The sequence below is a fragment of the Saccopteryx leptura genome, chromosome 2, assembly GCF_036850995.1.
Source record: "Saccopteryx leptura isolate mSacLep1 chromosome 2, mSacLep1_pri_phased_curated, whole genome shotgun sequence".
Taxonomy (NCBI): domain Eukaryota; kingdom Metazoa; phylum Chordata; class Mammalia; order Chiroptera; family Emballonuridae; genus Saccopteryx; species Saccopteryx leptura.
Window position 1 is genome coordinate 94,305,294 of NC_089504.1, and position 72,089 is coordinate 94,377,382.

Consider the following 72,089-nt stretch of genomic DNA (forward strand, 5'->3'; position numbering starts at 1 on the left):
GGGAGGAAGGGAGGAAGAGGGAGGTAAGGAGGGGGAGGGAGGAAGAGAAGGAGAGGGAGAGGGAGGAAGAGAGACATGTAGGGAGGGAGAGGGAGAGAGGCTGAGAAGAGGGAGGGAGAGAGGGAGAGGGAGGGAGGGAGAGAAAGAGGGAGAGAAGGACTGGGAAAGGCTACTAGGCGTCACACCTGTATCCTCCTCATTCAAGGATCAGAACAGAGACATGGATCCTCAGTGTCACTGTACAGAACTTTATTCTTCACATCCTGTGACTGCTTGACTGCTTAACTGGAGCGTAATGTTAAAAGTCTATGAAAGTGGGTGAGGAGCTCTGTGAACACACTTCCCAGTGAAATGAAGTGAACTGAGGAAAACAATATAGAAAGTATAAGCTCTCTGGAAATTGTGCTTCTCTCCCTTTTCCTCTCCCTCTTCTCTCTACTCCTCTGGCAGCTGGTGGTTTGGTTGGGCTGTTGGTCACCAGTTTTTACCATAAGCAGGCCTGATAGGGTTCACAAGGCACACTCACAATCACTCTGTCTCCCTTCACCTCCGTGAACCTGCTCCACAGCTGTGTTCTTTCTCTGCCTCTGGGTCTAGTGCTTCGCTGATCCCTCTGCAATAATACAGGTGCCCTGGTCACTTCCAGATGCAGAATGGTTTTAATTCTGTGGTCAACAGTGTCCAGTCACCTGCAGTTCCCCTAAGCCAGGACCTGCTTCAGAGACCACGGCCAGTGGGACAGGGCACAGTGCTGTGGTCTGGTCTCTCTTTCCTGGCCTGACATTTCTCCTCCTCCTGGTTGCCAGCTGGGATGTCTGCCCCTGTGAGGGTTTGAAGAACTGGGGACTCAGGGAAGGTGGACGGAGAGAAGGAGGTGGGACCCTAAGGGTCTCAGGTGCTTGGTACCCGCATGGAAGGCATCTGGCTCTCTGGGCCTGGTGATGTTTACACTGATACCACGTAGGGAGTAATTTTCTGAGTTCCCCCCCACAGTGAGTGCCTCTCCCCTTGGCCCTGGACAAGCCCTAATCCTGCATCCAGGCTCACACTATCCCTCCAGCTGTGCTTCTGTGGAAGTCTCTTTGCCCTTGAGACAAACGTTGTGGGTGAAATCTAAGCCCATACCAGGTCTCTCCCACGTCGGATCAAGCAGAAATACTCAGACTGAATGGTGTCAGCAGAACGCTCCAATAAGCTACGATTTGGGCAGAACTTTGCCCAAGATGAGTGTACAATTTTAAGCATAATGAATAAGAAATAAGCCTTTGTTATATTAAAATACTGGTGTTTTTAGTGTTAACTTGTTATCATAGCATTGCTGATGCTGTATTAACTAATTCACGAAAAAGGTGAGGAAGAGCAGGGGCAAAGAACAAGAAAGCACAATGCATATAAAAAATACAATAAGATGGGATGCTACTCTTCTCTGTTGACTTGAGGTAAGAAGTCCGTAATGCTGCTCCTTCACGCTGCCCTTGGGGATGGGAGTCACAGTTGGGGAGCAGGAAGAACCAAAGGAATCCTCTTGATAAATTCTCCTTAATTGCCTCTCTACTTGTTTTATATTTTGTATGAGTGAAGGGTCCATCAGGGAAGGGCCCAAGAATCACCTGATCAGTTCTTAGATATTAACTTGAACATTTTTTTTTCTTTGAAATCATTTTGTGATCTGATTATCTTTTGAATCTGCACTTCTGTTAAAATTTCTAACTTAACATCTTATTACAGTAATCAAGAACAATTAAAGGTATGAGAAATTTAAATATTCTTTCATACTGGTTTAACTAATATTTGGTAAGCCATTATAGGGTATTGAGGGAAGCCTCAAGTTTGAAGAGACAACAGTACATGAAACTGGGTAGCCAACAAAGATCAAGTGCACATTCCTGAAGGAGGGGCATGGAACGTTTATAAAAGTTGTCTGCTTACTAAGCTACAAAGAAAATTGTGATGAGTTACAAATAGCAAAAACCTAACAATACATTCACTGAATATGATGCAGTAAAATTAAAAATAATTTTAGAAAATGATTTCTACTCCCTCATCCATATTGATGTGGAGAAAATGGAAGCCTCGTGCATTGTTGTTATGGATGCAGAATGGCACAGCCATGGTAGAAGCAGTATGGAGTTTCCTCAAAAAATTAAATATAGACCTGCCTATGACCCAGTGATTCCACTTAGGAATTTATCCAAAGAAACCAAAACACCAATTTTAAAAGAATGTATGCATTCATATATTCATTGCAGCATAGTTTGCAATAGCCAAGATCTGGAAGCAGCTCAAGTGTTCAACAGTAGATGGGTGGATAAAAAAACTGTGGTACATTTACACAATGGAATACTATTCAGTTGTAAAAAAGAAGGAAATCTTACTCTTTGCGACAGCATGGATGGACCCGGAGAGCATTATGCTAAGTGAAATACGCCAGGCAGAGAAAGACAAGTATCATATGATTTCACTCGTATGTGGAATCTAAGGGGAATCTAGTGAACAAACTGAATTAACATGGCAAAATGGAAACAGACTTATAGAGAACAGGCATCTGTAGGGGGGTGGGTGTTGCTAGGTGTACTTGAGATGCCTACAGATACTTGTGTGGTTTCCTGATGGCCTCGATCCTAGCTCAGGGCCAGGGTTGAATGAGAAGCCCACTGTTGCCTATCTCCCAGAGTGAAGCATGCTGGGAGCCTCAGTGCTGATCCACGGCCAGAAGCCCATTTCCACAGGTTTTCACTGCCCTCATGTTGCAGAAAGACCTTAGCTTTACGCAGGAGAAACCAGAGGCTTCTGAGCACTTTATCCAGGCTGCCTCCTGTGGGTTCCAGCCAGACCCAGTGTTGCCAGGATCACCTCCAACAGGTGTCAGTGGGTCCCACGGCTGCCTGAGCGGCTGCAGCCGTTCTCCGCTTCCTCCCGCACCTCCCGCACCTACTTCCCCGTCGCACTGTCCATCGCTGTCCGGTTCCTTTGTCGAGGCTTAACTCTGCCCTTCTCTTACAGATGACACAGCTAATTCTGCAACACATGGAATCAAGGTAAAGCCTTTCTTTGAAAAAGCGTGGAGCCACGTGGTTTCCCTGGCCGGGCAGTCAGTGGACTTGGAGACTGGGGGGCCCAGGGCTCAGCTGGCTGCTGCTTGAACAAATGATAAAACTATGATGAAAGGACATGGAGGTTCCAGGAGAAAAACAACATTCTGGGCCCCGCTGGCTTTGCAAACTGAGAAGCATATTTGAAGGTCAAATGTAGTGTACACTTGAGGGAGGAGAGAACAGCAGACTCAGCACACATTGTATTACAAATACTAACTTCTGTTGAGCATAAAAGAAACTTCAGAAGTTGGCCTGAGACCAATACCATCTCTTTGTTATAATGAGTTTCAGCTCTTGTCAGAACGAATACTCCAATATCTGGTGAAAATCACCACCGAGAGCGCCTCCATTTATTCCATGTCTGTATCACCCTATTACAACACCCATTTGGGGGCTGTTTTCTTTCAGATGCTGTTCATTAAAAGCAAATGCCCGATAGTTTTATCTTCTCTAGAGGAAGAGGGGCTTGGTCTTGTATTCTAACGTGTAGTTTCTTGGTTTTCCTGAATTAAACTGACTCACAGGAATGGATTAAAGAGATTAAATTTCAAAAGGATAATAAAGGCCCTAGAGGCTTGTGTGGGGTGTCTGTATGAGCAGATGAGGTTGTGGGATCCCACTCAGGACACACATCTGTCTTGTGGGTCATCTTTAAGAGTCAGAGGGGACCTGGCGCTCCTATGGCCACAGCTGAGAGAGCAGGATCTCCTCCCCGTCTTGTCTGAGCTCAGCTGGTTCCTGCATTCTTTTTCTTTTTAATATTTTATTTATTGAATTTTAGAGAGAGGGGAGAGAGAGAGAGAGAGAGAGAGAGAGAGAGAAGGGGGAGGAGCAGGAAGCATCAACTCCCATATGTGCCTTGACCAGGCAAGCCCAAGGTTTGCGAACCGGCAACCTCAGTGTTCCAGGTCGACGCTTTATCCCACTGCGCCACCACAGGTCAGGCCTGGTTCCTGCATTCTGTGGGGGAACCTTCGCTGCAGCAGAACTGGTTGCCAGTCACAGGACTCCGAGCACGCGGGGCGAGGGAGGATGGGGTTCCGCGTTCACGGGAGCCTCTTTGTCCTCTTCCTTCCCAAGGTGCGGTCAGGTGGCAAAGCAACTGACGACTTTGTACTTCTGCCTTTTAGGCGGAAAGGGCTCATCTTGAACATTTCCTCTGGGGTGGCCCTCTGCCCCTGGCCTCTGTACTCTCTACTCGGCTTCCAAGGTGAGTGACAGCACGTGGCTCGAGTCTCCTTCTCCCTCTGGTTTCTCCCAGTTGGCATTTTCCTTTGGTCATCTGGCCAGTCGGTGGACAGGCTTCCAGGAGGCACTCTTCTATGGACGGGTCAGAGCCAGTTAGACAAAAGCTAACGGGGTCCTGCAGCGGCACCACAGGGCAGGCGCAGCCCCGCCTCCAGCCCTCACTCCCCTCCCCGCCTGGGCGCCCTGCTGCCTTCCGGCCAGCAAGTAACACACAGTTTCCTTCCTGCCCTGGAGGCCCCACAGGTGTCCCCAGGCCCTGGTCTTCACAGCAAACTCTCGGGGGAGGGGTGCTCTCTCTACACAGGGGACGGGTCCTCCTGGGTCGGGTCATTTATGTGCAGTGGCCCGAAGTGTATTTATCCCAAACTGTATGTTCCCACTGACTGAAGGGGATCTTCCAGTCCAAGAAATGAAGTCCTAGCTTTCTTTCATCAAGACAAGCCTCTGCATTTTAAGATAAAGCGGTAGCCCCCTCTTGGTGCCCGTTGCAATCTTAGTGGTTGGTTCTGCTGGAGAAGCCAGCGCTGGGTCCTGAAGTGTTTGTTCTCCTTCCTGTCCAGGCTTTTGTGTGCACGTTCTCCAAGGCTCTGCGCGCAGAATACCAAGCGAGAGGGATCACCGTCCAGGTGAGGTGAATAGTTCTGAGCCCCCCCCCCTCAATAGGAACCCCAGATCCGCGCGGAGCCGGGGCCACTGCCCCCTGCAGGACTGGAGGCTGTGTGCAGACCGGGCAGGTGGTCTGAATGAAACTGTGGGAGTTCCTGCGGCCATTGTGGTGGCAGCTGTGCTATCACGGTTCTGTCTGCTGCCACTCTGGCTCAGGCCCTGGGTGCAGGGGCAGGAAATGGGGCACGGGGGTGAGTGCCCAGGAACGCTGTCGACCCTCTTGCTACCTGATGCTGCATCAGAGATTGGGGTCTTGTTGACCGTCTTCGACTCTCCGATGCAGGTACAGGAGGAGGCTCAGGAGGAAGGGATGGTGGAGAGGGAGCAAGACAGCACTGGGCTCTCGTCCCTGCTGGGGCAGTGGGGGTGCTGCCCTTGCAGCTGCTCGTCTGTGAGGGGCCACAGAGACCCTCACACCCTGGTTCCTGAGCAGTCGGGGGGAGGGGCTCTGCTTCCCCTTTCACCAACCGCGGCAGACCCGCTGTGGAGGCCTCCTCGTCCTAACTGTAATCAGATCGGGTTGTCACTGCTTCTGTAGGCTGAGCAATGTGACACCCTGAGATGTCAGCGATATGCACATGGTTGGCTCAGCAGCAGAGTTAAGTGGTTTCTAGAACCTGGAATTAAAAGTTTACAGGGATTTTTCTTGTTGATGTTGTTTGGGAAGAGGTTGTACGACACACCATTAGAAATGGGAAAGGCACACTCACAGTGATATCTTTAAAATTGTTGATGTGCATTCTGATTTTCAATTAAAATACTCAGGCAAGACCATCGCAGGTGACTGTTCTTATCAATTAAGCAGCTATAGGACAAAGCTTAGTCAAAGGCAGATGTGAGTTATTGGTGAGACCTTTGCAAATAACATTGACTTCCCCCCACAGTGAGTAACTGTAATAGCCATGTCGCTAGACCACAGTGCTGTTCTTTGCTCCCCTGAACTAAAGTCTCACCTACCAGATATTTTTCCTCCCTATCCACTTTCCAACTCCCAGCCGAAGACAGATTCCTTTTGCAGAGGTGCTACCCCATATAAGCTGTTCGCTGCAGTAAAAAATAACCCTTAAAATCTCACTGACGTAACACCATGGAGATTTATTTCTCACTCATGATGCGTGTTCACTATGAGCTGCCAGAGGGGACTTGCTCACTGTAGTGACGCAGGGACCCAGGCTGATGGAGCAGCTGCCATCTCGGATACTGTCAGGTGACGTACCAGAGAAAAAGTGGTAGGAGATATAGAGGATCTTGCTTTGCTAATTAAGGGCTCTGGCTCAGAAAAGACACATGTCACTTTTGCTCATGCTCACTGGCCAGATCTGGTCACATGGTCCCATCCAAACGCAAGGGTCCAGGAAGTGCGATTCTGTCACGTGTCTAGAGGAAACAGGAACTAGAAATATTTGGTGGGCAACACTAATGATTACCAGAGCTACTTGGTTACTTGCCATGTGACAGTCTCAGCATCATCTTGATCTTGGTACTTGTGGTCCAGAGATGCTGTGGCTGCCAAGTTCGTGGCTCCGAGGGGCAGCAGGGTTGGGAGGAGGCGGATAGGGAAGGGAGTCCTTCCTGATGCAGAAGCCATGGAGCTGCTCTCCCAGCAAGTTTGGGAAGGTGAGAAGACTCCCTGACCTTTCAACACCACTGCCCTCTCCCAACACTTATGTAATTAGAGCTCAATAAGTATCTGTTAAATGGACAAGGACATATGTATTGTAGACTTGAGTTTATCATCTGTGTGATCCTGGAAAACCTGTTTAAAGTCCATGAGCCCCAGTTCCCCCATCTGTAGAAAGGGGTTTACAATACCTGCTCACTTCTCTAGGTTATTATAAAGATCTATGAATAAACAAGTATGCAAGTTTCACCGCTATTTATTGAGTTTCTATGTTCTACAATAAGGTGTTTTGTCAATCAGATTTCACTGTAGAAATGAAAATACTTATTTCTTGACTTCGAAACTGGGGTTGGAAATAGATGTTTCTATAGAGATCTTTGTAGAAAAGTGTTATGCAAATTAATGACAGCATTCAATTGGATTGATTGATTCATAATTAGACTCAATTATGAACAATGTCATATCAAGTGTTATTTGAAGAAAATGATATGATGAAAATTGCAAATGTGATGTAAAGAAAAATAAAACCAAGAAAACAAGCGTGGACCTTTTTCCTCTCTGAGGATGCCAGGGTCTCTGTGTCTGGGAATCAAGTAAGGAGACCCATCGTGGAGCCTCATGCCAGGCCCCCAGCTGGTGATGCCATGGGTGGGAACATGGTGTCGGACTGGGAGGGTGCAATGTGTGGCTGTTTATTTTCTTACCACAACAGAAAAGATCATGAGCTTTGTGCCATTCCTGGCTCCTAACTGAAGTGTGAAAGTGGGGACCCAGGTGTGTTAAATTGCCCCAACTTTGGCTATACACGTTAGAAAGAAACTTCTGAGGTAAGGTTGCCAGATAAAATACAGGCCTTCCAATTAAATTTGCATTTCAAATAAATAACAAATACATGTTTCAATGTGCGTATATCCTGTGGACTACATGGGACATAATTATAATAAATTTGTAGGTGTTGCTTTTCTGGATTCAATTTAACTGAGTCTGAGTCCTGCATTTTTATTTTCAAAGGCTGGCAGCCATGTTCGGAGAGATGGCTCATGTCCTCATTACCCTGTGTGCGCTTGGCCACCTGGTGGCATGTGGCTAAGGCCTCGTCCTGAGTCGGTGGCAAAGTGAAACGTGGAGCCTGGTCCAGGCTCTGGGCCAGTTTTCCGCCTTGTCAGCGCCCCCTTATCATTGTGGACCCTGAAGCTTTCCACAGGAAGAACAGAGCTGGGGAATGAAGGGGTGCTGATGTGGGGGCTCACTTCTCAGGCCGGGCGGACTTCCTGTGTTACGCCTTTATCTCCCATTGTAGGTGCTGACCCCATATGTGGTCTCAACCCCGATGACAAAGCATTTCAGTTCCAGCCTGATAACCAAGACTGCCGATGAGTTTGTGAAAGAGTCGCTACATTATGTCAGGATCGGAGAGGAAACCTGTGGCTGCCTTCTCCATGAAATCTGGGTAATTGATAACTTCGCCTTTCTGGGAGCAAGTGAGGACAGGGGTGCAGACTGTTGGTGGCCTGGGTGCTTGGCCCATAGGCAACCCCCAAGTGGCAAATCTCACCCCATCTGCCTCACCTGTCCCCTCAGAAGGTCAGGTTGCTCCCAGAGCTCCTGGTAAGAGCAGACCAAGAAACCGGGAGCTTCTCTGTGTGGCTGCTGGCATCTTTGATCTTTTCTGTGTTAGTAAATACTTAACTGTCTGGCTATCCAGGAAAAAAGTAAAACAAACACCTGATAAGCAGCATTTACTGACTCTCATTATTTAAGTCTCCCCTCCCCCCACCACTATGGTCGATTTTCAGCTTCCCGCGTGTTGACACTGTGCGTGAACCTAGAAGTGCGCACAGGTGGCTCTTGTGAGCAGTGCAAGCTGGTTCCTGCTTACCACAGACTCCATCAAATATGGAAATAAGGTTCAATGGCACCCGGAGTTCTTACCATGCCCAGGCTGCTTTTGGACACAAATAGAAACATGAAACAATGAAACGGTAGATGGGAATACTGCTTGCTACTAGTGAAAATAAACACAGTTTCAGTGTGGTTTTACTTCTAGCATCACCTGGAATTTTAGGCAGATCTGATTTTTGCTGCTGTCTCATTTTCATGGACCCTTGGTAGAAAGAACACGGAGACACTGGGAGAGGGACACCAGGAAGAGGACGTGCTCACCGGGAGGGAGGGCGAGGGTGGCGCTTTTCCACGGACACTTCTCTCCAGTTTGAAGTTCCTCAGGGCTGATCCTACAAGTGACTGCTTTTGTTTCTGGGAAAACCTGTTTACTAGGAAACGATCACAAACCCCTTAAATTCTAGCAATGACATTCATGCACGTATAACTACACTTCTGTCAACAACAGACCGCACATAGGTTGGTGGCCCCATAGATGACCATGGAGCAAAGTTCCTATCGCCTGGTGACTCATCGCCATATGGCGTTGCAGTGCACGGTATCACTCACATGTCTGTGGAGACGTAGGTGTGCACAGAGCTACTGCACTGCCGGTTGTATACAAGCACAGCACGTGCAGTTATCTGTAGTGCGTATCTCTTGAGATGATAATAAGTACTGTGTTACTGGTTTATGTATTTACTGTTCTGTACTCTTTCTATTTATGGAAAGTCTGCCGTAAACAGTGTGCCCAGTGGTGACAGCCTCATACATCTTGTCTCTTGAGTGAGTGCTTGATTGAACCATGTGTTGTCTTGTTCACCGTGGCCCCTAAGGGTACAGAGCCCACTGTTAATGTTGCCAGTAGGAAGCCATGTTGAGTGATTGACCCGACCATGAATGAGCAGTGATTAAGGACCACGGAGGTGGAAGATCAGTGATGGGTATTGTGACCTTGGCACACCAGGACAATGCGTTATCCACTGAACCACCTGGCCAGGGCTTTAAAATATTTAAATGTACTTTTTCTATGTTCAGATATGTTTAGGTACATAAATACTTACCACTGTGTTTAAAAGCCTGCAGTATTCAGTGCAGTAACATGCTGTGCAGGCTTGTTGCCTAGGAGCAATAGGCTGTCCCACACAGCCTAGGGGTGTAGTGGGAGACACCATCTAGGTGTGTGTAAGTGCACTCTAGGATGTGCACACAATGACAAAGAGATCTAATGAAGCATTTCTTAGAAAGTATCCCCCTTGTTAAGTGACACATGACTGTGCTAAAAGATTTTGGGACTTCAGTAGTCAGAAAATATATTTTTTAAAATGATGACTATAAACAGATCTTTTAGTGGTAACTTCCTTGGTCTTTTGTCTACCTTGACACTCACATTGTTGTCTATGTAAGGCAAGCTTTCTGATCCCATTGTGCATTATCTACAGCGATGCATTTAAGAAGCTACTCCTGACTCGTTACACCACCTACCTCAAGCAGAATGCCAACGTTGGATAGTCCAGGGGGCCGAGGGGCCATCCAGCATCATCCCAGTCACCGAGTTCTGCACAGGCCACAGAGGACCAAGGAGCAGACTGTCACTAATTGCCCCCCGAAGCTGGAGGGCCATGGCACAGATACAGCACCCAGAATACAACTTTTGTGCCATTTTGCTCATGTTAAAATCAAGGACAGGAGACTGGCATTAAAAATTTCCTGAGCAGACAAAGCCAGTTTACTCATACAAAACTCCATGAGCTTATTCTGATGGGATTCAGGGTAGGCCACCCAAAATATGTCACTTTGACACATTACTTATTTTGAATTAAACTTACTTAAGAAACAGCAAAAACATTCTGATCCTCCTTTGTTCCCCTGTATAACAGGAAAAACTGTTGTGACCATCTTTGGAAAATACAAGAGCCACACTAATTAATCTTACTATAAGTATTTGTCCTAGCATATACCAATTATGGGGAATTACTAGCATTACTTAGCATTTCAAGTACTGATGGAGCAACTTACAAAAGTGTAGACATTGTTTCTAAACCTTCACATCAAACCTTAGTAAATTTGCCTTTGGGGAAGAACTACAACCAGCAGCTTAAGTGAGAAAAGACATATACCTTAGTTTATACAGCCTGGAGCAGATTTTAGAAATAACTTTTAGCTTATGTGTATAGGGGTTTTCCCAATATATTAATGTTGGGTTGATTTGAATGGTTGATTGTCTATAAGCTTTCTTAATTTTTTAAAGTAAGAGAGAATTTCTTCAAAATAAAGGCTGCAAGATGTTGGACTCACTTATGAAACAAGGGTAGAAAAACTTTGTATTTTAAGATTTTTATACCCATCACCTCTAGCACTAGATAATAGCTAACATTTGTTGAGCACTAATAATGTATCAGGGAATATATAAATCTTTATAAGATCTTAGGAAGTAGAAACTATTATTATTATTATCTTCATTATACAGATGAGGAAACTGAGGCACAGAAAAACTAATTTGCACAGGTTCACCTGAACTGGGATTTGAACATAGATCATCTTACAGCATACGTAGACCAAAGCACTGTAGTACGGCCCTACCTGTCTTGGATAAGGGACATTAATTGGACTTAATGGAAGTGGGTGAATCCTATTCCCCCCAACTCCGTGTATTTCCCTTTCACATGTTATAAGAGAGGAACTGGGCTTTGCAGCCAGGACCACCTGTCTCCACTCAACACTGACCACTTTCCCAATTTACCATTGTCAGAATCATTTGAGAACGGGGAGGCTTGCCAGATTTCACTGAACTCTTGTTTCCGTTGAGGAGTGCCAGGCTCTTGTTTCTTCCTGGAGTTTCTTCTTTCTGTTTGGAGGGTGTGAGACCCCAAAGAACAGAATTGGCAGCCGATCATTTTGGTAGAAGCATTCACTCTGTGTTCTTCCAGCCTTCCATCTGTGCCGCCTCCCAGCATGCTGAAGGCCAGAGGGTCCCTCTGACAACACTTGGAAAAGGGAAATAAGGTGATTATGGGCTGCTGCCCTGAGAAATGTTGGGGGCTGTTGCTGGGGCTGCTTCCTGGTGAGTCATTCATTTCTGGTTCTTGTGGGATGGGAACCAGAATGCCCTACTTCAAAAAGACTCCTTCAGCCGAGAAGCTGAAGATAATCGTTCCAGGGTCAGCCTTGTTTTAATCATCTATGTCTGCTTCTGATGCCAAAAATAAAAATGATGATTATCCTCACTGTAGCTTATCCACCGTGCTTAGAGCTCAGCCTGGCTTGCCTTGCTAGGCTCTCTGATGATCTGGGAGAGAGACTGTAGGATCTTTCTAGCTGATCTTGCAGGAATTTTAGAACAGAATTCAATTTGGGAAAAGAGATCCCTCAAAAAACTTTAGTTTTTTTAAACATTGATATATAATTGATGTATAACATTATATTAGTTTCAGGTGTATAACATAATGGTTAGATGTAAGTGCATATTGCAATGTAACCACCACAAGTCTAGTTAATATCCATCACCACACGTGGTTGCAATTTTTTATTCCTTTTTTTTTTAACAGAGACAGAGAGAGAGTCAGAGAGAGAGGGATAGACAGGGACAGACAGACAGGAACAGAGAGATGAGAAGCATCAATCATTAGTTTTTCGTTGCACGTTGCAACACCTTAATTGTTCATTGATTGCTTTCTCATATGTGCCTAGACCGTGGGACTTCAGCAGACTGAGTAACCCCTTGTTCGAGCCAGTGACCTTGGGCTCAAGCTGGTGAGCTTTTGCTCAAACCAGATGAGACCTTGCTCAAGCTGGCGACCTTGGGGTCTCAAACCTGGGTCTTCCACATCCCAGTTCGACACTTTATCCACTGCGCCACTGCCCAGTCAGGCCAATTTTTTATTCTTGTGATGAAAACTTTAAAGATCTACTCTCAGCAATTTTCAAATATACAACAAAGTATTATTACCCACAGTCAGTATGCTGCATGTTACATCCCCAGGACTTATTATTTTATACTGATGTTTGTATCTTTTGAGCACCTTCACCCTTTTCTCCGTCATATCCCCCGGCCCCCTCCACCTCTGGGAACAACCAACCTGTTCTCCATCTTATCATTGTTTTTAGGTTCCACATATAGGTAAGATCACACAGTATTTGTCTTTGTTCTGACTTACTTATTTGTCTTAGCATAATGCCCTCAAAGTCCATCTCTCAATTTTTGGAGGTACCTTTGAATGTGTGTGTGTGTATGTGCGCGGGGTGGGGGGCTCATCAAGGAAGAAAGGAAAGGAGGAGAGAAGAGGAATGGAAGAGGAATGGAATAGTTTGAGTTTCACATACTCTGACGGGAGCACTGACAGTGGTCCAGGGCACTTAGCCTTTTTGGATTCTGGTTACTTCATCAGTAAAATTAAAAAGTTTGACTACACGGTGTGTAATTTTCTATTCAGCTCTTATAGTCTATTCATTTTAAGTAAGTTTTGGAAATAAACTTTCTTAATCTGTAAAAAATAATTTATTGATTATAAACATAAATGCAGTAGGACATATAATACCTGTCAAAGAAAGAGCAGAAAAATAAATATCACCTTTTGTCCAACCATCCAATATTAACCATTCTTCATTGGCTGCAAATTTTCTTTCTTTTTTTTTTTGTTTTTTTTTATTTTTTATTCATTTTAGAAAGGAGAGAGAGAGAGAGAGAGAAGGGGGGAGGAGCAGGAAGCATCAACTCCCATATGTGCCTTGACCAGGCAAGCCCAGGGTTTCGAACCGGCGACCTCAGCATTTCCAGGTCGACGCTTTATCCACTGCGCCACCACAGGTCAGGCCATTTTTTATTTCTTTTTTTTTTTTTTTTTTTTTTTTTTAATTTTCTTAAAAATTTTTTTTTTTTTTTACAGAGACAGAGAGAGTCAGAGAGAGGGATAGATAGGGACACACAGACAGGAATGGAGAGAGATGAGAAGCATCAATTATCAGTTTTTCATTGCAACAGCTTAGTTGTTCATTGATTGCTTTCTCATATGTGCCTTGACCATGGGCCTTCAGCAGACCGAGTGACCCCTTGTTCAAGCCAGCGACCTTGGGTCCAAGCTGGTAAACTTTGCTCAAACCAGATGAGCCCGTGCTCAAGCTGGTGACCTCGAGGTCTCGAACCTGGGTCCTCCACATCCCAGTCCGATGCTTTATCCACTGCGCCACTGCTTAGTCAGGCGGCTGCAAATTTTCTTTTATAAATTTTCTGTGTATGAGCATGTGTGCCTCAATGCAGATTTTATGTTATATATTTTCCTGTTATCTTAGAGCATGAGACAGCCTTCTGTTCATAAGTATTTAAAAGATGACTTATAATGGTTAGTTAATACTTAGTCGTATGACTGAATGTAATTTATTTTACCATCCCTTTTGCTTTGCATTTGGGTATTTTCTGATTTTTAAAATCCTATAAATAACATACAACAGTCTCCATCACTGCATGTGCATCATTTTGTAGTTGTTTTGAGTATTTCTATAGTGGTCTTACTAATTCATATACTATACAATTCACTCACTTAAAGAGTCCACTTTATTTTTATTATATCCATGAAGCTGTGCAATCACTGCCACAATCAATTTTAGAACAATTTTAGAGCATTTCATCACCCCACGTGGGAACCTTATATCCAATGGCATCACGCCCCATTCTACCTCCCCCTCCTGAGCCTCAGGCAACCACTAACTGACTTTATGTCTCAATGGAGTTACCTGTTCTGGACCTTTAATATAACTGGAAACATGTAAGATGTGGATTTTTGTTATTGGCTTCTTTTCACTTAGCATAACGTTTTTAAGGTTCATCCATATTGAAGTATAAGTACTTCCTTCTTTTGTCTTGCTGAATAATATTCTATTGTTTGGCTAGGCCACCTTTATCAGTTCATTTGTTCATGGAGGTTTAGGTTGTTTCCATTTATTTTGGTTGTTATGATCAATGCTGCTATGAACATTCATGTCCAAGTTGGTGCGCACATATATTTTCACTTCTCTTGGGTGTACACTTAGGAGTGGTGTTTCTCGGTTGTATGGTAACTCTATGTCTAAACTGCCAAGATGTTTTCCAAAGTGGCTACACCATTTTGATGTTACTCCCAGCAGTGTCTGAGGGCTCCGACTTCTTTCCAACTTGTTTTTGTCTGTCTTTTTTTTATTTTTTTATTTTTTTTTATTTTAGAAAGGAGAGAGAGAGGGAGAGACAGAGAGAGAGAGAGGAGAGAAAGACCGAGAGAGAGAGAGAAGGGGGGAGGAGCAGGAAGCATCAACTCCCATATGTGCCTTGACCAAGCAAGCCCAGGGTTTCAAACTGGCAACCTCAGCATTTCCAGGTCGACGCTTTATCCACTGTGCCACCACAGGTTAGGCTTGTCTGTCTTTTTGATCACAACATCCTAGTGGACATGAAGTGCTATTGTATTGTGGTGTGGACTTCCGGTTCTCCGGTTCATGGCCACCAATGTGCAGCATGTTTTCAGGCACCTGTTGGCTGTGTCTCTATCTTCTTTGGAGAAATGAATACTCAGATTGTCTGCCCATTTTTAAAGGAGGTTGTCAGTTTTTGTTGATGTGTGTACATCTTTACATTTCTGATTTTCTCCTTGAAGTAGGATTTCTGGATGAAAATATCTAAACCATTTTTTAGAGTTCCTAGTACTTATTACCACATTGTTTCTAGAAAAGTTGCATAAATTTATACCTCCATCTTTACAGTAGATCTCAACCAAGGGTATGATTTCAGCCCTGAGGGGACACTTTGTAATGTCTGAAGACATTTCTGGTTATCCCACGTCAGGACAAGGAGGATGCAATTGGCATCTTTTGTAGGTAGACGCCACCAGGCTTCTGAACATCCCGCACTGCACAGCGTGGCTCCTGCCTCCGCCTCAAATGGCGTCATCTGGCCCCAAACGTCAGTAATGCTGATGCTGAGATACTTTGATCTTTCTTTTATGAGGATTTCTGTCTCAGTATACCACTGTTTTCACCCATCAATTAATTCTTGGTTTTAGAATTAGGTTAAATCCTGCCTGTTCAAATCATTACACTTTTAAATTATTCCCCTTTGGATCAGTATGTCTTCCATTAATTAATAAAAACTGGACTTTGAGACATTCAATTCACTCCCACTAGTATTTGTTGCGACCTACTATGTGTTACTTATTGCTAGGCCCAGAGAGGTTTATGGAAAACCAACAAGACATTAACCATCACTAAAGATGTAATGATAATAATTATTTACTACTATTTTTGATACCTAACATGTGTTATACACAAGTACCTTTTCACCCATCACGGCACACTGTGAAGTACGTATTGTAGTTAGGTTTAAGTTCACGTGTGAACTCATAATTGTGTAATAGGCACTTTGATGATGGCTTAAGAAAGACTGACATTTATTTCTCTTTGGCATTGAAGTCTGCAGACAGGCGGTGCAGAGCGGGAACAGCAGCTCCGCTCAGGGATGCTCTGAAGCACCCAGGTTCCTGCCCGCTGGCCCTGCACTCCTAGGGTCTCCAAGACGGTGGCTGGGTCTCCAGCCATCACCTCCACGCTGGGCAGCAGGTGGAAGAGAAGGGTGGCAAAAGGGGAATGAAGGCTGCATGTGGTCCCATTTCAAGGAAGATTTCTAGTGCTATCACAGGAAACATGCTTTTAATCTCATAGGCAGAGAGAACTTAGTCACACAGCCACACTCGTTGTGAGGGAGGCTGGATTCTGCAACACCGTATGCATATCTCAAGACTTCAATTACTTGAAAAAAGGGGGAACAGATATGGGGAGACAACAGTAGTCTGTGCACATTTCCCCCTCCTCTTACAGATAAGACACACAAGTTCAGGGACATGAAATTGTCATAATTTCCATGGTTTAAAAACGCCAGACCCGGGATTTGACCCTAGATCTGTCTGATAAAAAAATAATTCATGTGTGTTTTTTTTTTGTTTGTTATTGTTCTATCATATCACCTTTCACTTAAACTTTTAATGAGGTGCCAATGCCTAAATCAATTATAAAACAAGGCAGATATTTTTAAAGTGTTGGAATATCTGGGAAAGAGCAGTAACCCCGGTCCTGGCTGTGGTTTTAAAAGTTCTCATGTGCCAACCTCACGCTAGAGCTGTGGCTCCACCCTCTGCAGAGAGTGCGCAGGAATCTGAGTGTCAGAGTCCTGACTGGGGGTGGGGGTGGGGGCATGGGGCTGGGTCGCTCATCAGAAAGGTTGGTTAAACAACAGCAGCAACAACAAAAGGTTGGTTCAGTCTGGGAATAATAGAGGATAACACATACCTCAAACATTTTTACTTACCAAATTATTATATATAGAAAATATCAAACACACACAAAGCAATCAGACAAGTATATACTGTACCATCACAATACTATGCCACAGTTATCAACATTTGCCATTCTTACTTTGTCTCTAACTTCTTCTTCTCATCTTCTACCGAAGTCTTAAAATTCCATTTTCTTTAGGCAAAATTCTTTACATTATACTGGTCTTAACTGTATAATTTGAACAAATGGAGATGGTGTGTGATCCATAATCCTATCAAGATATCAAGCATTTCCTGAGCTCTATCACTATAGATTAGTTGTGCCTGTGGTAGAATTTTATATAAATGAAACCATACAGTATGGGTTCTTTTAATGTTTCTTTTCACTCAGTATCTGTGGGATTCACTCATGTTGTTGCATTCATTACTTTTTGCTGTTGAGTATTATTTCATGGAGGAATATCTCTCAACTTGTTTATTCATTCTCCTTTTGATGGACAGTTGGTTTTCCAGTTCGGGTTATCATGACAAAAGCTGCTATGAATGTCTTTGCCTAAGGATTTTTGTGTACATATGTTTTCATTTCTCTTAGGTTTATACCCAGGAGTGAATTTACTGGGTCAAAGGGTAGGTGTATTAAACATTTTATTTTAACTTAAAACATAAAGGAATAAGAAATAAGAACTTAAAGACATTTAAAAGCAATTTGAATCTTTTTGGATTTTCAAAATCTTCCCCAACAATTTCTTACAGTTTTCTTGTCCACATCTAATTCTGCTATAATTATTTTTATCAATTTGCCTTTATTGATTCTTTCCAAAGCATTCGCTTTATCTTTTATAATAATAACTTTCTAAATCATACCAAGATTGTATTGATTTATATAATTTTTAGTTCAATCATGTAAATGTAACAACTATAACTGACATAAACAGGTTTGGGAATACCACACTGCCTCTTCATGAGCACAGAACTCAACTGGTGGGAAGAAATGGAAGAGTACGTAGCAGAGATGGGGATCTTCATACTTGGTAGTAGATTTTTATGAGCACACTTACCGGTTTGCTATCAGCTCGTTTTGCAGAGAGAACTAAGAAGGCCAGTTTGCTCTGGTTACTATTACTGGAGTACTCATCAGTACTCCCACATTTAACAGCTTAGTGCAACTATTTTATTATGTTCATGGCTTCTGCAGGTGGTGGATGTGGACCGGGTATAGTGGAAAAGGCTTATGTCTGCTTCAAGATGCAGGGATCCTCAGCGGGGAAGGCTTGATGGATGGAGGTGACCATGGCTGAGGACTGGAATTGTTTGAAGGTCTCTTTATTTCACATTTGGAAATTGATGTGAGCTACTGGCTGGGACCTCACTTGGGGCTGTCAACCGAAGCTTTTCCATGTGTTTTGGACTTCTTATAGAGAGAAATCTCCTTACTTGGCAACTCAGAGCTTCTGCAGGGAGTGTCTCAGTGAATATGTAGAAAACTCATTGTTCTTTTATTGGTTTGTTTGTTTGATCCAGTGTAGAGTTACTTCTGTTCATTACAAATAAATGATATTGAATATCTTTTTATAAACTTTTTTTTTTTTTTTGCCATCCATATATCTTCTTTGGTGAAGTATCTGTCCCAGTCTTTTACCAATTTTTTAATTGGATATTTTACTTTCTTATTATAGAGCCTGAAGAGTTTTCTATGTATTCTGCATATAAACACTTTGATTTTTGCTGATATGATTTGCAATTTTATCCTTTTAACAGGTCTTTTGCTGAACAGACATTTTAGTTTTGGTGAACCTCAAATGATCAAAAATTTTTTTTACAGGTTGTGCCTTTGGCGTGATATCTGATATATATATTTTGCCTAATCATAGGTCCTATGAAAGTTTTAGATTATGATCTATGATTCATTTTTAGTTAATTTTTAAAAATATTTTTTAAATTTTATTTATTCATTTTTAGAGAGAGAAAGAGTGGAGAGAGAGAGAGAAGGTGAGGAGGAGCAGGAAGCATCAACTCCCGTATGTGCCTTGACCAGGTAAGCCCAGAGTTTTGAACCGGCAACCTCAGCATTTCAGGTCAATGCTTTATCCACTGCGCCACCACAGGTCAGGCTAGTTAATTTTTGTATAATGTGTAAAGTTTAGGTTGAAGTTCATGCTTTTGTTTATGAATTTCCAATTGTCCAAATACCATCTGATGAAAAAACAATCCCTTTTCCACTGAGTTGCTGTTATATCTTTGTCAAAAGTCAGTCTGTCATCCTGGTGTGGGTCATTACTGAACCTTCTATTCTGTTCCATCGATTCATGTCTATTCCCCCACCAAAGCACATTATTTTACTGCTGTTGCTATAGTAAGTTTAAAATCAGGTAATTCTTTAAAAACACCATTTTAGTGATCTCATTACTTTGCCTTTCCATATGAATATTAGCTATATAGCTTGTCTATGTCTGCAAAGAATCCTGCTAGGATTTTTCATAGGAATTGTGTAAAACCTATAGGTCAGTTTGAGAAGTATTGACATTTTTACTATGTTGTGTCTTAACCATCTGTGAAGGTGATGTCTCTCCATTTAGATCTTTGATTTCTTTCATTAAAGTTTTGTAGTTTTTAGCATACAGACTCTGTCTTATTTTCTCTGTTTTCTCTCCTTCTTTCTCTTCCCTCCCCAATTGTACTGTGTTTTTAATTTCATTTTTCAATTGTCCATTGCTAGTATACAAAGCATAATTAACTTTTCTGTGCTGACCTTGTATCCTATCGCTTCGCTAAAATCACTTATTAGTAGTAAGATTTTTTTTTAGATTCTTTGAAATTTTCTATATAGGCAGTTATGTCATCTGCAAAAAAAAAAAAAAAAAAAAGGCAGTTTTATTTCTTTTTTTCCAGTCTGTATGCCTTTTATTTCCTTTTCTTGCCTTATGGCATTGGCTTAGAATACCAATATTATGCTGAATAGTAATGATGAGAGCAGAAATCTGTGCCTTATTCCCAGTCTTAGGTCTTTACCATTCAGTAAAATGTTAACTGTAGGTGTATCACATCACTTTTAGTGGCTGTATAATATTCTGGTATATTTAGCCAATGCCTCTATTGGGCATTTTGCTTGTTTTTATTTTTTCCTATTATAAACAATGTTTCAATAAATGTTCTTTTATAGCAAAAGCTTTACACACACCATAACTGCATATGGCCAAATGCCCACACTCTCTTCTTCCCTCCTTTTGCTCTGGATGGAAGGTCCCCACTCTCATGTGAGGCCACTGGTCCTCTGGCTTACATCCCATCTTGCATGTAATTATCTCCTCTCTTTTTTTCACCGCCAGTTTCTCTTCCACTCCTGGATTATTCTCATCAGCATACAAACAAGCTCTAGTATGTGCCATTGAAAAAATTTCTTCCTCGTCTCTTTGTCATTCTCCATCTTTTGTGTCCTCCCTCTGTCCCCTTTCACAGAGCTTCTCCATGAAAGAGTTTTCTTTGTCACTGTCTCCATCTCCTCACTTCACATGCTATCTTCAACCCACTCCAATCAGCCTCTGTTCTCACCTGTTCACTCAGACCGTGATTGTTAAGGTCAGCAATGATTCTATGTTGCCAATCTAGAGGTCACTGTTTGACTCTTATTTTGGTCACTCACTGACTCTTCTTAGAATCCCTTCTTCATATGACTTCATGACTCCATGCCCTAGTGTCTTTCTATCTCACTGGCTGCTGCAGAACACACCTGCTAGTTCCCCCTCCACCAGCCATGGCATCAGGGTTGTGTTAATCCTGTAAAATGGACTTGGAAGTTTTCATTTGTTTATATTCTACAAAACAGTTTACACAAGAAAGACATTTTCTAGTTCCTCAAAGATTTTAAAAAACTTATCTCTAAAACTATGAGACCAGTATATTTTTTGGAGATGATTCTTTTCTTTTTTGTTTTCTTTGTGAGAGGAGAGGAGATAGTGAAACAGACTTCTGCATGCACCTGGCAACCCCTGTCTGGGGCCGATGGTCAAATCAAACAAGCTATCCTTAGTGCCTAAGGCTGACAGGCCAACTGAGTTATCCTCAGTGCCCAAGGCCAATGCTCGAATCAAACAAAACGGCAGGAGGGAAAAAGGGAAAGAAGAGGAAGGGGTGGGGGGAGAGAAGCTGATGGTTGCTTCTTTTGTGTGTCCTGATTGGGAATCAAATCTGGGATGTCCATATGCTTGGCCAATGCTCTATCTACTGAGCCACCAGCCAGAGCCTGGAGATGATTCTTAGTTGAGACAGTCAGCTTAATTCAGACCTATTAACTCATCAACATTTTTCTCTTTTCCATTGGCCTGATTCTTCCCTACTTGTTAAATAATAACCTAAAGTATGAACCGCTAGCTTAGCCAGTTTTATTTATTTATTTTCCACTTAACAGACCCTATTCTTTTCATTCTAATTTATTTTATTTCAGTCAGGTCTAAAGGATATTGTTCTATAAGATGAATGAGGATATTTGCAATGCTAACCAGTGACTCCCACCCAGCCAGTAGGATTAAGGGAAATAAAAGAAAGTGCAAGATCTCCAGGATCTTCCATGCTCCTCTTCCATCTGGTATAGGTTGCAGAATGGTTCAAAATGACCCTGGGACTCTACTCTGCTTTACTTGGACAATGACCTCTCTGGCCCCTCACTCTTCCCAGCATGAGGCTCAGTCTCCTGTAGGATCCTTGGCCTCTTCTCCGGTGGGATGGGCTGTGACTGCCCCTAGGTGTTGGGTGGTTGGTTTTCCCTGATAACTCTTAAACTGCTGGCACCCAAATCTAGACTTGTGTCCACGTGGTTTGCACATTTCTTTTCTGGCCTGGTTCCTCTGGCGCTTTCCTTACAACAGAGAACAATGGGATTTGGAAACCTACCTCTCGAATGCAAATGCACATTATGTCTCCAGTACAGAGTCCTGGCCCCGGAACCCATCTCATAGAATAATGTTGATTTTTCCTATCGAGTTTTGCTAGTGGAACGAGTTCTCTCTTTCCACTGCCTAAATTCTACCCTAAGTGTTAGAACCAAGAACGGAACCATGGTGCCTCCCCACGTTTCATATGGGTTAGGAAATTCTAACCCCCAGGACCTGAGAATGTGACTGTGTTTGGAGATGAGATCTTTAAAGGGGTGATTAAGTGAAAATGAGGCCATTAGGGTAAGTCCCAATCTAATCTGACTGGTATCCTCCAAGAAGAGGAAATTGGACAAGACAGAGAGACACCAGGGTGCTCAACACAGGGAAAGGCCATGTGAAGAAACAGGGAAAAGGAAGCCATCTGCAGGCCAAGAAGAGAGGCCCCAGAAGAAACCAAACCTGCTCACACCTTGATCTTGGACTCCTAGCCTCTTGAACTGTGACAAATATTCTGTTGCTTAAGCCGCCCTGTCTGTGGTATTTTGTATGGAAGCTAAGCAGACTAAGATACCCAGTAAGTAAATCCTGTTCTTTAGCCCACGATATGGGATGTGTGCAATTTATTTTAAGCCTAGTGACTGACAAGTAGGTGGTGATAGTAATGAACCTGATTGGTATGATCCGAACCTGACCTCTTGACTACTCCCACAGTAGCAAAATAAAAGAACAGTAATGCATATCAAGAGATGTCAATAGACGAGGTCAACAGTGTGAAAGTAACAGGAGTAGCTGAGGGAGAGGGAGCTGCTACACTGACAGCATCAGATTTTAGGGCAGCCAGTCCCAAAGATCTCATTGTATTGCATTTATAGATAAGAAAACTAAAGCTCAAGGAAGATAAGTAGACTGCCTAAGTTCTACCGTGTTAGAACCAAGAACAGAACCATCACAACACTGTTGTGAATTTGAAGCTGCTTTCCTGAACACCTCCAGAACGATAACACAAGGCATGCCGGGAAGTTTTCTGTAGCTGAGAGAGATCTGTAAAGATCCAGCTAGTACTCCACCTGGTGGTCAATGGGCACATGTTCAGCAAGACTAAACTGATGGTGGCAACATCAAGTAGATGAGGAAGGATGTTTTGTTTCCCAGAAGACTTATGGTCATGAATCATGAGACTAGTGGTAGGAGTGTCAGTTACTGACTAAGGCATGAGTTAATTCCTAAAGAGGAGAAAAAGCTTTTTTTAGGGGCAGCCATCTGGATGGGAGTGGGAGATCACCAAGTGTTGTTTAAGCCAGCCAGGCTGTGGTATTTTGTTGTGATCACTCTAGCAAATGAGGCTCCCCAAACTTCCTTGAGCTCTATCCCAAACCCTAGAAACCATTGATCTGACTTCTATCATTGTAGATTAATGTCCATTCTCTAAAAATTAATATAAATGGAATCATAGAGTATATATGTACTCCTTTTTGGTCTGGCTTTTTCCATGCAACATAATTATTCTAAAATTTATTCATATTGTTGTGCATATAGATCATTTCTTTTACTGCTGAGTAGTATTCCATGGGTTGGCTGTACAACAACGTATTTATTCATTCATCTGTGGATGGACATTTGGATGTTTTCAGTTTGGGGCTATTACAAATGAAGCTATTATGAACATTCATGTTCAGTCTCTGTATAAACATATATTTTCATTTCTCTTGGGCAAATACCTAGGAGTAGAGTGGCTGGGTCATATGATAGGTATATGTTTATATATAAGGAACTGACAAACTGTTTTCTAAAGCAGTTATTCCATTTTATTTCCCACCAACAGTATGTGAGAGTCCCAGCTGCATTATTTTTGTGAGATCTGAGGTTTCTTTTTCTTTTTAAGTGATAGGAGGGGAGATAGTGAGCTGGACTCCCGCATGTGCCCTGAGAGTCATTTTTAGCTCCTGAGGCTGATGCTCAGACCAAAGAGCTATCCTCAGTACCTGAGGCCATCACTCAAACCAGTTGAGCCACTGGCTGCAGGAAGGTAAGATAGAGAGAAGAAGGAGGGGGAGGGAGAGAGAAGTAGATGGTCACTTCTCCTGTGTGCCCTGATCAGGAATCAAACCTGGGACATCCACACGCTGGGCTGATGCTCTATCCACTGAGCCACTGGCCAGGGCCTATTTAATCTCTTATAGTTAGTTTCTTACCTGCAGAATGAAGACAAAAGGATGTAGCACTTGGGGTTCTTGTGAAATAACACAGGCAGGTGAGATCTCTGGTATCTGGCTCATGTGAGGCACCCAACGAACATTATCTTCTCCCCCCCCCCCTTACTACCTGCTCTGTAGTTAGACATTTTATGCACTTGGCTTTTTTTCCCTTAAGGCAGAAACTGAGCCCCTCTGCCCCAACTTTATTACCTGAATAGGACTTTGTGTACACAGCATATGCTGTATAAAGACTTGCTGGGTAGAGAAATATATCTGAGGAAACTTCTAGACCTTTCTCTCTGGGTTAGTACATTTTGGATAACATCTTTTGGGAGGTCGTTAGAATCCTCTGCTCTTCAGGAACCCGACTCTGGTGACTCTGACCCTACTCCAGAGGTTTTGTCCTCTTGCTGAGTTTTTTACCCCCTTCTATTCAATCAACAAGTACTTATTATGTATCTAATGTATACCAGCAGTGTGCAAGGCACTGGCGATCCATGGATCCGTCCTGGAGCCAATGGGCCAACTGAGGAGACAGAGAACCAATTCCCCGTAGAAACAAAGGTAGAACTGCGGCTGTGACAAGCACGACAAGGGAGAGGTGTCAGCATCAGTTAGTCTGCTGGAGATTTAAAGGAGGTGAAAAATGGGTCTGGGCTTATGTGAGTCAAGTGAGGCGCCTCGGGTGCAAGATTTAAGGAGTATTCATTATCAAGTTCATGGCCTTAGTGGCCTTGGCTCTAGGTGTTTCCAATAAGAGTCAGCCACTGTTAATGCACAGAAGAGCTTGCTCATATTTTGCTGTGAGCAAAAAAGTTATGGAAAGAATGGGATTTAAGAAAAGTAGTTCTTGATGAATTGGAATCTTCTATCTTGGGTGAGCACATACCACAGTGAGCCCCCAGTGAGCACATACCAAGGGCAAGAAGCCTAGGGTTCAGGTCTGGTTCAGAGAGGCTGGGAGCGCCAGTCTGTCCCCTCACCTTCCCGGCTGTTTGAGAATACACCCGCCTGCTCCACTAGGGGGCGCCGGAGGACTGGCCCACCCTGCTCCCAGCTGTCAATGCTAACACTGGCCCCAGGATGCCATCTGCGTCCAGGAAAGGGTGTCTGGCCCAGAGGCTCACAGAACTTTCGTGAGGTGTAGCCGAGCCCCACCTTGCACAGGCCCGAAGCTCTGCTCTGCTTCAGGGTTCCTTCCTAGTTCCTGGAACTCAGCATCCAAGAAAGGGGTGTGGCCTTCAGTCCTCCCACCTTCCACCTCTTTTAGCCCAAGTGACCGCACTGTTTGGCTCATGGCCCTCTGGAAAGGCACAAGCACTTTAATGCAAACTCACACTCTTTCCTGGTACCTGGGTATGGTCCATTCAGTGACCCGGTGGCCTGGCTCTAGAAGATGAGCAGGGTATTTCGAGTTCTCTTTCAGGACCCTGGGGATGGGCAGTGAGGAGCCTGAGGCTGCTGGCAGTTGCGTGAGTGTGTGAATGTGGATGGGGAGAATGCTTTGACCTGGGGAGAGAATGCTTTGACCTGGGGCACAGCTTCCCACAGCAGAAGTCAAGAGCACAGCAGAGCTGAGTCAGGTGCAGGAAGGCCACTTACAGGAGGACCACGATGGGGCACAGGGCCCAGCGACATAAACGCCCCACAGAGGCTAGGCCTGCGTCGTGGACCAGAGGAAGGACTGATTCTGTGCTGGGATTTCACCAGGCTGCATTTTGAAAACCCACAGTGCACACCCCGCGCCATTCTTGAGCCTCATGGAGGTGGGTGGGATCCAATGCCTTACAACCAAAGGATCGTGGGAGAGCTGCCCTGGGCTGTGTTGGAGGCCATTAGAAGAAACAGAGTTTTGTTTAAAATCCCTTTGAAACCGGGTAGTTACTAGCCTGCTGTGTCCATGTGTGTAGGGAGTGGTCACGACTGGATCACATCACACACGTTTCTTCATATAATCTTTATAACAACTTTGTGATGAAAGCTGTGCAACTTTAAAATTTCCCCCTCCCTTTGCAGAGAACAGATTCCCAGTACCTTGCCAGAGTTCCAGAGCCCGACCTTAAACCTAAGGTTTTAATTCGCCGTTTGGAATGTTCTCCTTCCCAGCCTCAGACCCACCAGATGCTCACACCCCAGTCTTTAGTTGCAATGCAGTCGAGCCACATTGTAGTTTAACTTCCACACCTCGGGGAAGCAGAGGTGGTGAGTGAGCAGCCCCAGAGGGAGCTCCCGCCCCCCATGTCGCACCCTCAGCCGCCACATGAGGGCACTGTGCCTCTGTGCTAGTGCTCCAGACGCAAGACCTCACAGTTCACTCAATTCCACTTCCTCAGTGTGATAGTGAAGCATTAGAATGAGTTTGATTCATTAGTGCATCTTCCAGAAGTTAAAAACAATAACAACAGGGGGCTAGATAAAGAGGACCCCCCTCCCCCCAGTTAAAGTGGGGAAGCGCAGCATCTTGCATCTCTTGTGAACATGGCTTCTACTCCTGTGGATTCAGCTGGGGCCTGTCTGGCCAGGGTCCACCACAGGTCTAGCTCTAGCCACTTAATAGGATACCAGGCACAGACCTGGGCTGAACAGGGTTTCAAAGTATCACTTCCTTGGGACAGCTAGTCATTGTGTGGTCATCTGGGCAGGAAAAGACTTTCCTGGTTGTTAGGGAGAGTTTGGTCCCCAGAGAAGCAGTGTCTGAGGTCAGTGGTCACTGAAGGGGCTGCAGCCTCTACCCAGGCCTGGTGGGCATTCCCCAGAGGTTGGCAAAGGACACATTCTCCCCAGCCTGCTCTGCACTGGGCTTGCTGGGAGAGACACTAGTTTAGGTCACTGGTTGGTTTTGCAGCTTATCTTTTCAATGAGTGATGTTGTTTATATTTTAATTTTAAAGAATTTTTCAATGACAGTTGACATTTGATATTACATTAGTTTTCATTGTACAGTGGTCATAGATATAATTTACAAAGAGATCCCCTGATAAGTCTAGGACCTCCCACTCCCCCATCCCAACACACACACTCACACACACACACACACACACACACACACACACACACAATTCTGGTGTCCTGAACCAATCCTAACAGAATGCTATCCCTGTCACTCTGAAGGAGACGTTGGCTGTGACCTTCCTGGTCTCCCCGGGATGGGCCGGCGGTGCCCCACGCTGGAAGGCACCCTGCCAGGGGCTGCTTTCAACTCCTAGGAAACTGACACAGTTCTGGCTGAGGTGGGACAGAGCTCCGAGGGGCTGGCTTCCTCTCTGCTAGCTGGGGGGCCGGAGGCGGGAAGGGTGACCTGAAGGCCTTATCAGCATGTGTCCCTCAGTCCAGCCCCCGGAAGCCCCCTCTGTGCGTGTCTGCCACTGACAGCTGGAGGGAGGGCTGGGTTCACGCTCCTCACTCTTCTCCAGCTGCTGGGAACTTTGCTGACCGCAAACATTTAGCCTGTGACTTTGCAGCACAGGCTGTGAATATGGACTCGTTTTCTTTCCGAAAAGTTTTGTTTTATTATAAAGTTAATACACTTTTACTTTTTTAACTTTGGATTCTAGAAATGTGGAAGGATCTTACAAAGAGTTCCCACACACCCTTCTTGCAGAGCTGCTCAAAAATAGCATTTGTGAGTGAGGCGCAGGCACGACTCCCCTTCAGTGCTCAGGGCTTCAGTCTGCATATAAAATCAGGCCTCGGCTGACGGTTGGTCAGGAAGTCACTCTGGACACTGTGTCATGTTCAGGCTGCGCTCATGTCTCCCTCATCATTGCCCCAACGATGTCCTTTTTGGGAGCGCACATTGGGCTCCTGGTTGGGTCCTCAGTCTCTAACCTGGAGCCACTCCCTATCTGGCTTGTCTTCATGACCTAGATATTTCTGAAGAGTCGAAGCCAGCTACTCTCCAGGAATCCCCCAACTCTGGGCTTGTCGGACCTTCTTTCAGGATTAGTCTGGGCAGAATCCCACAGGACATCCTGTCAGGAGGCACTAATGCCCTTTTGTGCTGTTACTGAAGTGACTTTTGTACCTTGGTTACATGGTGTCTGCCAGGTTTCTCCAAGGTCGGGTTACAGTTTTCCCGTTCAAGTTCAGTCAGTATCTTGTGAATATCCTATTTCTCATACACCTGGTACATTTAGATAACTTCATAAGTAGAGTCAAGGAGGGGGGAAAAACACCACTCACAGTGAACACTTCCTCTCCCAACTTTCACTGGCGTCTCTGTGCCCTTTTGCTGCAAATACTCTCAGGCCAGAGACCATGGCTCCGGCACTATCCCCTCTCCTCCTGCCATTCCCCTGGGGGCATAGTAGGCACTGCCTGAAGCACAGGTGTGATTCTAATCAATGTTTAGGTCAGGCCCTGGGAGGATGGGGATGTTTTGAGTAGATGAAACCTTTTAGCTCCTTAGAACTCAGCCCCCTGAAGCCTTCCTTCATGTGAAGAAGAAGAGAATGAAGGCAGCCTCTCAGAAAACATGGGCCCTCATACTTGAGGGCTACAGAAGGGCCTTGGCCAACCTTGTGTCCATGAATGCCACCAGGGAGCTTGGAACTTCCTGCCCGCCCTCCTGGAGGGACCGGAGAGGAAAGAGGACAAGGTGGCCAATAGCAGGTGAGCACTGAGCTGGTTAGTGCCATGGGAGATGGGAGCACAGTCCCATGGGAAAAGTTAGGGAAACTTGCTGCTCAGAATTGGCCCACCCAAGGTGCAAGGCAGCCAGGGGACTGACACGTAACGCTTGAGAGTCACTGACTCGGGGATATTAGAGAGGATGGCTGAGGTGTGGTAACTCCCCACCTTCCTGCCTGCTGCCGGTACGTGGCAGAGTGACCTCTGAGGCTCTTGGGGACAGAGTGAGTTCTGAGGGGCAGGCATGTGGATGAGACACTGTGACATACACCGTTCATCATCAAGTCCAGTGAGCTGTGCATTCGAAGTGCATCCCTGTTCGCTCATTTCTCTCTAGTTCAAGTGCTGCCAGGGCCACCGTCCTGGCCCGAGCTGCTGTTCTGGTCCAAGCCACTGTCCTGGCCCACCTTGCTAAGCAGCAGCCTCCTATTGAACCTCACTCTCTGACAGTGCATTCGCCACACACTAGCCTAAATGAGTTTTTAAAAGCGTGATTCAGACTAGCCATTCCACTGCTTGTAACCCTCCGCCAGCTTCCACGGGATCAGGGTGGCGTAATTGCTTTCCTTGTCTGTTAGTCCTGCGCAGTCATGCCACATTGGACCGTTCTTTTGAGGCAAGAAGTTTGGGAGTGTTTGGATACTATTAGAAGATGCCAGTACCAATCCCGAGCTATGTAGTGACACGCATGTTTATTTAGTATTGTATCCTGTTCCCCTGCCACCCTGACCTGACTCAGTCACCTCCATCAAGCACTGGCCTCCTTTATGTCCCTGGGACCTGCTAAGCCGGCCCCACTTCGGGACCTGTGCACCTACTTCCCATTCTGCCTGGAATGTTCCTGCCTCTAATTATGCACAGCTGCTGCTGCTTGGCACTCAGGTCTCAGGTCAGAGGTCAGAGAACTGGGCACAGAGGCCCCTGGAAGAGCTGGTGTTATGGAGACAGGCCAGGAAGTCAGGCTGTGTGGAGTCAGTATATAGAGACATGAGAGGGAAGTCACTGGTGCTCAGGCCTGTGGAGCCCACAGTGAGCCCCAGGTGGCCACTGGGCTGCAGAGCACAGCTGGCAGAGGGCGACCGGGAGCCCTCTTGGCTCTGGCAGGGCAGGGGGTGGTGGTGCTGTGGGTGATTAACTCAAGTACTGGTGAAATTTATAGGAGTCAGGATAATAGAAGGACTGTGAGTCAGACCTCATAGGGTTACGAGCACTGGTACTGAAGTGGAAATGGTCATTCAGGAAGGAGTGCAGAGACCTTGATGCAGGCAAGGATGATTTTGGATCATCCTTAGCCAAACTGGTCAGGTTAGCAGGAAATTCACTAGTTCCCATGGAATGAACTTCAGCCAGATTAATTTTGAGGGTATCATGAGTTAGGGGCATTCTCCAGGTATTTGGAAACAGTAAGAGTAGGTCCTGCGGGCTCCTTAATGCGGGGAAGTAGGCTGATTATTCAGGGAGCAGCAGAGGGCCCCCCAGTTAGAAATGTAAGGAGTGCGGTAGCTTCTCCTCTGATTCGGGTCCGGGTCTGAGTGAAAACAATGAGGAACGAGGGAAAGGACAGAAGAGCCACCCCAAAGCACAGCCTTGATTTCCCAGCCATGTTCCAAGTCAGTGAACTAAGCTTCCAGTCGGCTAGTGTGTTCCTGCATGTTGGGGGACAGCCCCCGGTTCTAATGCTCTGTTCTCTTTTTGCTAAAATGTTTTCCCGTCTTGGTGTGGTCACCTCTGGTCCCTGGTGCTTCTTCTGTAACAGACCCTGGAAGCTGTAAGCGAGAGCGTGGCACCTTATTTGTTTCTCTGATTCTCACTCACAATGCCCTTTCCTGATCTGCTTGGTAATTTTTCACTCCATCACTTGTCGCTTATTTATTTATTCTTCTTTTCCAAGAAAGAGAAGGAAAGATAGACAGCCTCCCGCATGCTCCCAGAACCGAGACCCACCTGGCAAGCCCTGTCTGGGGCCAAAGCTCTGCCTCTCTGTGGCCATACTCGCAAATGAGCTATTTTTAGTGCCTAGGTGGAGTGCCTCAGTGCCCCGGGCCAATGCACTCAACCAATTGAGCCGTGGCTGTGGGAGAGGAAAAGAGAGGGAGAGAGAGAGAATGGGGAGGGGTGGAGAAGCGGATGGTTGCTTCTCTTCTGTGCCCTGACCAGGAATTGAACCCAGGACGTTCATGTGCCACAACAATGCTCTACCAACTTGTCTCTTATTTGTAGGGATTATTTGTGTCTTCGAATGAGGCATGTCTTCAGGGAGCATCTGACCTTTCTTCTGCTCCTGAGGCCTCTGTCCTTCTAGAACACTTTTAACTAAGTGCACAGCTTGAGGTTTTGTATGTTTGGCTGTAAACACCAGTGAGAGTCAGCTTGTTGGTGCAACAACAGGAAGATTCTCCCTCCCCTGCTCATACCCAGCCGGCTTTTCTCTGCCGGAGGTGGGGCAGCCTTGGTCACACTGTGATATTGGAGTTCCACCTGGAAGAAGGGGCCTGAGGTGCCGTCTTTATTCCCAAGAGCTCCGCAAGGCTTTAAAATGAGTTCAAATGTGCCAAGTTCAGCAAAACCCCAGGGAAAAGAGCTTCAGATCACGGCTATCTCTTTGGGTTTGTGGTTTCATTTAGATTTGGTGTGATAAGGATCAATTCTTTGAAGTTTTTAAAAGGTGAAAAAAATTGATCAGTTTCTGGCTGTTTTCAGTGGGAGGTGGGGTTGGACACTATCCAGCCATCGCACCAGAAGTCTTAGCAACTCCTCACTGAAACCTTCGTGCCGGCCACCTTTTTCCCTGGGTCTTGTGCCTTATCAGGCATATGGGCAGTGGTTATGAACAAAAACTGGGTTGCCTTGAGTGGATTTTGCCTCCCACTCTCACTGTCTTGCTGCTTTCGGGGTATTCCCGAGCTGAGTAACTCCGGAGTCCTCAGCAGTTTGGGTCAAACATGAGTGGCTGGCATGCAGGGTGTTGGTGGCTGCGGAGAAACAGCTTGCTTTTCCTCATTCCCTCATCCTAAGAGGCTTCCTGAGGCTTGTTTGGGAGCAGAGGGACTTATACTCTAGGGATCTGAGACAAAGCTCAAGAAAGGCAGTGTTCCTTTCCTGGAGGCATGAGACAATGTCTAACAGACCTTTATATCCAAGGTGTTCCACAAAGACCTCCAATCCACAAAGATGGAGCATTTCCTCTCTATCCAGCTTGAAACCAGATTTAAAGTACTTGCCCAGCCCAGCCCCAGAAAGGAGGATTTTATTTTATTGTTACTGTTTGGGTGCCTATCGCAATCATTCCTAGAGCCACTGGACTAGCGTGGGTCTTTTACAGTTTGTGTGTGTCTGTGTGTGCACATGGATGTGTCTGCTACAGATAATGAAAAACTCAGAATTCCCCTGTCCTAGGATGGGGGGCATGGTGTGGTGTGTAGAGGGTATTATATTGAGTGGGACACTGGAAATCATGTCACACACTAAATAAAAAAAATCAACATGGTACTGGCATAAATACAGATACTTGGGTCAAGGAAACAGAATAGAGAGCCCAGAAGAAAAAAACACCATGTGCCTATATGATAAATTAATCTACAACAAAGGAGGCAAGGATAGACAATGGGATGAAAACAGTCTCTTTAGTAAATGGTGCTGGGAAAACTGGACAGGCTGGTGCAAAAAATGAAACTAGACTATCTACTTATATACCACACACAAAAATAAATGCAAACTGGACTAAAGACTTAAATGTAAGAATTAAAACCATAAAACTCCTAGGAGAGACTGAGGCATGCAGACACTGGCCTGGGCATAGACACGTAGCCAGTGCTTGGCTGCAGTGAGGGAGTCTGAGCCCCAAGTGTTGGGTGGGCGCTGACTCTGAGCTGGTTTGGCCTCGGTGGTTAGGTGCTGGCGGGGGCGCTGTGGAGCAGGAAGGAGGCTGGGCCTGGGTTTTGCATGGGGTAGGAGGCCAAAGGCCTGCTCCCCTGCTGGGGGTGACTGTGGAGCTAAAGATGGACATCCTTGGTGACATTTTTCTCTTCTGCTTCTGATGCAGAATTTGATGCTGTGGTTGGTTGTTTAGAGGATACTATGATGGACTTGGAATTTCATTTATTACAAAGAAATTTCACAGAGAAGTACTACGAGTAGTTTAAAGACACAGAAGAGAATAAACTCACCTACACACTTGTTTTTTTCTTTCTTTCAACATGTAGAAGCATTTATTTTATGCAAAAAAACTTAAATATGAATATGTGTACACAAGAAGTGCACACATCACCTATGCTGAATGATGCCAAGAAATAATATATTGTGCAACAGTTTTCTTCTAAAATAAACATAAAAACAGAGCCCAGACAGACGTACTAAGCAAAGCACTTGTTTCCCAATAACACAAAGACTGAAAATTGATAGCAATCCTAGACACCTCTAACTTTTCTTACAAAGCTGCTGAAGTTCAACTATTTTAAAAAATTAACTTTTTAATATTAATAATAAAAATCTGGTGACAAACATTATAAAACCAAAAAAAGAAAAAAGAATTCCCCTGTCCCTTTTGACTGCTCACTATAGTCCCTGGTTAGGCAAATTCTTTAGACTGTGGTGAATGCTAAACAAAATTTAGGACTCGGAAGTGCTCTACTACTTACTGAGTGATTTTAAAAATAATTTATTTTAGTTGAAAGTAACCCTACATATGTCACTGAATTGTTGTAGGCATCTAATTAGATAGAGGGTGTGCAAGAGCTCTGAAGCTAGCCCCGTGCCCTGACTGGCTGACTGCATTTCTGCCGGTACTTACATCTGCTGAGTGGGGATGGCTTTGTGTTTCTGGACACAAGTCAGCCCAACTCACTGTAAGGCCTTGTAGTGCGACCTGGGTATGACATCTTCAAACTATGTGAGGTTTGACAGTACAACTTCTCATAATGGTAATCAGACTTCAAAAAAAAATAATAGAGAATAAAAAGCTAATAATTCATTGCATTTTTCCATTTTCATACTATTTGAATATTAACTCAGTTGAATCTCAAATTAGTCATAAGTAGGCAAAATAAGTGAATCTCCATTTTGTGAAGGAGGAATGTGAAGTTCAGCAGAAAGCAGGGTTTCTGGGAAAGTGATCAGCTGGGCCTGTCAGTCAAGACTTAGGCCAATGGTAGTCAACCTGGTCCCTACTGCCCACTAGTGGGTGTTCCAGCTTTCATGGTGGGCGGTAGCGGAGCAACCAAAGTATAAATAAAAAGATAGGTTTTTATAAATAAAAAGAGAGAGACGTAAGTTGTTTTATAAAGATTTATTCTGCCAAACTTAGCAAAAATCCGACATAAAGTACTTGGTAAGTAATTATTATATGCTTTAATTTGCTGTAACTCTGCTTTATAAATTTTATAAAGTAAAGTTACTTCCCTACTTTATAAATCACCATTACTGTGGAACCAGTGGGCGGTTAGAAAATTTTACTACTAACAGAGATACAAAAGTGGGTGGTAGGTATAAAAAGGTTGACTACCCCCGACTTAGGCATTGCCCAAGAGACACTGTTGGCGTTCCAGTGACAATGGCGTCTTGGGTTAGCCTGGCAATCCAGTGTCTTGTTAGAAATAAGGGTATCAAGAATTCTTTGATGGAAGAATGTGGTCATTTTCTTCTGTTGTGTTAGCTGTAACAGCTGACTGGCCCTTTCACAGCTGTCCCTTAGAATCCATCTTCAGGTCTTCTGAGATGATGTGGTTGAGAATGCCCTCAAGGTGGAATTTGGCATGCTGGGTAATCATGTTCAAATAAATGATCCCATTTCCCTGTTCATATTGACTACCGGAAAAGCCAATTTTTTATTTTTATTTTTTATTTTTGTATTTTTCTGAAGCTGGAAACGAGGAGAGACAGTCAGACAGACTCCCGCATGCGCCCGACCGGGATCCACCTGGCACGCCCACCAGGGGCGACGCTCTGCCCACCAGGGGCGATGCTCTGCCCCTCCGGGCGTCGCTCTGCCGCAACCAGAGCCACTCTAGCGCCTGGGGCAGAGGCCAAGGAGCCATCCCCAGCGCCCGGGCCATCTTTGCTCCAATGGAGCCTTGGCTGCGAGAGGGGAAGAGAGAGACAGAGAGGAAGGGGGGGGGTGGAGAAGCAAATGGGCGCTTCTCCTATGTGCCCTGGCCGGGAATCAAACCTGGGTCCCCCGCACGCCAGGCCGATGCTCTACCGCTGAGTCAACCGGCCAGGGCCCGGAAAAGCCAATTTTAAGGTAAACCTATCTAGAGTTTAGGACTTGATACATGATACTACATGCTTTAAATTTTTTTTTTTTTATGTATTGATTTTTAGAAAGAGAGAGAGAGAGACGTCAATTTTGTTCCACTTATTTATGTATTCTTTGGTTAAGTCTCGTATGTTCCCTAACTGGGGATCGCACCCACAACCTTGGTGTATAGGGATGATGCTCTAACCAACTGAGCTACCTGGCCAGGGCAGTACATTGCTCTTTTCCATTTTGTCTCCACTCTGGCTTTTCCTTGTCTTTCCTGCACTCTTCTAATGTGTGTTGGTTATAGTATTGTACTTTATGCTCCCTAATAAACCACCCCAAAGTCTTTTAGAAACAAGTTCCCAAACAACAACAAAAAGAAATGAATGAATGAATAAATAAATAGGATTAGAATGCATGGTAAAAGCTGTAGATGTTAAAAGAACTTGAGAACCAAATTCTATTATGGACTTAAACAGGTAGGTCATTGTATGCTTAATGGAAGCAGTGATATTTGAGGTCAAATGAATTCAGAATAAACATGGCAGTGATGCCAAGTGAATAAACCAATCTGAATAAAAGAACGAAACTGGAAGTGGGTGTGGCATTTGCTTAGAGTTAAAGGCACGTATGAATAAATACAGGAGACAAAAGTGGGGCCAGTTGGCTCTGGCCGGTTGGCTCAGCAGTAGAGCGTCAGCTTGGCGTGCAGGAGTCCCGGGTTTGATTCCCGACCAGAGCACACAGGAGAGGAGCCCATTTGCTTCTCCACCCTCCCCCTCTCCTTCCTCTCTCTCTCTTCCCCTCCCGCAGCGAGGCTCCATTGGAGCGGAGATGGCCCGGGCGCTGGGGATGGCTCTGTGGCCTCTGCCTCAGGCACTAGAATGGCTCTGGACGCAACAGAGCGACGCCCCAGAGGGGCAAAGCATTGCGCCCTGGTGGGCATGCCGGGTAGATCCCGGTTGGGCACATGCAGGAGTCTGTCTGACTGCCTCCCCGTTTCCAGCTTTGGAAAAATGAAAAAAAAAAAAAAAAAAAAAGTGGGGCCAGTTGATGGATAAGAGCTAAATAGAGAACCTGATTTTGATTAAAAAAATGAAGAAGGCTTCTTATTAGACACGGTGGATTAGTCTCACATGTGTATATCCTCTGTCCCTCCAAAGAAACTCACTAGGATGACAATAAAGAAAATACAAGGGTCCAACCCATAAGGGCCAACATTTCAGTAGAAGAGAGATTTGGGGAAGTCTAGGAAAGACAGAGAGTTGCTGGAGCGCAGAGCAGGGCCCAAAATGTTGATACTAAGTGTTGGCAGAGGGGAGACAGGTGAGAAGAGAGCTGGCTTGTCACTCAGAACCTGTCAGGTCTCAAAGGTTCTAGGTACCATGGAAGGTGGAACCAAAAGCCAAGGGTTGATATAGGTCTAAAAGAAGTTGCCTATTTACGCCAGCAACTACTGCTTCTTCCTAAGGAGACCAGAGGCTTATCTGTGAGCCCTTCTGCCAGATCGGCGCTGGGCCAGAGGACACCAGGCCCTGCGGAGAAAAGAAAGGCCAGATATAGAACTGAAAATGGGAAAGTCTTCATATGGAGTGGGGGGAGCTCCAGCTTTCTCACTAAACATCTTTGCTGACAGAACATTAGAAGACAAACACATCTCTGGTCCTATTACAGGCAGAAGAGCCTTGTTGCCCCTGCTGCCTAGGGGAGTGGGGCGTGTCTTTCATTTGACCTCTGACCCATTGCAGGTTTTCCTTTTCCAGGGACTAAGTGCATAATAAAAACCAGAAGCCCCCAAGGAATGACCCTTCCCTGTGACTGAATGTCAAGACTAGCAGGTCTAGACGAATTTAAGGGAAGGTTTCCTAGCACTGCCTTAATACACAGCCTACAGATTGTACTTAATCCAAGTGACTCCCAAAACCAGGTCTTCTGCTGGTCCCAATGATGGCTCTGTCCCTTAGCAAAGCAACCTAAGGCCTTAAGGAGGGTGGGGCTGGGGGGGGGGTAGAGAAATGACAACTCCCTCCTTGAACTCAAGAAGCCTCGCTGCTTTCACTGCCATTGGTGCAGAGGGAGGAATTCAGGGATGAGAACCCTTTCAATAAAAACAACCTAGGAGGCTCCAGCGTAAGCTTCTAGTGGAAGATACACAAGCCTGTGGGAGGCTTTCACTTTTCAAAAACCTGTCTGCACGCTGTTACCCTGCTTGCCCCGGGAGTTCAGAAGTTACTTCCTTTTCTGTCCTTTTGCTTATTTGTGCTTTGGTGTAAGGTACGTTCGAGTGTGGCTCATTTCTTTTTACAATAGGCTGCTTTTCGTGTTGCTACTAACCAATTTCAAAGACAGCATCAGATTTTGATACCAGTGTGTTTTTTTCCCTGCTATGAAATTGAAATTTGTTCTTGGGCAAAAATAACAAGACATGGGTGGTTCCAAGTGGCAGAGACAGGAGGGTGTGTGGGGCGTGTGTCTAAGGTAAGGATGGGACCGGAGGGACAGCATGGCCTCAGATGCCACCATAGGATGAAAGAAAGAGGAAGAAAAAAGGAAAAAGAAAAGTTTTGCTGTCAGATGACTGTTTTGTGGCAAGGCAAACATTTTCACATCCCATAGCTGCTTGCCACTCCCCTGGGCCGCCCGTGCCTCTGCCACAGAATGCTGTTACTTGGGGTGGAGAGACAGCCCAGGTGTCCAGACTGGCGTCGCACCGCTGGAAGACCCCTGTCCCTAATTCACATAACGTCAGCCTGCTAGGAATTCTGAGTTTTTAGCAGAAGACAGATTCAGATGCAGGGTTTTGAAGCCTTTTCTGGATGGCGTGAGCGCGCTCCTGGTAATTGACCACCCGGTAACTGACCACACACCGGGGACCCCGAAATTCAGTTCTGGGAGCCTACTCCGGCACCTCCGGGGGCCACTTGCGAGGGAGATGGGGCTTTCCGCAGCCAAACTAGAAATGTCCCCACAACCAAACGGAAGCCATGCTGGCCACAGGCAGGTCGCCGGGTTCTCGCCAGCTCTCCGAGGCATGCGGGAAGGTCTCGCTCCTGAAAGACTGGTGGACAAACTTGAAAGTGATTAGAAGGATCAGAATTTTATTTCTCAAAGAAAAGAAAAAAGAATTTTATTTTTCATTAAGTAAAGTAGGCACAACTGTAAGAGTTTGACTTTTACTAATCAACTTCCAGAGAAATTAGATCAGCCACACAAAAAAGTGCTATAGTCAGATGATGAGAGAGGACACAAATGTGTCAAGCAGAAAGCTGTGTCATGGCGCACAGTACCTTCTGCCCAACCCCCTCTCTCTGCCCTAGATTGTCATCTCTGAGACCTTTACCCCATGGCATCGGTGACGGGGAGGTTTGAGGTTTGTTTGGTCTGGGTCTCCAACTTTTATTTATCTTTGTCACCAGCACAGTGCCTCTCAAGCAACTCTTTTGTGGTCCTTGCCTGGCTCTGTTCCTAGTCGTGCAAACCAAACGTGATGGGTTTTCATTAACCCCTCTTCCAGGTTTCCTTCTAAATGTTTTTGCTGCTAAGACGTTTTTCCAACTTCCAATGGCAACTTCTGACACCTTGCAGGCTGTGTGAGGACGTGGTGGTAGTGTGGGCTAAAGAGCACATCAGGATACGCCAGGATTTGCTGCAAAAACAATCAAGCCCTGACTCTCTGTGGTTTAAAAAGAAAGCCTCATTTCTCACTCCCATCATGGCGTTATTCCAGGGTGGCCACCCCTCTGCTCCTTGTCAGTTTTGCTCTGGGATCCAGGCTTAAGAAACTCCCGTGCCTGGCACTTGCTGGGCAGGCGGAGGGAAAAGAGATATGGCCAACCACCTGCTGGCTCTGCCTGCCTTTCGTTGACTCAGTCGGGTCACTTGCACATTCCCGAGTTCCACAGGATGATAATACCAAACCCTTCCTGGAGGAGAGTCACTGTACAGAGGGCAAGCCAGGCATTCCGTGGGACCAGCAAGGGTAACACTGAAAGGGAGCCTTCTGTCCCTTCTTGGTCTCTGGCCTGGAATGAATAGACACATCTATAGACACTAGTTTTCAGGAAAAGCCTAAAGATGATTATTCCACCATGGGAGGTGCTCAGCAAGCCAGGCATTACTGCTCCCTAAGGGAGCAACCAGGGCAGAGAATATTTTCTTTCAGTCCCTCCCTGTCTTTGAAGATGAGCCACATATAAAAGTCCCAGCTCAGGCCTGGGCCTGCTCAGCACTGGCCAAGCTGCACCCTCCGCCCAGGCCCGAGACAGCCTGCCTGTGTAACCTGGGTGGCCCAGCCCTCCGGAGGCATCTTCCTCTGGAGAGTGGAGGCCCCTTCGTCCCATCTGGACCCCAGAGCCCAACCGTCTTGGCTGAGGCTGCCTGGGGTGTCAGTCAAACTCAAGAATATTCTTTTAATACTGAATAACCATGTAGGGCTGGCAGGGCTCCCTCCGCCTGACAGATGGCGAACACATGCCTCGGGCAGCCCGACTCTGCCCATCAATCTCTCTCTGCTGGCTTTCAGCACATCTTTTCAGCCAAGGGCCCTCTCTCGCTTTAGCTTGTGATTGTAACGCAGGGTCTCTTCTGAGGACTCGGTGGGTGTGGAGAGGTTTTGGGGGAGGAGGGGCCAGACGTTCACGTGTTGCTATCAGATGCTGTTGGGTAGATAATCAGACTTCCCCGCGGCTGGATCTGCTGGCTGGTCCTGGGCAGGTTGGCCACCGCAGCGGCTCCTACTGTGTGGGCAGAGAGGCCTCAGAATTGTGTTGAGGACTGGGAACCATTTTGGGTTTGTGAGATCAGACCCTTCCCATTATAACCAGGCTCTTCCTGTACTTGAGATTTCAGAATCAATCTTCTTTCACATCCCCTTACGGAGCCAGAGCATGTTGGAGAAGACAGCTTGTACAATTTCTCGGTGATTACTGAGAAGCGGGGGAGGTCCTGTGAGCCTGGGTGGCACATGCTCCTTTCTCTACTACCTTCCAGCAGCACAAGCCCTTGGAGTTCTTTGCTTTTGCCCAAAGTCTTTCTAGTCTCAGGGACTTTGCGCATGCTGTAACCACTGTCTGGATTGCTCTTACTGCCCTCCACTTGACTGACCCTTTTTGATTATTTAAGTTTCAGCTCAGAAGTTGGTAGGTTGAGAGAGGTGTGGAGATGACTCTGGAAGGTTGTGATTGGCAGCTCATTGCCAGGCAAGGATTTATAGGAAAGTGGTCTATCTGGGGTGGGCTGGCTGAAGCTGCCCTCTAGGACATGAACAGGACATGTTGGAATGCAGACATGCTCAAGGCAGCGGGCAGTTAGAAAGGGGATAGAATAAGCCAGGTGAGAGTTTAGAAAGGGCTTGAACTGGGAAGGTGGTCTAAGTCCAGCGGAACACTAGGGGCCCAATAGCACGATGTGGGCTGTGGGAATGGGCACACCGCTGATGCTATCAGCATCACACCTGTGTGTGAGGTGGAGGAAACTTCGTACCTGTTCCTTTTCTTTTTTCATCCCCTTCCGTGGCTGTCCCCTAGGGGCTGGAATTTCCAGTGCGGATGATTCCCAGGGATCATTTTATATCTATGGTTCGGGGTGGCTTCATAGCCATCCTTGCCTGGGATGGGGGGTAAAATTAACAATGTTTAAGGTAAGTAATCTGGAGTCTTGCACATATGCTTGAAAAAGCCAAGGGCAGGAAGCAGCCAGCTTCTCCCAGAGGAAGGCTGCAAAATTCCCCAGAGTCCTGTTTGAGGAGAGCAGAGAACTCAGAGAGCCTGTGCCCGCTGGGGCTCAGTGTGTGTGTGTGTGTGTGTGTGTCCAAAGCAAGGGCCAGCCCTCCGTGTATTTGGAGTCTGTTTCCACATTGTTCACTGACACTGGATTTTGCTTCCATGAGTTCCCTCCTGTGACGGCTCATTTTCTCAGCTCAGTGCACCACCTGTCCTTGGTGTCCTCAGCTTGTCACTCATCTGGGTAAGCAGCGAGCTACTCTAGGCTAGCGTGGAGGCAAATGTCTTATTTCATCTTTTCCCTTAGCTTGAACTGTGACTGAGGAGAAGCTTTCATGGCTTTATAACTCTTTCTTCATTGCGGAACATGCAAAGCCAGGTTCAGATGGGAATGAAAAGAAAATGCTCATTGCATGAGATAGCCCTGAGGTCTCTAGCAAGAAATAGAGACAGAGGGATGGATTGAAAGAAAAGAGTGGCTGCCATCTGGGTCACAATCCACTTAGTTATACAGATGCAGAGTTTGGGGAATTTGCACTTGTATGATGCCTGAGACACAAAACCACCATTAGATATTTTGGAAACAAACAAACAAACAAATAAAAAAGTGGTTTTCTATTCTACAGATACTTCTAGTAGACAGTGAATGATTTTTTTCCCCATAGAACATGCTCAAACTCTGAATAAATTCACATTTGAGCAGATCATTTTATTTTAGGTAATACATCTACAAGTCAAGATTTGCTCCCAAGAAGATCAGAGGGAGAGAAGCTGGAATCCATCCATTAGTGGAATCATATTCCTCATCTCCTGGCTTAGTCTGTTGTGATTTTGGGGACCCAGGGGTTTTAATGAGATTTACACTGTAGATTTCTCCCGCAATGTTTACCCTTGTATGAAACTCAGAGAATATACACAATTTTTTGAGAGGTTTAACATTTTATCTATTCCCCCATCCCTATTTTTATTTTTATTTATCTTACTTTTTTATTTTTTGCATTTTTCTGAAATGAGAAGTGGGGAGGCAGAGAGATAGACTCCTACATGCATCCAACTGAGATCCACCCGGCAAGCCCGCTAGGGGGCAATGCTCTGCCCATCTGGGGCTTTGCTCTGTCGCAACTGGAGCCATTCTAGTGCCTGAGGCAGAGGCCATGGAGCCATCCTCAGCACCCGGGCCAACTTTTTGCTCCAATGGAGCCTTGGCTGCGGGAGGGAAAGAGAGAGACAGAGAGAAAGGAGAGGGGGAAGGGTGGAGAAGCAGATGGGCGCTTCTCCTGTGTGCCCTGACCGGAAATCAAACCTGGGACTTCCACATGCTGAGCCAATGCTCTACCACTGAGCCAACTGGCCAGGGCCCTGCCATCCCTATTTTTTATAGGTAAAATGTACACTATTTAAAAAGTACATACAATATTTCAAAGGGTATACAATGGACAATAAGTTATTCTTCTACCTTGGCCCGCTGACCAACCTGCATCACCAACTGCTTTCCTCTCCTACCATAGATGATCACCACACAGGAGGACCCTACCATGTGTGCGTTTGCACGTGAATGTGCATGTTTATGCTAAAAAAATGTAACTGGTAGCAATCTGTATTCACTCTGTTTACTTAAATATTTCCTTTTGGGATTGAAATTCCCTATGAAATAAATGAGCACAACAGGGAGACACTTCTGTGAGCTACACAGCAGCAGCTAGTGTGAGCCTGGTTTGCTCGGTATGTTTCACATTTCAGTTGCCGAAGGGAAAGAACCATGATGCCTTTATTCCCTGTCTTCCTATCAGCTTCCTGAGTTATTGACTTCTATGTTCTTATTTTTATTCAGTCTCTCTCATCTGTCCTTCCTTTTTCTCCCAGGGCTTCTCCCCTTGTCTCTCTCACACACTCTCTATTTCAGCGTGGCCCTCGATGAGCTGGTCCTGCTCCCTCTGACATGTTCTCATTTCTTCCTGGCACTGTTCTTCTCCATGAGGATCAGCCGGCTTTGCACGAGGCAGCCCCTTCATGTCAGTGATTGATGCAAGATGCTCCTTTTCGCAGTGGGAGGTCTATCTTTATGGTCAAATATAATAGTACAGAGGGCTCTGCTTGGAGCCGATTCTATTTCTGGTCTGTAGGGAAGTGTTGCTCACTCTTCCAGTTTTCCAACTAGAGGAACAGAAGGAGGTAGACGTGACTTCCCCATCATGCCACAAAGGGAGTCCGCCATTGGGAAAAATGAGAGTTCATTGTCATCTTATCCCCCTTATCCCACCAACAAGCGGCTCTTTGTGAGAGACAGAGAGAAGTAAGGAGGGAGAAGCAGAGAGTGATGGCAGCAAAATGAAGGGGAGATGAGAGACACTGAAGATACCTGAGAAAATGGAAGTCACAGAAGGAAGTTTCTGCAGGAAGGTCTAGCAGCCAGAAGGAAGTCGCTGCAGAGGGAGATGACTGGGAGCACCAATAAGCCCATAAAAGGAATGACTTCCTCTCCCTCTGATCTTGCACTGACAGACATCAGTCACAGTACTGCCTTCGTGAGCCCAGTGGTCAAGTGCAATATGGCTAAGTAGAGAAGGGGCTGGCTGGCAGAAAGGGGCAGGTGGGCAAGGCAGGGCCCTGGGGCAGGGAGAGAAGTCTGACGTGGTGAATCTGTGATGTAGGAACAGGGTGGCTCTGGCAAGTAGGCTCAGCGGTAGAGTACTGGCCTGGGTATGGAAGACCCGGCTTTGATTCCCAGGCAGGGCACACAGGATAAGCAACTGTCTGCTTCTCCACCCCTCTCTCGTCTCTCTATCTCTCTCTCTTCTTCTCTTGCAGCCTTGGCTTGAATGGTTCAAGCAAAGTTGGCCCCAGATGCTGAGGATGGCTAAGGGCCTCGCCTCAGGTGCTAAAATAGCTTGGTTGCCAAGCAACTGAGCATCCCAGACAGGCAGAGCATCATCTGGTAGGGGGATTGCAGGTTGGATCCCAGTCAGGGTGCATGCAAGGGTCTGTCTTTGCCTCCCTGCCTCTCACTTAATAATGAATAAAGAAAGAAAGAAAGAAAGAAAAGAAAAGAAAAGAAAAGAAAAGAAAAGAAAACAGGGCAATCCTTCTATTAAGTATCTAGCCAAAAAACTTTAAAACATTGGTACACAAAGGCATATGCACCAACATGTTCATCGCAGCATTATTCACAGTGGCCAAGACATGGAAACAACCAAAGTGTCCCTTGATAGAGGATTGGATAAAGAAGATGTGGTATATATATATACAATGGAATACTACTCAGCCATAAGAAATGATGACATAGTGACATTTTTGACAGCATTATACTTGAGAATATTATACTGAGTGAAACAAGTAAATCAGAAAAAGCTAAGAACTGTATGATTTCACACATAGGTGGAATATAAAACAAACTTATGGACATAGATAAAAGTGAAGTGGTTACCAGGAGGAAGGGGATGTCGGGGAAGGGGATGGGGACTTGAGTGAATGGGGAGGGGGTAGGGGGGAGCGTGTGTGGGGAAGGGTCTAAAGAAAGACTAATAAAAGTGATGGAAAATGATTTGATGTTGGGTGATGGTTATACAACATAATCAGCAGTTCAAATGAAAAGAAACTCCTCAGGAGACCCTGCCTTGGAGCTCAGGACTGTCTGACCCGGCAGTACAAGAGCAGAATGAGTGACAGACCATGGTGAACAACGCTTCCCAACTCCAGTTTACTGACATAACTTTGGTAGCTTGACATTGGCCACGGTGAGTGTATTTATACCTCAGAAATATTCACCTGAAACCTATGTACTCTTATTGAACAATGTCACCCTGTTAAAGTTAATTTTCTAAATAAAATAATAAAAAAAACCCGTGAAACCACAACATGGGTTTCCTATTTATTTATTTATTCAGTGAGAAGAAGGGAGGCAGAGACAGCCTCCTGCATGTGCCCAAACAGGGATCCATCCAGCAAGCCCACTAGGGGGCAATGCTCTGCTCATCTGGGGTGTTGCTCCGTTGCTCAGCAACCAAGGTCTTCTTAGTGCCTGAGGCAGAGGCCATGGAGCCATACTCAGCACCAGGGGCTAACTCGCTCCAATTGAGCCATGGCTGCAAGAGGGGGAAGAGAGAGAGAGAGAAGAGAAGCAAGAGGTGGAGGGATGGAGAAGCAGATGGGTGTGTCTCCTGTGTGCCCTTACTGGGAATTGAACCCAGGACATTCACATGCTGGGCTGTTGCTCTATCACTGACCCAACTGACCAGGGTCAGGTTTAATCATTTTTGATTCATATAATTCCAGTGAAAACTGGAGATGGGCATCTAAATTACAAAATGGTCTTTTCAAAGGATTTTGTATGAGGAGACTAACAGATCTTTTCTTTTTTCTGTAAAAATTTAGTGAAAACAAATTCTTAAATTAAATATACTAGTATCTGAGTTTTTGACAATCAAGTTTGCCGAGATCAATTGTACTGTGCATTAACACATAGGCGGAATAACTGGCTGTGAATTTCATGTGTTTTAATATTTGGTTCACTGAGTCAGGCATTGAGAACCTAGCCTGCCTGTTTTCATTTGTCTATCCACTGCTCGTGTTTGGCCAGGATGCCGCTTGCTTGTCCCCTGTCTCACCGGGGACACGGCACTGACATTTCTTTTTTTGAAGTCAACTCTAAGCTGCGTAGGTGGGCACGCGGCCCTCCCCTTCCCTGCACAGAGGAAGCTGCTGCACAGAGAGGTTGGGTGCCGGGGCTGGTCCGGCTGGCTGCAGTCTCCCGAGCGCATGCTGTTTCGTTTATCATTTCTCTTCATTGCCTCCGTGCTGGCAATAAAGTTGGGGTCATAAAATCAGAGTGTGGTCGCCACGTCCGGTTTCCCAGATTTCCATGTCATGTTGGGAAGCCCAAAATTTCCTGATTGGTGCCACTGGATATTTTCAACCATCTTAGTTGAGGGTTGTGGAGATTGACAGAGTATAATTTAAAAAGAAAAAGGGGGAGCAAAGCCAAGGTTGGAACTTCGGAGCAAACATATGCCTTACTTGGAAGACAGGTTAGTATTTAAGGCAAATTGGCCATCTTGACAGCCCTTCTCTTGCACGAAGACGTTGTAGGCCGCAGGCAGCTCCCGCAGCCCGCAGCTGGGACCACACAGGGAGAGCCCTTGACCAGCAGGGTGATCACAGGCAGAACCGAGTGGAGTGCAGGTCTGGGCCACCGCCCTCAGGGGCCTGCGTGGGCGGCCACCACGGTCTGTCCCTGAGTGGCATCCCTAAGCCCTCAGCTAACCAGCACATTGTCTGAGTTTTGTCTCCATTGGCCACACCTTTCTAAGGGACAAGGAGAGGCTGTCTTTGAAGGGGGAAGACTCAAGGAGGTCTAGCCACAAAAACAGTCTGCGGAGTTTTCTTTGTCATTCTTCCCCGTTCTTTCAAAGCAGGGCTCTGATTTAAAAAAGAAAAAGAGGAACACACAAGCAAACACTCCCCTACATCCTACCAATGCAAAGCACATTCTCCTGAAACATATCATCTAAAAAAATGTTTGTGTTAACAGCACCAGGAAAATAGCTAATGGTATTGATAATGACCTCGGGGTAAGGGCTGCGTGTTCATGATCTCATGTGATTTTTGTAACCACCAGGTGAGGTCCAGACAAAAGGAGATGGACCTGCTTGTCCAAGCTCACTCAGCTGCTAATTTCACCCCCAACTCATGTCCCGGGCTGAGGTATATGGGGTTTATTCATTACCTACCCAACTAGATTATAAGCCTCTGGAAGGGAGGCTTGTCTGTTACATTCCTCTGTATTCTGTGTGGTACATACCGATATGTATTTCTAAATAGGTAAAAGGGCTGCTGCAAGCATGTAACCACACAAGGCAGTGTGACTTGGGATCCCCCTTTGTGTGACTTTGTTTGGGAGAAGAGAACAGATTGGTGGTTGGAAAGACAGGCTTTGTGATGCTACACTTCCAAGTCCCTCTCTGCCAATCAAGGGACCCAGGTGTTTGTGTGACATTCCTGATTTCAGATGGCTCCAGTGTCTCAGCCTACTCACTGCACTTGTCTTCTTTTTGGCTCCCATCTGTGTGATCATTTCTTAGTGCTTCATACAGCCTCCCCACTTCCCAGCGAGGGAACGGCTAGCGAGTTCTTCTCTTCCTGTGTCTCTTTCCCGCAACTGAACCTGGCATGTAGGGTTGTTATGAGGCTTAAACGCGCTGTTCTGTAAACTGTGGGTGCTCACTGACTGGAAGCTGTTATGAAGAGCAACAGGGCAGGTGAATGCAGAGGAAAAAGGGGAAACAAGCAATTTTGGCTACTCGCTATACATACAGTTAGTCAGGGTGGGTGCTGTCATTCAATAGACTGCTGCTGTCTAATGCCATCGCCACTGGCTACAAAGCTACTGCGCACTTGAAACGTGGCAGGTGTAAACTGACATGAGCTGCAAATTCAAAACACAGTGAGTTTCAAAGGCTTAGTATAAAAAAAGAAATGGACAATATATTATTAATATTTCCTTTTATATTAATTACATGTTGAAGTAATATTTTGGATCTATTTGGTTTAATAAAATATATTATTAAAATGAATTTTGCTTGTTTCTCTCTCTTTTTGGTGAGAAGAGGGGAGATAGTGAGGCAAGCTCCCTCATGCACCGCAACCAGGATCCACCCAGCAACCCCATCTGGGGCTGACACTCGAGTGCTGAGCTATTTTTAGCACCTGAGGCTGATGCGTTTGGACCAACCAACTGAGCTATCCTTAGCTCCCTTGGCCATGCTTGAACCAACTGAGCCACTGGCTGCAGAGGGGGAGGAAAAGAATAGGGGGAGAGGAAGTGGAGGAAAAGCAGATGGCCACTTCTCCTGTGTGCCCTGACTGGGAATTGAACCCAGGACAACCATATGCTGGGCTGATGCTCTATCCACTGAGCAACTGGCCAAGGCCCTGTTTCTCTTTTTTAATGCTCCATTTCATTGCTTTTTTCACTTTATTTTATTTGCTTGTTTATTTTAGAAAGAGAGAGAAATATCAATTTGTTGTTCCACTTATTTATGCATTCATCAGTTGATTCTTATATGTGCCCTGACAGGGGATCAAACCTCAACCTTGGCATATGGGATGGTACTCTAACCAACTGAGCTATTCAGCCAGCACCGTCTGTTTCTCTTTTTTAAATGTGGCTATTTGTGAATTTAAAAATACATCTGTGATTCTCATTGTATTTCTGTTGAACAGCATTGACCTGAGTAGAGCCTTTGGTAATGTGACTTATGGGTGTTGAATGGAGTTTCCAGCCCTCGAGATGTCTCTTGCATTGGACTGTGATGGCTGAAATCCCACTTTAGCAGCCTCATTCACTAAAGGCCTTGACCGCTGGGAAATTTTACATCTCCCAGGGGAATTTCAACTGCTATCAGTCATTTATACCATAATATAAAGGAGCACTGTGGAGTGGGGTGGAGAGAGGCAGAGGTGAGCAGGGTCCATGAGAATGGTAAGCAGGTAACAGTGGGACAAGGTTTCCCACACATGTGGGTGAAAGGGATACTGCATGGGGCAGTGGTGGCATTGACCCACAAACATTGACTTCACAACTTGCTGTCTTTACTCCTTTTGCACTTCTCACAGTACTGTCATGGTGGTCTGTGTATGCAGGGGAGCCCTCAACAACTGTATAGACTTGGCGACCAAAAGTAAGACTGGAAAGGATCAGCTGCACAGGGCCATCTCTCACTAGACATCCTTTGGCTTAGAGCTTGCAAACCATGACAGAATGAGTAGCTGTCATTCTTCATTAGGCAAGGAGTTTTATTAAGAGTTTTCCTCCTGTGATGGCATGGATGGACCTGGAGTTCATTATGCTAAGTGAAATAAGCCAGGTGAAGAAAGAAAAATATCATATGATCTCACTTATATGTGGAATCTAATGAACAAAATGAACTGAGGAACGAAATAGAGGCAGAGACGGGGTCACTGGGACCAGCGGGAAAGCTGTCAGAGGGAAGGGGGATGAGGGGATGGGATCAGAGAAGGTGAAGGGATTAGTGAAACTATATATACATAACACAGAGATACAGACAACAGGACAACAATTCCAGAAGGAAAGGGGGCGGGAGTTAGGGGGAGGGGGGCCCAGGGGATCTAATGGGGGACATGAGGGTGAGGGCGAGGGTGTTATATTGCGTGGGACACTTGAATCCATGTTAACACAATAAATTAAAATTAATATAAATAATTAATATTTTATATAAAATATTTAAAAAATTTTCCTCCTTATCTATTTTCATAGACTATTGAGATGGGGCCAGGAACTTGAGGCTTAGACAGGAGTGAATGGGCTGCTATTGACCATATAGGACCCAAGACCAAAACTGTGGCTGCTACACTGAGCCAGACAATGATAGAAGAAACACAATAATTTGTTCCTTAGAGATTTTCAACGGAGCTGAGTGTTAATAGACTCTCCCATTCAGAATCTCAGGGAAGTGCCAAGTCAGAGGGATAGGTCATTTTTAAAACGGTTACATCCTGACTTAGCAAAGCTTCCTTGAGCCTAATTTTTTTGTTTGGTGCCATGACAGTGACCTCAATTTCCTGATATAAAGAGTTGGGTTCCTTAAATTCTGAGGGCAACACTAAAGGTTTTCCAAATCATTTCCCCAAAAGAACTTAAATAAGAGGAAAAAGAATAGCTCCCACAACAAGAGATATGAAAAAGCTAACAAGTCTGTCACAGACTGTGTGGAGCACTTAGATTGGCCTGTGTTTCCAAGGTCTGAGTCTTGGGAAGACCAAGCTTACAGAAGATTCTGGGCTTTAAACGTAATTCTAATCTCTCTCCCTCCCCCCTCTCGTTAAAATTGTCCTCGAGTGAACCCCCCCCCCCCCCCCCTTCTCCTCTATGTGAAAGATGATGGCAAAGCATCTCAGAACAGAGCTTAACTCTGGGGAGAAACAGTGAACTGAGCTCACTCACTTCATTAGGAAACCTTGAGAGAAACTTTGCTTGTAAAAAAAAAGAATTCTTCTTATGACAAAGCTGTGAAGTCCTCAAGTTAGTAAACAATAGCTCACAGGAAGGGTGCTTCCGTCAGTCAGACCTCTGCCTGGGCCCCAGGGCTCCCTCAGGGACCCGGGAGGAGGCGGGCTCTGCCCAGGTCCTCTCTGTCCTCTCTGACTTTCTTACCATTTGGTTTCAACACTATTTTCTCCCCTTTGTCCTTTCCTTTCTTTGTCCATTAGAAAGGTTATGAGAAAAGTGGTTTTAAAAAATGTTAGTTGACAGTTTTTTCTTGAGCCGAATGTTTGTTAGTGCTATGATTGGAGTTTTTTCTAAAGTCCAACACCTGACTTGAGAATATTGTCTGAAATCCGTATCAGAAAAATATGTGTACAGGTGATTTGCAGTCTAGTGAAATGGTTCGGCTTCTGTTTCCTTTACTCTTAGGACACTGCTACAAATTCCCAAAAAGAAAGGAAAGGCTTTCGCTCATAGAACTGGAAAGCAAGCAACAGGCCTGATGTTTCTGGTGGCTTTGCTTCCTCCCTTTTCCTTACTCCCTCTCCCTTCCTCTCCTTCTACCCTCCTTCGCTCCCTCCCTTCCTTCCTTCTTTCCTCCCTGTGGTGAGCAAGGGTGAAAAGAATGCCTGTCTGGACCATTTGGCAAGGTCAAAGGTGAAAAAAAGATCTAATCCCTGTCCTCAAGAAGCATTCAGCAGTTCCTTTTGCAGGCTGGGTGCCAGTTGCATGAATTTGCTAGTATCCTGTGTGCTACATGCTTTCTCGGTCATGCCCGTTTTTCTGGAAACAGTACATTCTTGCCAACTTCCAACTACCAGTGTCTGAACCTGTGTCATTTCCTGCCAACGCCCCCTCCCCCCCAACTACAGCAAACCCCACAGCCCGCCTACGACCCCCAAGAAGTGCAGAAGAACTGTACACCCTGGGAGCGGCCCTCCTAAATGACTTTAGGGAGCAGTGTATAAATACTCTTGGAGTGACTCGGGGAATCATTTAAGCCACACAATAGCACTGTGAGGCAGGCAGTTGTTTCTCCTGGTTAACCCAGGGAGACATGACTCTTTGGAGACTTAAGAAACTCCTCAGGAGACCCTGCCTTGGAGCTCAGGACTGTCTGACCCGGCAGTACAAGAGCAGAATGAGTGACAGACCATGGTGAACAACGCTTCCCAACTCCAGTTTACTGACATAACTTTGGTAGCTTGACATTGGCCACGGTGAGTGTATTTATACCTCAGAAATTGGCAAATACTACAATCAGGGCTTTTTTCTTTTTTTAGAGGGAGTCTGTTGTTAAACATTTACCAGCATACCACTGGGCTGACTTACACGCATACTTTAAATCAGGAGTCACAGGCTGTCTACCCCAGGGAACAGGACACACAAAGGCGGAGGCAGGCTGGCGGGCTCATGGTGCCCTGGTGAGCTGTGTGCCTCGCTAAAGCAAGCAGCTGCTACAGAGCTCCAGCTGACTCTTGTTATTATGTGGGATGTGGACACAGTGTTAACATCTTCTAAGTTCTTCAAGAGTAGCCGCAAAATCCAGAATTTTATGTGAAATCTCAATTTAAAAATGCTGGCAACTAATTCAAAAAAATTTTAAACATCACTCTGGCCAAACAAAACACATCTGTTGGCTGGGTTTGGCCATGAGCTGCCCATTTGCGATTTCCAGTTTTAACCAATAAACTCCACTGCTCTGTGTCTGTGCTTTTCTCCCTAGACGTCCTCCTACCTGCCGAGGTCCAGCTTAAATGACCGCTTCTCCAAGTTTTATCCCTGAGACTTGCTTCTAGAAGTTATCTTCTGAACACTAAGAAGGTGGTTCCGAATATGTCTTTTCCCTTAAAAAAGTACTTATGTGTTTGATATTTGCGCATACATTTCTTTTTCTCCTCTGGTAGCTTGTTACTTCCCTCATGATCAGAATTTATTCTTTGGCCATCTTTGTTTCCCTGGAACTGGTCAGCTTGCTCACTGTATATTGTAAACATTCAACAAATGTTAGGTAAAATTTGAAACTGGGGAGTCAGTAGATGTTTATTTGAATCCTAGTTTACACTTCCCTTGAGAATTGTGACTTGTCTGAATATCCAGGAAGACTAAGAGTTTAGATGGGAAATGTCAAAGCCATGTTGACAGACCTGGGGACATTTCTCATCATTTCTAGTGTCGTGAGATGGTCTAAGGAAAACGTTTATTATCCTGTGTGTTGATGCTTGTGAATGGGGTTTCTGCGCTGAGTTCTGTGGTCTGAAGAGGGGCATTCCTCTTCCTACTCAGGTTTGACGGAGGTGAGAGGTGCAGAGCATTTTCTTTTTCGGGTAAGCTTCCCCCCCCCCCCCAAATCAAAATAACACTTATTAAAACCAAAATCATAATGTTGTCTAATGTTAGCATTTATAAGAATTTTCAACTGCCTTTTAATTTTAAAGCATAATGTTTCATAAAGCAAAATACAACCACTTTGGTGCAAATCTCAAATTAAAATTGGACAGTGATTACTTTTCTTCCTCATTTTCCTATGATGTTTTAGACTCTTTAGTTCTTTTTCTCACCTTAAATACTATAGATGTGTAGAGCTCATAGCTTTTCATCTCTTAAAGTTCCCTTGAAACCTTCAAATGTCCTTGGATAATCTTTCCCTGACTGCTTTCTGCTAATTTCAGAAAAGAATTGATTAGTTATTTCTAAATTCCAGAAATTATAAGAGTTCCTTTTCTTTCATGGACTGAGTTAGCTACATACCCTCTGTTCTTTCTCCTCATCCCCCTCCCTCCCCCTTTTTCTTTCTTCTTTTTTCTTCTTCTTCTTTTCCAAGTGATAGGACGGGAGATAGACAGACTCCAGTATGTGCCCCATCCAGAATCCACCTGACGCTATTCATCTGGGGCCGATGCTCTGCCCATCTGCAACCATGCTAACAACTGAGCTATTTTTTTTTTTTTAGCTCCTGAGGAGGAGGCTCCATGGAGCTATTCTCAGCACTCAGGGCTGATGTGTTCCAACCAATGGAGCCATGGCTGTGGGAGGAGAGAAAAGAGAGAGAGAGAGAGAGAGAGAGAGAGAAGAGGGAGGTGAAGGGGTGAAGAAGCAAGAATGTGTGCCCTGACTGGGAGTTGAACCCAGGACATCCACATGCTGGGCCGACACTCTGAGCTGTGTGCTTTGCCACAGCTGAGGAAATAAATACCATTGAGCCAACTGGCCAGGGCCTGCTTTTTTTTTTAATGGTATTTTTTCTAAGCAGGACAATTAAAGCCTTCTGCTCTCAGCTAGTTTCTGTTTTCTGTTAAAGAGCTTAGAATTAGAAAAACCCCAACTTATCACTACTTTCTGTTAAAAGTAGATTTAAACAAAATAGTGAAATGATATTAAACACACATTCAAAGGTTTTCTTCTCACATTAACTTATTTGCATACTTTGGGACAAGGTGGTAATAAATGAAAGTGTGGGCTGCTCATTCTTTTCAATCAGACTTACAAGCATATTTTAAACTTTAATCCATTGCGCAGTTTTTTAAATGATAAAAATCTGTCTGAAAATGGCAGAGAAACAATCTATAAGTGTCACTGAAGTGTAAGTTGAATTTTCTCCTTATTGTTCAGAAAGATTTCAATTCTGCTGGCTCCGCCAGGTATCTTATTTCTAAAACTTTGGAGTTTCCTGTGCGTTGTGTACAGTCGTTAAATAGGTAATGCGTTTACTCAACACATAAATATTGAAGGCCTGCTCAGTGCAGAGGTGAGCATAACAGGCCTGGGCCTTGCCTTGTGCCGCCAACAGTGTGTGGCTGCACCGGGAGTGAGCCTACATCTTCGATGTTGTTACGATCACATTCTAATATCAAATTTGATCAACAGCTTTGAGGTGTTAATACAATTGCTTCCATTTGCCAGTAAGAGGTGATCTCCATTAGATCCAAGACCTAAGTTATTAAGTCTGAAAGGAAAACTTCTCATGTGTAAGTTCATCATTAGTGTCTATTCACACCACTGGCTGAAGTCTCCGATCTCTGCCTTCCACCCATTACCCTCTGCTTCACCAGGTTAGATTGACCATCCTTAAAGCAGACTGACAAACACTGGATGTGTGTGGTGGAGGCAAATTTGTCACTATCATGGGGATGTTTGCCTTTTGCCTTTGTTCCTCTTAGATAAGCCCTGCCCCTTGAATTGGAAGGAGAGGAGCTTTCCTTCTTTGAGGCTGAAATTCTTTTGAAACAATGTAAGTTAAAAGATGAGTTTTGTGGTCATTCATGTCATTACTGTCCACCCCCTCATGCATCCTCTCATTATTTAATATTATCCTTCAGGACAGTACTGGTACAGCTCTAGAAAGTCAGAGACGGTGGGGAGGGACAGGCTTAGATGATCTGAGTCCAGTTCTGTCCTTTCACTGAGGCTCAGAGAGGTGAACTGAATTTCCATGGTTAAGAGCTGGTCACAGAGTGTAGGACCCTATCTCTTGGTTACATAAAAAGAAGGATGCTCTCAGTATCCAATCCCATGTTTTATGGTTTATTGTCTTCTTGCTCTATTCTATCTTGTTATAGGTGTAGAATATTTACCTCACTAATGCAATGTGTTGATTTACTGAATATGAAAGTTTTACATTTTGTTCCATGAAGAGCCCCCTTTTCCACTCAGCTCATGACTGGTTCCGAGTTGACTTATCTTCATGGACCATGCTTACCATTTGCTGTTTGAGCTTCCCTGAAAGAGGGATTCTGTTTTCAGCGGTTGATTTTTTTGGAGGCCAGAGGAAAAGGAGATAGCACATGATGCTTCTTACTTATGCTAAGTGACTTAGTTGATCTAGGGCCTTTACACCTCCTGTTTTTGTTCGATTGAGTTAACAGTGATCACGTGGCTATAAGGAAGTGGTTGGAAGTAGAACTGTCCAGACTCTGGGAAAAGGGAAGAATTATATACCAGATGGGTAATAAGAGAGGGCTTCCCCCATTCATTAGACTGAACCACACAAAACTGTCAACATTGCACCACTTTGGACCTACAAAAATGGTAATTTTATATGGTTTAATCTAATATGATCTTCCTTTCCCTCCTTCTTCCTTCCCTTTTATGTGCCCAAGACCTAGCGAGTATTTTTCCCTGACTTGGTGGTAGGACCATTTCTTTGACTTACTATCAAACTGGTGTTTCTTCTCCTTTCCTTATCATGAAAGACTTTCTTTTAGTTCTTTTTTAGGATGTCAAAGACTAGCTCTTTGGAAGGCACAATCAGATTTAACCAAAGTTCAAAGGGGACACTCAAACATAGCTATCAACTAAAAAGCACTCCTTCATTGAGCCTCTGTCTGGTGACCCTTGCTGCTTGTAGGGGCTTGGAAAAGTCAACAGTTCAGCATAATTTTTTCACTGGAAGTGGTCCAACCCAATAATTGGGTTCAATATGCTTAATATTAATATATCTTGAAAGATGAGTGCTCTTTTTTTTTCCTGGGTGGTTTGAGACATGTGCTTCTATCTTATTACTTAGAAGAATATTATGGTTGGACCTCTACCACCCATGGACCTCAGTGGAGGTCCCTGTGCTTCATCACACAAAAAGGCTGCTTAGTAGAGCTCATCAGGTAGCTAAACTTGTGTGCAAGTGATGAACAGCGGGCCAATTGGTGGGAGTCTATTAGCCATGGAGAGGAAGGTAATCTCACCACAGGCTTGTGAAGAACCATTTCTTAGGATGTCTCCAAATCTCAGTTGGCTGCCTCAGTACCCTTATCTTTAGGGTAGAGGAGTTAATGATACTTGCCTAATATCAGAATCAAATGCAAGGTTGGCTATGAAGACCCGTAAGCCTTGTTATGGAACTAGTTCTTGGTTATAAAAATAAAACAAGAAGACCACAATTCTGGATAAGTACTCAGTGTCAGCCAGTGCTGGGGAAGGGAAAGCAGGATGAATTGAAAAGTTATTGGATACTATTGCTCTTTTACACATTGAGTACATTTTGTTAATAAAACCTGGCCCTACGGAAACCTCTACCTTGGCTGTGGTTGAACCAATGATCTTAAAGATTCTTCCTGAGTTCCTTTCAGAAACCCTGCAATGCAACCCAAAGCTCTCAGCTTTAGTCATCCCTCACTGGCAGAAACACAATCCAAGAAACCTTTTCCTGAAACCAGCACATATTTATTGGGCACCAAGTCTTATAGGCCAGGGGAAATCATCAGGTGGGGCAGTGGGGCTCCAGCCATCCTTCTTAACATTGGGTGGATGTAGTCGTTAGGTGGGCAGCATCAGCGTGGCTCAAAAACTTGTGAGAAACACTAACTCTCAGGATAACACATGACCTGATGGACCGGGAGCCCTGGGAGTGGGACCCAGTGTCTGCGTCCTAACCAGCCCTCCAGGTGGCTCTGGAGCAACCCTAAAGATGACTGTTCTACGCATGGGATGTGGACCAGAGAACGACACTCTTGGGCATGGTTTCAGTGGCTTTGTTCTTTCACAGTAAGGATCGTAAAATGTGCCTGACAAACTCCTGCTTAGAAAAAAAAATTTAAGTTTGCCAACCAATGAAAAGGAGGCCACATTGAGGAAATGATGAATTCGTATTTTGATGAAATGTCACCATGTTCTCTGAAGCCAGGCCACATATTAAGAAATTCTGGAATTATTTAGCCATGATGTAATGTTGTAATTTTGCTGTGAACAAGTTTAAGAGCCTTGATGAAAATATTTTCTGTTTCCCGTAGTTTCTAACTATAGCCTGCAATGGAGTTTTGATACTCGAAAATAATGTTCTGTGGCCTTGTCTCCATCTGAAAACTGAGGGTATAACTCATCTAGCAGTGCTATCAAAAAAGCATGACTGGCTCTGGTGGGTTGGCTTAGCGGTAGAGCGTTTGCTCGGTGTGTGGAAGTACTGGGTTTGATTCCCAGCCAGGGCACACAGGAGAAGCGCCCATCTGCTTCTCCACCCTTCCCCCTCTCCTTCCTCTCTATCTCTCTCTTCCCCTCCCACAGTCAAGGCTCCATTGGAGCAAAGTTGGCCCGGGTGCTGAGGGCAGCTCCATGGCCTCCACTTCAGGAGCTATAATGGCTCTGGCCACAACAGAGCAACACCTCAGATGGGCAGAGCATCGCCCCCTGGTGGGCATGCTGGGTGGATCCCTGTCGGGCGCATGCGGGAGTCTGGCTGACTGCCTCTCTGCTTCTAATTTCGGAAAAATACAAAAGAAAAAAAATAGCATGACTAATTTTGGTTTGGATTTTGTTTCCTGCCTTCTCCCTTTCTTCTTTTTCTCCCTCCTGCATTCCCTCTCTTCCCTCCTATTTTGTATCAAAATTTTTAAATCTTTTGAGATGTCTCTATCCTTAGGTACTCATGTAAATTTATCTCACACACCTGGTTTCTTTTATAGAAAAAAGAAACAATGAAGGCATGGGGTTGCTTTATAAACATTCATTAACATAAAGCACATACTATCATGATGAAAGAATCTTTCTAGACATTGGCTTTCTAAATCCCCACACAGACTATGCCCTCTGACTATTCCCTTTGCAGGTAGGCTGCTGTGGAATCAGAGTCAAGGTATTGCCCAGAATTTCTGCCTCTCCCCAAGCATGCTCACTGGGTAACAGGTTGTGATTTGCCAGAGTCTCACTTTTTGCTTGGCCTGTTTCTACCTGTGCCAAAGGAGAACTGGGTCTGGAGCCCACTCTGAGGTCAGCTGGGTTACTCACTGGCCCCTCCATCCCTTTACCCTCTTAGGTGCTGCCCCCTGTTCTATCTCTTAGGAGCCACTAGTCATATATGCTGCCAGAGAAGGCTCTGAAGTTGGGATACATTCATGGCATGGGAGAAAGCTCTGATGGTAGAATTTCAAGTGTCAGTCATCAGGTGGGGCACTGGGGCTCCAGCTACCCTTCTTAGAATCAGGTGGATGTGGTAGACCAGCTGAACCTTAGTGCCTGAGCTCCTACCGATGGCTAGTACTTGGATTTCCAACCCAAGTGATGTTGGCAGCTTGTGTTTCAGACTTCCCTTTTGGGAAATTAGAGTAGCACCTATTCTAGCAATTTGGGGTAGCTATTGCCCTTCATCAAACCTTTCAAAGTTAAAGCCTTGACAATGAAGAAATTCCTCTCCCAGCAGAGGAGTGGCATTTAATGTCAATTTAGGAAATACTTCATACACTGAACCTGATTCTCTTTGAAAAATAGGATTTTCCTAGGTGAAGCACAGACAGAATTTTTAGGGCAGTGAAACTACTCTGATACTGTCATGATGGGCTCCCCAGAGAATGTATCACACCAAGAGTGATGTACACTGTGGAGTCTGACGGCCGGTGACGTGTCTGTGCAGAGCGGGAGATTAACGCTGGGGGTGCTGATCGTGGGGGAGGCTGTGCACGTGTGGGGACAAGGAGTATAAGGGAACTTTCTGCACCTTCTGCTCCATTTTGCTGTGAATCTAAACTGCTCTAAAAATAAAAGCCTTTCTCAAAAAAAAAAAAAAAAAGACTTTATACTTAGAGAACAGGAAAATGAACTTTAAGGCAAATGTTCTCCCTTTCAATCCATGTAATGCACATCACTCTGCAGTTAGGATATTATTAGAGGAATCTGAATATCAGTCAGATATCATTTTTAAAAACACAGTTTAATTTGGTGGGTGAAGGACAACGGGTAAGAAGAAAAGGCCAAGCTGATACATCTAGCTACTCACATGGCCGTTTAGCTAAGTCTGAGAAAGCTTTAGAAAAATGAAAAACAAAAACAAACACTCACCCTCCCTCGACTTTGCAATAACAAAAAAATCTGGTCAGCAATTCCTTACTCAAGACATTGGCAATCTGAGAGAAAGTAATGATATAGGAAACACTAGAAAAAAAGGGGGGGGGGAGGATAATAAGGGCTTGTTTTATTTTATTTTGTTTTCAGTTGAGGTTTGAGGTTTCCAAAACCGCTTACATTTTCACAGCCTGACCTGGAGGGTTTAGAATCCTCCTGATCTAAGTTACGGAAGAGTCAACCCCCACAAACACCCCAGGCCCGGCTGCCCCCTCTCCCCCACCACGCAGCTTCTAGAAGGTTTCTGGAAGTCCATCTGGTGCTTTCAGATTCGGTCTTGTTTGTCTTTTCAGTGACATTCTGTTTATCCAACACTATTTTCCCTTCTGAGGGTGAAAGCTTAACATCCCCCTCCTTTTTACAAATTTTATCTGCTTTTCTTTATCACCATTGAGAAGAATTAAAAACTGCGGATGAAATAAAGGGAGACCTGAAGCCTGGGAGAGAAAGGAGGCCCGAGGAGGGAGCTCGCCTCCGGCCACTGCAGCGGCCTGGGCCGGCGGCACCCACATTCCTGGGCGGCCTGCGACACAGCCTGTCATTTCCTCGAGCCCAGGCCCGGCCCTGAAAGCCTGCGGGCGACGTGGGTGGGCTTCCGTGAAGACTCAGTGTCTCCTCCCATTCAGGAACTGCCCTGGGCCTGGCCCCATGGAGGGCGGGATGTTTGTTGTTTAAGTAAATAGCCAGGCTGGCTGTGTTTGTCCCCCGCCCCCCGCAGCGGTCCCCCAGCCGGGACGAGGCCCACCCACAGGGGCCACCACTGCCACCCACCGCGACTGCTCCCGGCGGGGCAGGGTGTCCCTGCGGAGGTCCGGGACCACGTTTTCCCAGACATCCCAGCAAACAGGAGCGAGGAGAGGCTCTGTCTTTGTTCCGTGTCACCGCAAGGCGCTCAGGCCCATGAATCTTGTGTTTTCAGCAGTTGCCTTGGGTTCTGTTTCTGGCTCACCTTGGCCAAGACCAGGGGTACCTTGTGTGTGTGAGCTGGAAGCGGGGATACTCAAAGGCGGGCCCGGGGCTAGCAGCGCAGCGTGCAGGGAAACGTGTTAGAAATGCAGTTCTCAGGCCCTCCTCCGCTGCTGAGTCAGAAACCCTGGGAAGGGCCAGCCCTGCTCTGCAGCCTCTCCAGGTGACTCGTGCGCCCACGGTCTGCAGCCAGGAGCTTGGCTGTTGGCTGCCCACAGCAGGGCTCTGTTTTGCTCCGTGCACGCCTGAGTCCCCATCTATGTGATGCCGGACACCCAATACAAACAACGACTACTGCATGTGGGATAGCGAGCTAACGGGTTTGGAATGGTTTTCCCTCTCTTCCCAACCAAGAGCCCTGGGTGGGCCACTGGGCTTTGACACCCACCCGGAGGGGATTAAGTACAGACAAAGGCAGGGGTGGAGGGAGAGGACTGTGGGGTAGAGAAAATGCCTCTTCCGAGACTGCTTCTGAAGTTTCCCCACACATTTCCTTCATATTGCTGTGCTTACACGTGCACACACACATTCTCTCTTACACACATTCTGGCTCGAAGCCAGGGCATATATGGGGTGGGGCAAAAGTAGCTTTACAGTTGTGAATACCTGAAACACAATTTATTCTTCTATTATTTTTATTGATTATTGTATTGTTTTACATACGAACAACTGTGGACCTACTTTTGCCCCACCGTGTGTGTGTGTGTGTGTGTGTGTGTGTGTGTGTATTTTTTTCTTTTTCTTTTTTAAATTAAAAATACTTCAAAAGTCCCTGATCAGGTACAATCAAGCATTCAGGTTGTTCCAGCTCACCTGGTTACCAGTTAGTGCCTGAAGCCACCTGGACAGAGTCCCCTTCATTGCCTTCTTCTTCTGATGGGTCCGACCCAGTGCATGACTGTCCTCTGGTGAGTATTGTCCACTTAATATGTGTCAGACACCAGAGTGGGGGTTTGTCTGTACTCAACAAAAAAGATTCAGGGTCTGTGCTCAGTCTTTCCATTTTCCACAGGAAGACAGATTATTAAAGAAGTTCAATAAAATACAATATGACAACTGTTAAGAAAGTGTTATTTAAAATCCTATTAATTACAGACCATGTGGAGACATGTTTTGTTCTTTTGACCTGTTGTTATTTAAACATTTTACTGTGTGGCTTAGTGGGTTTGCCTCTTGTCTAGCTGGGTGTTAAGTTTCCAGAGGCTGAGAACAATGACTCACACACCCTTTATCTTCCATAGTCCTTAGCCCAGTGCACTCCTCTTCACACCAGTAGGTCCAGGTGGAAGCGAGGTGGGGGCAGCACAACCCCCCCCCCCCCCCACCCAGGGGACATGTGGCTATGTCTGAATACATTTTTGGCTGTTATAACTTTACAACTTGAAGAGATGTTGCTATTGACATTGAGTGGATGGAAACCAAGGACCTGTTAACAGCCTGCATTGCACAGGACAGCCTCCTCTCCCAACACAGAATTCCCCAGCCCCACACGTCAGTAGTGGGAGCTTGAGAACCTCTAGTCTGAGAAAGCCTTTTGAGTTCCTCCTTGCAGCATCCTCCTTCTAACGAGTCATGCTTGGAGAACTAGAGGGATTGTGACGACCCAGTATGATGCCTGCGGTGTTCTTACCAACGCTCCTTAATGCCTCCCCAGCTCCCCCTCTACCTGTCAGACACTTGTCTGTGACATAAAATCTGATTTGAGCTATGCAGGCGGGGACATGACCCCACATCTCACCCTTTTTAGCTTTCAAGACCAGAATTCTGGATCCCAGGCTTCGAGGTCATCATTATTCTGATCATACTTCCAGGTGTGCCTAGCCTGAAGCCTCAGCGGGACTTGTGTGAAAAAAGAGGTAGGATTCTGAGAGAAGTTTGAAAACCACCACTTAAGGTTTTCTGGCTCCAACTTGGTTCTTTGAAAACAACAGAGTAGGAATGTCCATGGACTGGCAGCGAGGAAGTGCTACTCTTATAATTGGTGTTCCACTATGAGGATGGTTATGTGGGACAAGGATCAACACTCGAAACTCCTGGGTCTCTTAGCCCCACAGAATTACAGTAATTAAAACCAGAAGTTGTGCTTTAAGGCTGCATCGACTTTGATTTTGGTAGCCGGGGTGATGCTGAGAAGGAACAGGTACTGAATGACCAGCCAAGGTGGAGTGGCTTCGTGACAGTTGCTTCATGTGGCTCATAAGACTTGGTAAAGATCAAGATCAGGAAGCTTCTCAGGAAATACCTGTTCACCATCTTTATAGTAATATTCCCAATGGAGGTGTCCAAATGCAGTTTGTTCACACGTCAGGCCAGAATGATCCATATTCTGGTTAATGAAGGGAAAATGCCAACCCCACTGGGGCAGGGTGTATCTCTGTAGAGACTGTAGACTGACTTGGCGTTGGGGAATGGCAGGGGCAGGGAGGAAAGACTCTCAATTTACAATGTGCTGAACTAGTGGTAAAGGAGACACACCAGGAGGAGGACACTCTTCCATGCAAAGGCATGGTCACTGGTGCTGAAGGGCAAGAAGTAATATCTAATGCCTCTTTTGCCTTTTCATCTGTACTTCCTCAAGTTTGCTCGTTAAGAGTGTTAAGCATGGGCATCTTCTCCGGCCGTGGCTTAGGGAAGACCTTGACACCATGGTTGGATGAGTGACGACGTGGGGCAGCAGGGCAGTGAGGAGAGAGCTGGGGTACAGCAGGAGAGCTGCCTTCTGCAGTAATACCTGGGAAAGGACAGCCTCCTTGTTCCTCAGAAGGGCAGTCAGACTAAAGTGATTTGAATGTTAGTGAGGAAGGGCAAACTTGAATAGGTAGAAAGCTCAGGGATATCTGCGTTATAAGTGTTTCAAACACACAAGAGTTTTCGTATCCGAAGATTGTGTTGAGAGATGAGAGACCTTGGTGGGGTGGGGTTCACCTGCTGTGCTGGGATAAAGCAGCTTGAGGCCATTGGAACTGGATGAGCTTCACCCAGCTAGACCAGTGCTTCTCAGACAGGTGATTTTAATTTTCAGAGGACATTCAGTTGTCTTGAGACAACTATTTGTTGTCACAACTGGGGAGGTGGGGTGTTCCTGGCATCTAGTAGATAGAATCCAGGGATATTGCTAGATATTCTGCAAGGCACTGGACAGTGCACACAACAAGGAATTAGCTGACTTAAAATGTCACTGCTGATCAGCCATGGGATGGAGCAGGGAGAAAAAGCTTCAAGAGAAAGGCTTCAAGACAAGGTTCTTATAGGAGAGCCAGCGTGGAGAAGGTCTGTGTGAGTTTCCATTCCACTGAGGAACACACTGCAGACACAAGCCACCTGAGTCAGCTTGGGTTGTACTGGCCTGTGTCCTACTCTTCAGCATTGGGGAGAGCGAAATCCTAGAATATTTTCTTGTATGTATGATTCTGAGCCAGTTTCTGCTAGCTTGGTCCCTTGAAGGGGATTGGGTGGATTTCTGTAGCGAGGGGAAGGGAAAATCCCCAGTACTTCTTGAGGGACCTGGAAGAATATGTGAGCTCAAAGGCTGCCAGACTCCTGCTGGATATGGGGGGCGGGGCGGGAGGGTGCTGTTCTGAAGTATCTAGGCCTTGGGGATCAACCGTTCCTTTGCCAGAAGCATCAAATTCAAAACACAAAATAGCTTTGTCAGTGCCAGTGGCAAGACCAAGTTTCAGAGGAGAGGGGAAGGCAGTCGGGTGAACGCCTCACTGAGGCAGGGCTGGTCTCTAGGTGAGCGAGCGGGGGAATTGCAGGTTTTCCCCTGAGAGAGGCACTTCCCTCTCTGTCTGAGCTGGGTCAGCATCTTTATACCGCCTTGCCCCACGCTGCTCACTGCTTGGGAGGAGAGCAGGTACCCTCATTGCCGCCCAGAGTCTCCTGAGATTCCCAGTCAGGAATCTGGGTGAGCTTGCTGTCATGATCGTCGGGGCTGGTGCACTCTCTGTAACCACCTCAATCATGCCCTGAGATGGGAGCACAAACACCAGTGGTGTGAGTGTGGAGCGATCTTGTAAGCAGCTGCATGGGAAGCTACACCAATCACGCTTGGAGAATAGCGATAACTATAACTTTGATATTTTTGTATCTGAAAAGTGAAGGTCTTTGGAAATAAACGGGCTCAATTTGAGTCTGGTTCTGAAAAACTTTTGGTGGTCACTTCACTTTGGAGCCAATCTCTGTGTTCAGTTACATTGTTGCTGACATGGGAGATAGTCATAAGGTGGTTAGGTCTCTACTGAACATGTATATAGCCTTTTTTTCTCTTCTAATTCTCTAAACAATACAGTATAACAACTATGTACATCACATTTACATTTTACTAGGTATTACAAGTAATCTAGAGATGATTGAAAGTACATGAGATTATGTGTGTAGGTTATGTGCAAATACTATGCCTTTTTATATAAGGTGAGCATCCACAGATTTTAGTATTCCCAGGGGGTCCAGGAACCAATCCCCCTTAGGTACGAAGGGACAACTGTAAATGCTTGAAAATAAATTCTCTTTGTAAAAGGAGGTAGTCTAAAATTCATACTCTAAATACAATGACATCACCTGGATCAAAACATTGCCAAAGTTTTTGTCATTTGTTAAAGCGCTCAGTGAATTATCTAAGATGTTCTTGCTACAGATTGGAACCTGAAAAGATAATTTTATCAAAATGCTTTCATGTTTTAAACTAGCTTTTCAAACCTTTCATTGATTTCATATTAGCGATCTTAGGAAATAAGTATAAGTATAAATGAAGCAGTTTCCCAAATTTTGGGTTTAAATAAGTTGGAGGAGCGGTGTGTGTGTGTGTGTGTGTGTGTGTGTGTGTGTGTGTGTGTGTTGGAAAGCAGAAGAAAAGCAATTGGAAAAAATCCTTTAGGGTAACATTTCTAAAGGTAAGTATATAAATAAACCCTTTCAGATTAAAGACCCAGTAATTGGAAACTTTAAATTTGGCACTAATATAAAGAAATTCAACATTATCCACAGTTTCCAAGAATGTCTATGTGTCTGTTTTTTTATTCTCTAATACCTACATATTCATTTAAAAAATATTTATTGGGTGCATTTCATGTGTATAGAACAGGAATTTTCAACCGGTATGCCACAAGACTAAAACATGTAACACCTGACTGTTTAGTCAGAGGAACTGACCTCTTTTCCCTTAAATTGTCAAATTAAAAAAGCCAACACAACAATAACCATCTGGTGTGAATTAATCAAAATTATACCTTTTTTTTGGTCAGATTAGCATGCACATGCTCAGACAATTCTGGCAAGAGAATCAACTAGTATCTTAGTTAAGCTACCATTGTTTTGGTCTCTGTTCTGGCAGCAGAAGCTGTCTGCTGGTTACTACAGAAAATTAGAAATCAACTCCAAAAAGGAAGTAAAGAACCCTGCAAATATGTGGAGATTAAACAACATACTACTAGAAATCACTGGATCAAAGAAGAAATAAAAGGTAAGATCTTTGTAGAGACCAAAAAAATCACAACACAACATATCAAAGCTTCGGATGCAGTGAAGGGAGCAATTAGAGGGAAGTTTATATCACTACAGGCCTATATCAAAAAACAAGAGAGATCCCAAATAAACTGGAAGCTCTCCCTCTAAAATCAGGAACAGACAAGGATGCCCACTCTCACCACTGCTATTTGACATAGCTCTGGAAGTCTTACAGAAAATAAGCAAGAGAAAGAAATAAAGGCATCTAAACTGAGAATGAAGAAGTAAAAGTGTCATTTTTTTGCAGATGACATGATTCTGTATGTAGAAAACCCTAAAGACTTCACCTCGAAAAACGATTAGAAACAATAAACAAATGCAGTAAAATTGCAGGATACAAAATTAACGTATAGAAATGTACTGCATTCCTATATATATATATATATATATATATATATATATACTAACAATAAAATTTCAGAAAAAGAAATGAAAAAAAAAATTCTTTTTACAACCAATAGAATGAAATCTTAGAAATAAACTTAAGAAAAGATATGAAGGACTTATATATTGAAAATTACTATAATTTTATGAACCAATTTCATCCCAATAAGTTCAACTAAAAAAATAAGTAAAAGAGATTGAAAAAGACACAATGAAATAGAAAGATATTTTGTGTTTATGGATTTGAAGAATCAACATAGTTATAAATGGCCTTATTGCCCAAAGCCATATACAGATTTTATGCAATTTTCATCAAAATCCCAATGTCATTTGTTTAAAGAAAAGAACAAACAAAAAAATCATCAGATTTATATGGAACCACACAAGACCCTGACTTTTAAAGCAATCCTAAGAAAAAAGAATGAAACCAGAAGTATCACACCACCTGACTTCAAATTACACTACAGAGCCATGCGAATCAAAACAGCACGGTACTGGCAGAAAAACAGACGGATAAACGGAACAGAACTGAGAGCGCAGAAATCAAACCACATGTATATAGGCAAATAATTTTTGACAAAGGAGCCAAAAACACACAATAGAGAAAAGAAAACCTCTTTAATAAATGGTACTGGGAAAATTGGAAAGGTACATGCAAAAGAATGAGAACAGATTACAGTTTGTCCCTACAAACAGAAGTTAATTAAAAATGCATCAAAGTCCTAAATACAAGATCTAAAACAATAAATTACATAGAAGAAAACATAGGTATGAAACATATAGACCTTGGTCACAGTGAACATTTTATGAATTTGACCCCAAAGACAAGGGAAGTAAAGGCAAAAATAAATGAATGGGACTACATCAAACTAAAAGGCTTCTGAACAGCAAAAGAAACCAACAAAACAAAAAGGCAACTAATTGAGAGAAAATATTTGCAAACAACAGCTCTGACAAGGGGTTAATATCCAAAATATATCAAGAACTCATACAACTCAACACCAAAGAAGCAAACAACCTATAAATATAATTAAAAAATGGGCAGAGGACATGAATAAACTCTTCTCCCAAAAAGACATACAACAGATATATGAAAAGGTGCTCAACTTTACTACCTATTAGGAAAATACAAATTAAAAACTATAATAAGTTACCATCTCACGCCTGTTAGAATGGCTATTATCAATAATACAGGTAATAACAAGTGTTGGAGAGGTTGTAGAGAAAAGGAATCCTCATTCACTATAGATAGAAATGTAAATTGATACAGTTACTGTAGAAAACAATATGATGGTTCCCCCCAAAATTAAGAAAAAGTTACTGTGTGACCCAGCAACCCCTCTTCTTGGTATCTACCCAAAAATCTTGAAAATATTTATTTGCAAATATATATGCTACCCTATGTTCATTGCGGCATTATTCACAGTGGTCAAGAACATGAAGACAAAGTGTGCTTTGTTAGAGGACTGGATAAAAAAGATGTGGTACATATATACAATGGAATACTACTCAGGCATAAGAAATGATGACATATTACCACTTACGACAACATGGATGGACCTTGAGAATATTATGCTAAGCGAAATAAGTCAGTCAGAAAAAGCTAATAAAACAACAACAAAATAGAACAAAAAATCCATCAGATTTATATGTGGGATGTAAAACTGAACCTCTTAGACACAGACAACAGTATAGTGGATATCAGAGTGACAGGGGTGGGGAGGTTAGAGCAAGGAGGTCAAATATATTGTGACAGAAGATGATTTGACTTTGGGGGTGTGCACGCAACACAATATACAGACTGTTGAAATGTACGCTTGAATCCTAAATGATTTTATTAACCAATGTCATGACAGTAAGTTGAATAAAAAATAAAATAAAAATTTAAAAAATTACTTCAGAAGTGGCAGGGCCTGAGTGAACCCTACAAGTGGTCCTGAGATGAGCAGTCCAAGATGGAAGAGCTGCACTTGGCTTGGTTTCTGCTGTTGGAATTTGTAGAAGCAGAGGAGAAAGTCAAGGTCACTTCAGATGGTTCAAAGAAGGGTGCCTGTCAGGAGATGGCAAGGAGGCCAGGCTAGCTGCACGGAACAGAAGACCAGATGGAAAGCCCAGGCCCGCGGGCTACAGACAGGCTTTGGAAAACCTGGAATTCCCAGTGCAGAATTTCAAAACTTATCCTAGAAGCAACAAAAAAACACTAGAATTTTGGAAACAAATTGGAAATTAGAGCTGGCAGTTTTACTGGTGGAAGGAGACCAAGTAGCGACTGGTCCAGGGGTTTTCCACTGTGTTCTATAGAAGTCCCACGGCTCTGAGGAGCTTTCTGGGGCACCAGAGAGCCGCTGACTGGGGGTGGAGAGGATCAGGAACCCTTGCCCCTTTTCCTAATTCAACCAGGGAACCTCCATGCTTTTCTGTTTGATGTAAATTTGGGGCTTTCGCGCAAGGTTTTACTTGAGGAAAGGAACCAATGGGGCCAAACCCTTTGAAAGCCATGGGATTGTGAGTGGTCTGGGCAAGTAGTAAACCCAACCTGAAGTCTGCATTCCATGGAAGACGCTTAGTATTTAGGTGTTCTGTGTTCACAAGGATTGGAACTCTGGATTCACTGCCTGCAAGCGTGTTCGGCTCCGTTGCTAACTAGCTGAATGATTGGAAGCCTCAGTTTCTTCATCTGTAAAATGATAATAAGATAGTCCCTTTCCAAGGAGACGTGGTGAGGCATGAGTAAAGCACAAAAATCATTGCCTCACAACTTGTTAAATGCTCTATAAACTTTGGCTAGTGTTGTTACCTCTGTAATTATTATACTATTACTGTAATTATCTTATAAGGATGAAACATGTAGTAGGTTAGTAAGCTGATGTCGATAGATAATGGACGATAGACAATATTGGTTGAGTCTAGCAGAAATTTGTAGCTTTCACTGAAAAATCCCAGCAGGGATTAATTCTCAGTCTGTGGAATGAGGACATAATTGATGTACTTCAGGGAACTGTTGGCTATGTTGAGGGACTGAACTGGGGCCGAGAAACCCCTGGAACACAGCCCCGCACAAGCTGGCATTTGCTTAGCTCTCAACAAGGTCTGTCGGGAAGTTTTTATGACTAAATGTCAGGAGGACATGACTCTGATGGAGGTGAATTCCCTAGAGACAGTTCTTCCAAGCCAATTCTACACTTCCTGTGTGTGTCTTCTCCCAGAGGACTTAGGGAGTTGCCTTTCCTCCCAGTCAGTCTTCATCTGTGTCCCTCCCAGAATTCTCTCTCCTACTTACACAGAAGAGCAACGAGAGAAGATGCCTCTCTCTTGTCCTCCAAAATAAATCCCATAAAACTTCTGCCATTTTTTGCTTTGTTTCAAGGGCTGTAATGGCTTGTAAGGATCAAAATAACTAACTAAATAAATAAACAATGAGAATATTACAAGTTCCTGAGAAATCTATAAAAGCTTGCTCAGCGTTCCTGGCCTCCATTTATGTGCAGCAAAGACATTCTTTTCCTTGTGTGGCTTCTCTGACTTCCTTTTTTAGATGTGTCCAGAATTTCTTCTAATTCTTGTCTTGTAAAGAGATGTGCCCAAGACTGTGTAGGCAGGCCTTAGATCAAACAATGTAGACTAGCTCAAGAACCACCACACACACACACACACACACACACACACACACACACACACACACACACACTAATAAGGTGTATGTATTCTAAAACTCCATTAGAAACAAGAAGATAAGAAAAGGGTGTGTGCTGTAAATGGTAACACGAGACAGAGAAAGTTAAATCATTCATCTCAGTTTCCTGTTTGTCCTCCCTCTTTCTCTCCCTCCCTTCTTGCCTCCTTTCCTTCTGTCTTTTGTTTTGTCCTTCCCACTAGAGGTCAGAGATGCTTGAGGAGAGACATGCCCACCTGAGAAGTCTGCCTGCTGTGTCTTCTTCCTGCTTCCTCTGGTTTTCCCTTCATTCTAGACATCTCAGGTTCCCATCTCTGCACGGAAGTGTACCTTAACTCCATAGCTGTCAATAATTTGGGGCTATCCCCCTTCTCCAATGTGCCTTGATGTTTGCCTACCCTTCGGCAGTGGCCTTTATAATATAGTCATTACCCTAATTGTGCTTTTCTAGGTGAGTTCTGTACAAAAAGACATATAGGGACCTCTTTTCAGAGCTACTCAGGTGACTGACTTACTGGTAAAGCCAACTTCACCTGACAATGCTAATCGAATAACAGAGGAAGGGTAGGAGAGGTTAGGGAAAGATTAGCTAACATATCAAGAGATGATTATTGGAATAACTATTTTTATCTAAGAAAGTAAATCAACAGATTTAATACTTAAAGCCTTAAACATGCTGTGAAAATAAAGTTCAGTTCCCGAGGGAAGAATTGTTTATTCTTTATTTATAATGATGTTGGGGTCATCCCAAATTTTATATAACCCTGAGTCAGATTTCAATGTGGCTTAAATTTTATGGTTATGATAAGCAGTGGGCTCAGAGGTTAATAGGACACATGTATGTCTGTGCTTGTCTCCCTAGACTCGGTCTTGCTGGAAAAAGCCACATTTACTGAAGTGATTTCTATCCACTTGATAATTAGAAGAGTTACTCTAAACAGAAGAGGAACTGATTCACTGCAGCCAGTAAATGCCTGCAATTTAGTCCTTTCATAGCTGAGCTTAATATTTTTTTAAGAGGAAACCACAGAACATACCTACTGCAATTGTATTGGAGGCTCTTGAGGCAACAAGTGGTGGAGCTGGCAGGCTCTGTGGGCTTGCGGCTGAATCCCCTCCAGGACCAGTGGGAGGTCACCAGAACTTTTTGCCTTAAAGACATTTATTTCCCTTCTAACTCAATCTTAAGTCTTGCCAGGGTGAAATGAACTCAAATTGCTCCTGGCCTGTTGCTTTAATTTAATTTTTTCCTGCTGTTTGGGAGTGTGGACGATCTGGGTAATGCTAAGCCTGTGGGGTGAAGACCTCATCTGCTGTTATTTGTGGATTGTCACGAGACCCAGATGCATCTCCGTGAGCTGTCCGGCGTGCGATCCTCTGCAGCAAAGGGGATCATGAATCCAGAAGCAGGAAAGGAGAATGTTCACACCCTATAAGATGACTGGGTTAGCGAGGCTATTCGGCCAATTGCAAACATTTCCTGAGCACCTTTTATATACTAGAGCTCAACTAAGTGTTAGATGGGTTACAAGCAGTGGATAGAAGGCAAGGAGAAAGCCAAGTGGACTCCGATTCCTGAGTCAGGAAACTCTGAGGCAGATCACAGCTGTGGTGGTAATCAAAGACTTTTCCACTTTGGGGAATTCTTTGAAATGCACCAATGGGACCAATCCCTGCAGGTAGCATCCCAAGCTGATGGAAAAGCCATTATTTTCTCCCTGAGTTTTTCAAAAGCCTATGGAGAACAGACATGCACGCACACGGGCAGGCATTCTTTTCTCTGACTTCCGGCTTCATTTTTATGTGGAAATGCAGTCAACTTCTCATTTGGGGGGTACTTTGTTTAATATCTTGTGATAATAATTGACTAAATGCATCTGCTTTGGGCATGAAACATTCGCTAAATTCTCAACTCGGCCATTCCTTCCCATTGTTGTGGCTTGCAGTGCCTGATTGTCCCTTCCCTGCACATGGCCTTAGAGGACCTTCCTGCTCAGCAAGCCGGGCTTCTCCCTTCAAAAAGAGCTGTGTTCCTGAACAGACGGGGGGTAGAGTGGGGTGGGGGGGCTTCAGGAGAAGACCAGGACTGAGCGCCCCATCAGACAATTCCTAAGGGGTAACATGGGTGCTGTCTGTTAGGGCCAGATGCACCTGAATCCAAAAAGAGAAGTCTTAGCTTGTCGGAAAGTTAAAGGAAGTAGCTCTTCTACGAGTGGGGCTGACATTGCAGGCATCTGGGGAAAGAACAAGAAAGCAGTGTTATTAAAACTTCCCTTCTTTTTTTTTTTTTTTTTTGAGAAAAATAAAGTCGAGCACTAAACACAGCAAACAGAAAGATAAGCAGGGCTTTCCTTTGGGACATGACCCACATACCAAGGACAAAAGCGAGGCCTAAGACCCCGTTTCAACACAATTAATATCTGCACTTATTACAGATGCATTCTTGCCTTCAGCGCTGAGGCCTGGCTGCCCCTAGTCACGGCATCTGATTCCGGCCTTTGTTCCAAGTAGCAAAAGAAGCAGAGATCCATGGAACCACCCGTACCTTCCCTTGTGCTCCTGCATGTGCACTCTGCCCTCCAGACACACAGAGCCCTTTTTAGTATTCAGGGGCGCTGACGAAGGCTGAAGCCCTCAGCACCTGGCATTTCCAGGACCAGAAATTCCTTCAGAGGCTGCCTAGCTGGGCTGTCAACAGTGTCATGATTTAGCCGTTTTTGGAAAAGCAAATGTGCCATTCTTGAGCATTGCTTTCAGTGACTAATGAATGCATTGTACACAGTTGGTTTGTATATACGCATGTGTGCACATGCTCACACCTGAGCTCTCAAGTCCGTACTCGCGGCTTCTCAGAAACCTTCCTCAGTTGTTCTGTCTCCAGCAACAGGAGTAATTATCTGATGGGAAATGCAAAATAAGGCTCTGGAGTGATTTCCTTAGAAATCAGTAAGAAGGGTTTACTGGAACTTTTTTTTTTTTTTTAAGATGAAATGATGTTTTTCCTTAAGGGTTTGTTCCAAAAAGAGTGGCTCTCACTATATGTTTTCCTGGAGGGAGGAGGGATGGGACAGGGTGTACAGTTCGAATGCTGACTAAAGGCTGCAGCCCTGGATTCCACTGGCTTCTTGTCACCAGGATCCTGGAAAGGCCTTGGCTGGCCCGTCAAATTGAAGGCCATTTGGGAAAGGCCTGGGCAGACTCAGTGCCTCATCAGTATTGGAGTGGCCAGAAGCTCAATCTTTGACCAATAAGTACAGTTTTACCCCCAGAATAGGTA

General features: G+C 44.8%; 1 pseudogene; it reads left to right on the top strand.

Annotated features, from left to right (window-relative positions):
• The first annotated feature begins 295 nt into the window (after positions 1-295).
• LOC136391447 (17-beta-hydroxysteroid dehydrogenase type 3-like) lies at positions 296-28,993 on the top strand (annotated as a pseudogene).
• The last annotated feature ends 43,096 nt before the right edge of the window (positions 28,994-72,089 follow it).